This window comes from Vicia villosa, linkage group LG5 (assembly GCF_029867415.1).
Source record: "Vicia villosa cultivar HV-30 ecotype Madison, WI linkage group LG5, Vvil1.0, whole genome shotgun sequence".
Taxonomy (NCBI): Eukaryota; Viridiplantae; Streptophyta; class Magnoliopsida; order Fabales; family Fabaceae; genus Vicia; species Vicia villosa.
This window is the reverse complement of record NC_081184.1, coordinates 171,361,712-171,429,129: the sequence shown is the minus strand read 5'-3', so window position 1 is coordinate 171,429,129 and position 67,418 is coordinate 171,361,712. Positions and strand designations below refer to the sequence as shown.

General features: G+C 35.6%; 4 protein-coding genes across 5 annotated transcripts in view; all 4 read right to left on the bottom strand.

Moving 5' to 3' along the window:
• The window catches only part of LOC131603946 (U3 small nucleolar RNA-associated protein 20-like), a 15,162-nt gene extending 6,000 nt beyond the window's left edge, over positions 1–9,162 (bottom strand). Inside the window, exons 1-24 of one of the 2 annotated variants that reach the window (XM_058876423.1) lie at positions 8,995–9,162; positions 8,791–8,910; positions 8,538–8,695; positions 8,421–8,465; positions 8,220–8,298; positions 8,035–8,108; positions 7,491–7,597; positions 7,114–7,296; positions 6,395–6,598; positions 5,497–5,710; positions 5,333–5,404; positions 4,909–5,255; positions 4,511–4,703; positions 4,091–4,379; positions 3,700–4,012; positions 3,368–3,479; positions 3,109–3,249; positions 2,717–2,978; positions 2,159–2,617; positions 1,506–1,969; positions 1,268–1,404; positions 987–1,168; positions 518–898; positions 124–249 (exon numbers count right to left, since the gene is read on the bottom strand). In XM_058876423.1, the coding sequence (XP_058732406.1) occupies positions 124–249; positions 518–898; positions 987–1,168; positions 1,268–1,404; positions 1,506–1,969; positions 2,159–2,617; positions 2,717–2,978; positions 3,109–3,249; positions 3,368–3,479; positions 3,700–4,012; positions 4,091–4,379; positions 4,511–4,703; positions 4,909–5,255; positions 5,333–5,404; positions 5,497–5,710; positions 6,395–6,598; positions 7,114–7,296; positions 7,491–7,597; positions 8,035–8,108; positions 8,220–8,298; positions 8,421–8,465; positions 8,538–8,695; positions 8,791–8,910; positions 8,995–9,153 (4,821 nt within the window). In that variant the 5' untranslated portion in view covers positions 9,154–9,162. The remainder of the gene's footprint in view (positions 1–123; positions 250–517; positions 899–986; positions 1,169–1,267; positions 1,405–1,505; positions 1,970–2,158; positions 2,618–2,716; positions 2,979–3,108; positions 3,250–3,367; positions 3,480–3,699; positions 4,013–4,090; positions 4,380–4,510; positions 4,704–4,908; positions 5,256–5,332; positions 5,405–5,496; positions 5,711–6,394; positions 6,599–7,113; positions 7,297–7,490; positions 7,598–8,034; positions 8,109–8,219; positions 8,299–8,420; positions 8,466–8,537; positions 8,696–8,790; positions 8,911–8,994) is intronic. The other variant, XM_058876425.1, reaches the window with a different exon arrangement.
• Positions 9,163–39,539: 30,377 nt separating this feature from the next.
• On the bottom strand, positions 39,540–41,124 carry LOC131608212 (putative SWI/SNF-related matrix-associated actin-dependent regulator of chromatin subfamily A member 3-like 1). Its single transcript, XM_058880133.1, has 3 exons — positions 40,712–41,124; positions 40,368–40,623; positions 39,540–40,273 (listed from the first exon to the last, which is right to left on the bottom strand). Exons 1-3 carry the CDS (start codon positions 41,033–41,035, stop codon positions 39,597–39,599), a joined length of 1,257 nt encoding a protein of 418 aa, XP_058736116.1. The 5' UTR covers positions 41,036–41,124; the 3' UTR covers positions 39,540–39,596.
• A 5,214-nt stretch (positions 41,125–46,338) lies between these two features.
• LOC131603945 (uncharacterized) lies at positions 46,339–51,320 on the bottom strand. Its single transcript, XM_058876422.1, has 3 exons — positions 51,124–51,320; positions 50,370–50,435; positions 46,339–50,268 (listed from the first exon to the last, which is right to left on the bottom strand). The coding sequence occupies exons 1-3, from the start codon at positions 51,217–51,219 to the stop codon at positions 49,867–49,869; spliced, it is 564 nt and encodes a 187-aa protein (XP_058732405.1). The 5' UTR covers positions 51,220–51,320; the 3' UTR covers positions 46,339–49,866.
• LOC131606025 (uncharacterized) lies at positions 51,317–58,066 on the bottom strand. The gene is made up of 17 exons (XM_058878312.1): positions 57,956–58,066; positions 57,755–57,874; positions 57,506–57,663; positions 57,389–57,433; positions 57,168–57,246; positions 56,983–57,056; positions 56,429–56,535; positions 56,033–56,215; positions 54,803–55,006; positions 53,911–54,124; positions 53,747–53,818; positions 53,102–53,669; positions 52,504–52,863; positions 52,113–52,425; positions 51,781–51,892; positions 51,522–51,662; positions 51,317–51,392 (listed from the first exon to the last, which is right to left on the bottom strand). The coding sequence occupies exons 1-17, from the start codon at positions 58,046–58,048 to the stop codon at positions 51,317–51,319; spliced, it is 2,919 nt and encodes a 972-aa protein (XP_058734295.1). The 5' UTR covers positions 58,049–58,066.
• Between the last annotated feature and the right edge of the window lie 9,352 nt (positions 58,067–67,418).

Sequence of the window (67,418 nt, the reverse complement as noted above, 5' to 3'; positions counted from 1 at the left end):
ATCATATACATAGTGGTGTCAGTGTCCTATAGTTTTACATTATCGGTGTCGGAGTGTCCGTGTTCATGTCATGACGCGGTGTCCGTGTTGGAGTCTATGCTTCATAATTAAACATAAACCTACCACTGAATCGGTTATATTGTCAAAAAAATTTGCTTTACTGTCCTCATTGCACAGAACTGAGAGTGATTTAAGGTTCGACACATCTGGAAGCTTCAAAGCCATTTGACTTAACAACTTCATCCATCCCTGCAATGACATCAAACAACATATGAACATAAAGGATTAAACAATATTTTTCATGAAATTTATTTTTACATTGTCAATCAGTAATTAACTTTGTATCTATGTCAGCATCACTCCAACATCTTTGCCGGCTTGGAAATAGGAATGGCAACTATTTGTCAAACTAGACTTGGGAATGAGTCCAAACATATGCAGATATAATTACATATAACTACTAATTCATACAGTACCCAACTCTGAAATATGATTTACAACATGAACTACCATGTACCTTTCTAACAGAAAGCGGTCCATCCATGGCATCTGCCACATGCTTCAACAGAAATTTCTTTGTAGTGCGCTGGATGCAAGATTTTGTCCAACAACTATGAGTGTTTGGCATTACAGACAACTCCGGTTCACTGCTTACCTCTTGCAAAAGGATGAGTGCCGAAAAATCAATAAAAGATAGCAATGAACTCTGAGCATTATAAACAAAAGTTGTTTCTTCTGAGGACATGTCAAGCACACAGTGCGATAAAATAAGTGATGCATATTCCACTTCAACATTACTAAAGAAATCGGTATTGATGTTTTTGTAGGCATCCAAAATAACATCATGATCAAGCCAACCCAAACTAGACGTTGAATTCAGCTGACGAAGAAGTTTAGCCTGCACCCCAACAACATAGCAAGAAAAATTAGAACAGAAAGTAATGTGTGGATCAAGGAAGACATTTAGACAAGAAAGCAATCAGTACCACCAAGAGTACAGATGCATCAGATGCAACAAGGACATCAAGAAGATCACATATCCTCAAACGCATATCTGACTCAGTCGAAATATATAAAGGAGAAACAGCACTCAAAATTTTAGTGGTGCTTCCATTTCCTAATATGGGTATGATGTTTTGAATGACTTGCAAGACTTCAATACGAACATCTACAAGCAAGGAGAACTTCTGTATCAATATAAACATTAATTGGCTAAAAAAGAAAAGGATGATAATAAGGCAACTGGAGATACTGGAGGTTCTCTCACCAGAACTTTGTGTTTTCATTTCCAAAAACGGAAGCAGTATTTCCACAAACCGCTTGGCCATATCTTGCTCCTTGATGTACTTGGGTAAAAATTTGAAAATTCTTATCAATGTCTCCCTAGGAGATTTGATTAATTTTCTGTCAAAAGAAAAAACAATGGTCAAAACATTTAATACTCAAGCCCCAGCTCCCCTCTAAATGTTCATATACAAGAACCCAAGCAGACAAAAACAAAATACCTCGTGGATGCACTATCACTTTCAAATAAACAACAAATGCTGTCCATAAGTACTTCAATATTTGAAAGTAAAACTCTATGGGCAGAACTGTCTTCATAATCCAACTGATTGTCAAGGCTTAACAAGTTCTCGACAAACTTTAGAACGCAGTATACAATAGCTTTAGTAGCTGAATTTACGGAAATAATGGAAAATATATCAGGTATGAGACTTTGTTCCCGGCATAATATTGCTACCCGTTTATGGTTTGCACTCATGGCTAGAAAGCAAGATAGCAGTGAACTTGGTTTCTTACTACTGGCAGCCTCCTGTTTGAATTTATCAACCAGGGGTTTAACAGAGGAAAAGAATCTGTCCCACATGTCAGTATCAAATTCATGATCCTTATATTTATTGACAACAAAGGAAACAATTTTCAGGCACTGAGATCTCATATCTTTGAGCTGATTTAAAGAATTGCCAATCTGCACAAACAAATACAAAAAGGTTGTTTTAGTCTAGAATAATATACAAGCATTATGGCTAAGTGAACATTGAAACATATGCGTCTCACTATTTAAACTAACATCTACTCCGAAACAGAAATTTCTTCCTCGAGTTCGTAAACATAGTGTGCTACACAAAATTTGCATTCAGTGTGAAGAAAACATTACCAATGTTTGATTTTCTGCCACACTTTCCTCATCAGAGGAGTTTGAGCTGGAGCTAGATTTGTGTTTGTATGAAGAAAGACCATTCAGTTTTATATTTTCAAGACTTGATGTGCAACTCTCCAACACTCGAACAACACACCCCACCAGCAAATCAAGAAAAGGTCTAATATGCAATTCATCAAAAACTCCCACAACATCTTCTATGACACGCAAGAAGCCATATTTCTTATTCCAGGATAAGGTTGCAATATTGTCCAAAGTAAAATACTCTAACAATGAACACGCTTGAAATTCATTAGTGCAATCTATAGGTAAAGTCCAAAACAAGTTAGCTGCCCCGTCAGTTTTCTCTACTATTTGCAACGGCTTTATCAGTAATGCAAAGAAATGAGGCAGCTCAGTGATATCAAGTTTAGCTATGAAACTCAGAACAGCTTTGCGATGACAAATACTTGCATTCTGTCAAAGTGTAGAGAAAATATTATCACTCAACCAAGCTAAAAGGGATGACAAAAGACAGATATATCAAACAATCACAGAAGTTTGAATTCCATATACCTTTCGAGATGAAAGTCCTTTCAACTTTCTTACTTTTGGCACCAAAAGACGGATAACCAAGGGCACAAGATAAGCTCGATGACATTCTTCAATCATTTTAGATTCCTTGGATAAACTCCATGTAGTTAGTTCCTCCCTTATAGTTTTGGAACTAATCAAGTTTCTCAGATGCTCGGTATATGGTGAAAAGCAATCATCTTTCCAGATTAATAGGCAATCCAGAACTCTAAACTGTATTTCAGGATCGTTTTCTTCAATAAGCCTGTCATAAAATCCCAAAAAAAAAAATGTGGAAGATGTTTAAAATTAGGGACCACCAAGTTTATCTAAGTAACTAAAAAGAAAATCATTTTGCAGTGATGTAAAGTTACACAATCAAATTGCATCTCAACCTATTCTGCAGAACCTCCTTAATAAATTTGCTCAAGTATATTGACTTGGGATTTTTCATAAGTTTCAACAAGTTTAGCCATTCCTTCAAGATCAGCTTCCACTCCTTTCCGTTACAAGCAAGAGAATCAATCAATCCCACACTGCAATTTCATTTTTGTTAAGGAAAACAAATTACAAAACATAGCAATTTAAGTGAAATGCCGAGGAGAACAAATCATAAATTTCAAAATCATGGAAAAGGATTAAGGAGATACTTACCTTGCAAGATCAAGAGTGTTGTATCCTAAGAACTTCAAAAAAAGAGGAATGAATTGCCGAGAGCCAGATTCAACAACAGTTGGAATTTTTTGTAAAGCTTGCAGTAGTAAACCTGAGAAACAAAATCAACTGATTACCAAGACATCACAATGGTAGAACAATAATATAAACAGGAATTTTGCGTGTAAGAAATATAAAAATTTGAAAGAAAAACATTACAAAATTTAACACAAATATAAACTTTTTATATAGGTGGTTACAAACTAAATTAAATATACACTGATTAAACTACTTATAACTCAATATATGATGTCAATGAGCTTGAAACATACCAGCAACACCATTGGCATTGTTAGAGGTTTCCCTAATTGCTAGACATCTTTCCAGATAATCGACAAAGGCATCCGACACAAGTGAAAAATGCAGGCTAACCAAGACCGAAAGGCACTCTAATACAGGATTCCAGATATCACTTAATTGGATATTCAAGATGCCAAATAACCCTCTCAAAACAAGAGGTGCATAAACATTTGTAATCCTTCCAGCAGATAGGTCCATCTGTATCTTAGAAATCAACAGTGTGATACTTCGGCTTGTAGAAGATGAAACTGGAGTTGTTTCAATAGACAGTAGAACCGGGAGAGGCTGTTATTTCACAAAAATACAGTCATACTAAAACTCAAGTTAATAAAAGGTAACGGCGCATAACTTGAAGATACATACATTATTTCCAGTGTTATCAACAAAGGAAGTTGGGGAAGCTTCGATTTTCCTTTTCTTCACAGCTGACTGATCCATCAAAGCTTTGATTTTCCCTTTTTTCGCAGCTGACTGATCCATTGAAGAATTTTCCTCACCTAAAGACTTGTAGTGACAGAGTATTTTAAGAGTTGAAATGCGAACCTCCTTGTCTGAGTGGCACAAATTATCACCAAATGATGGCACTTCCTCTGCAGTCATTTCTTCAAGTTCTGGATGGTACATTCTACACCCAATGTCTTCCAAAGAAGAACTATAATGTATAAAAGTGAGAGGGTTACTCAAATACCAAAGAGTAACGATAAAATAGGGACAATTTGAGAACTAAAGATTGAGAAACAAAAAAATATTTAAGACATAATTAACTTTAACATATCCATTTACCCATACTTGCTTTCCAAATAACCAGCAACAGCCGACAACACATGTTTAGATGACTTGTATCGTTTTGCAAAAAATAAGAACTTTTTGATTTCATCAGCTCTGAGGTTACTAGCATTGCATAATCTCTTGTAAGAACTTAGTGAAATAGCTATAATACTTTCCCATGATTTTTTAGACGTGTCTGCAATACGGACTGAAGATGAAAAAGAGAATAAGAAAATAAAATTCAAAAAGATTCAATGAATAAACAATCCAACTATAAACCCAAGTAAAAATCATAGCAAACCTAATATAATTGCCAAAAGGAAAACCAACTTTAATATTACCCAGAGACAAGGTTCTACAAGACAACTGCTCATAAAAGAAAATCATATTTGAAACGAGAAAGGGTGGAATACCAGCATTAACGGCTAGAAGCTGATCTATCGCATCCATAAGATGCACCAACAAAGATGGAACGGCATCAACAATAGACATATGAGAATAGCAGTTCACAACTCCCCACAGCAGTGCCACCTTTCTTTCATCAATTTCACAAGAAACATCAGAAAGTGCAATATCATTTATTTTTTCAATCCAAGAACGGATAGTCCCTTGCAAATGATTGCATATCCTAACTAATGCTTCTGCACTTTCTCCGTCTACAAAATCCGAGTCTCGTATATCCAATTGTATTTTCTCACAGAAGGACTGCAATAGGTGTATGACTTCCTCCTCAGAAACCTCCATTAACTCATTTATTGCACTAAAAAGCAAGCACATAAGTCAAATAATACATCCAGAATACAGAACAACGATATGTTCATGGGATTCAAAGGTTACCTTATAACATTACTTTTGAAAGCAAGTAAACAGAAATCCTTCTCTAGCAGTTTTTCAATGAAATGTAGCAAACTGGAACAAGCTCAAACGTGTCACTAGAGAGTATTGAAATAAGTTAAACAGAATGTTTAAATCAAAGGTACACTGTTTGTCTCATCCATTACCTCGAGCTTCGTGATTTAAAAATTGGAGCCCACTGAGAAGCACACTCAGATATCATTGATTTGCTGTAACTACAGAGTCCGTCGAGAGTAGCCAACATTAATATCAAAACTTCATCAACAACTAAGCATGTATCTTCTTGTGACTTGGCAACACCAAAAGGTGTGATATATGAGCGCACAAGCAAGAGGACGAGTTCAAGCATAGGCTTATAATCTGCCACGTGTAAGGGAAGTAGGAATTAGTGAAAAGCATGTGGACAACAAAAGCAACTTACTGAAGAAACTGTGTAGTATCTTGAAATAAAATATTAAATTACACTGAAGAACATTTATTGATGTAACACTAAGCTTTTGACAAAAATGGGAATATAAGAAACAAAACCAAACTAGCATATAGCACTTGAACTCATGCCATCACACATTATTTTTCATTGCCCATTAATATATGAACCACTCTTAATATGTAACGAAGATTATCAAAGAAATACCAAACAAAAGCACATGTCATGAAAACCTGAAGTAATATAGTATCATTTGATTCATGCACCTGACCCCACCTAGTGTGAAAGAGTTTTGATTGTGGTTGTTTCTTTTTATATACTAAACCACAAGGTGATAACAAAGTGCCAAGCAAACTGCAAACCCCATGGAATCAATGGCTCTAGTCCTACAGATGCCAAGTGCGAGAAGGCCTACCCATATGCCTGAAGGGTAAGACAATCCAGAGAATGTGAGAATACTCAGGGTAACTCAGTTTAAAGAACAAAGAGAAAACTAAACATTAGAGAAGATTCCCAAAAGAAACACAAAATTTAATTTATTTCTCTATTACTGGTTTGTCACTTGCTTCTTGAACAGATAAAAAGGAATATTTCATTTGCATAAAGTATTAACTTACCAGACACCGTTTGCCCTTTTTGCACCTCTACAGCTGAGACAAGCAGCGATAAAATGCGTCTTAAATGCCTGATGTTTCCAGTACTAACACAGTCATGCACTTCCTTATATAAGCAACTCCATACCAAATTCAAATCTTTGGGCTCTACTGTCTCGCATAATTTCTCAAACACGGCTTTTATGATGTTCAAAATGGTTTTTGACTCTGAAATGAGGCAGATAGAGATAATCAAACAAGGTAATCTAAGACTAACACATCACAAATCATGTAGAAACATAATTATATTTACAAACAACATCAGGTGACAGATAACAACAAATGAAGGTCTGAGTACTAGGAGACAAGATGAGTGGTTAAAATATCTACTTTTGTGACATAACTTCCTCCTTATCAAGTCTCTTCTTTTTTTGTTTCATGGTTTCACAATTTTTACTTTATTATTATATTTCATGTTTGGAACCTAATCATATCTTCTGTTCTATTGCATATTTAATAATATTGATAGTTTTGCAGCTTTTAATCAATTTTGTTCCATCTCCATGTAATCCTTTTTGGCTCCAATTTTTTCTCACACTCTGTTGCATACTTCTTTTCAATGTTACTAATATCAAGTAGTTTAGTTGCTTCAATCGTATACAAAATGAACATAGTCTATGATAAGAAAGCTTGTGAAATAAAAGAAAAGTTGAATTGTTATTTTTTACTATAGAAAAGCTTGCCTTGGTCGGCTCTATCAGCAATGGTATAAATTGTTTCGCTTGTCAATAACTGTAACACTCGCTCTGCTTTCGAATGGAGCCTTGATGAGTAACCTTTCATGATATTATAAAGCAATAATTCAACACCAGACTTTCGGCATTGTGACGGCTCCTTCACAGCCTCAGCAATGAGGCTTCTAATTCCTGTCCAACCAAACAATATTACAAACTTTATAGCCACCCAAACTAATAAAATCATTAAACCAAAGAGAAAAGGACAGAATTAATTCAACACCATGAAGCATTTTGGAATAGATGTATACCAATATGTGAACAAAGGCAAGACAGTCCGCGGAAGAAATATATACACAGTGAAAAATAATCAATGACGTCAATACCTATTTTGAGTTGCTCATATGGGGCCATTCTCAAAACAAATGACACAGCCTCTGCCATGAATTGTTGAACATATTCCTTTGGATAATACCTCAATTTTGGTGTGGCCCTTCAAGTATCAAGGTCAAAGAAACATAGAAGAATCAGACTTGTAGTTGGCTAAATTAAGCAAAACAAGCAATTAAGATTTCTCTTTTTTTGTAACAAAACCTTCATTAAAATATCCCTTTTGTTTGGTAGAAATTTTGATTTATAGGCCTTCAGCTAAATCTAATTTATGCATCATTTACAGCAGTTTCTAAAGAGAACTACTTATTATAACAATAAGGCATGCATGTTTAAACAAGGAAAGGGAACAGAGCTCTCGGCTAATTGACCCAACAAGTGAGATAAATGTGTATATGTTCAGTCCTTGTCCAAACCTCAGCTATGCAAGTCAATCCTTGGATGTTAACAAAGTGGTGCAGGAAATCATTCACTTAGGAGTTAACCTCGTAAAGAGAGTAAAAACAAAACTTCAAAAAAAAAAAAGACTATATCACTCACTTAAGCACTTGTAATGGGTTGTGTTCTAGATATTTCTTCAGATACATCATAACATATGACCATGACGTGAAGATCTGCATGTAAACGAACAGTTTCATAATTCACACTGAATTGAATAAAGGAACTAACGAATGGGAAATGAACAATATCTTAATTAAGAAAATTGCCAAGTTGATAGACTATACCTGCTCGATTATATCTGGCTCCCTATCAGCTCCACTTTCTAACAGAGATACTAAAGAATCAACAATTCTTGGAAATAGCCTGGGAAAACCCATATACACAGTGAATATGAAAGTCATCATATTTTTTCTAAGAAATTTGGCAAATGAAATAACAGGAAATTCCAAAATAGGCAACATTAGTGAGAGAGATGAGCAACTTACGGAATAAACTCCTCTAGAAGATCTCTAGATAATTCTGCAATTAACCTGAAAACAAAGTGTTAATAAATGTAGCCAAGAATTCGCAAAAGAAAGTGATTCTGAAAAGGAGTTGCATACATGAGAAGCGGTTCAAGGGACAGCCTTGCTTTGATGTGCAACCTAGAGAGTAGGTTTGAGATTAATAATTCCTTCTGCAAGAGCACGAGGTAATGTGTTTGTGTACAAGGCATGAGTTCATCATACAATGAGATAAAATCGTGTGCAGTATTCAATTCCTGGAATTGAAAAAAGAATGAAAATCAATTATATGAGAAAAGCAAAAACAAGTTGGTTATGAAAATAGCAATATACAGCAATAGCACGTACGTACCCTCCAATATATTAGGCTGTCTCTGAAAAAAGAACCTTCCATAGGCTGAGCTTTGATCGGTTGAAGATTTGTATACACATCGATTTGAATATCATGTATTCTCTCAGAGAATGAGCGAAACTGTAGATACAAATTATTATAAACAAAAGATAAATAAAGTATTTGAAGAATGCAGGGTTTAGGGTTTTGGCAATTCCAGCTTACGAGAAAACGATTGTGAGTGTGAGGGGATTGGTTGAGAGATTTGACAGCTCGAGCGTGTGAGGGCGTCGCCATGTTCGGTTGAAGACGAATCCTAGTAGAGAGTAGAGTAGAGTAGAGAAGAGAGTGAGGGTGTGTTTCTTTCGGTTTATAAAATTCCATTCCTTGCTACCCAAGATTCGCAAGGTTTGGCCAAAAAGTAAATTTTATTTTTATATTCTTTAACCATCATGAAAATAATTATAAAAAAATCATGTGTAATATTCCTAAAAGTAAAAGATACTTGAAAATCTAATTTTAATATTAGACTCTAATTATTGTGATTTTATATTATTAATCTCATTTAAAAGCTATTTTTATGTCCTTAATTGTTATTTTAGTATGATAAATAAATATGTGGTTACTAATCTTGTAACCGTAGCCATAGTTTTTTTTTGGTTACAGTAACCAACCGTAGCCATAGTTAAGTAAAAAAGATAAAAAGTTTGTCAACTAACTTCATCGATCTCTTATACACTATGCAAATTTCCGTTTTTGTCCTTAACTTTCGTAGATGTACATCCGGAAGCACCTCATATTTTAAAAAAATTAATTTTTTTCGTAGATGCATCAACGGAAACGTATAAAACAAAAGAAAACACAGTTAATTTCACCTTATTTTCAGTTTAGCAATACTTCCGTAGATGAATCTACAGAATATGATGAAATAGAGTGTCCCCTAGGTGCATATACGGAACAATCTCCTATTTTTTGGATTCATGTCATTTTCAATCAGAAACTCCATTTTTAAAGACATACATTTTCAGATTCAATAATGCATACAAAAAATACAATATATAAATAATGTCGGTCAAAGTGTCGAGTACATAAAAATACAATATATAAATAATGTCGATCAAAGTGTCGAGTACATCATCAAATACATACAAAAATGATATAAATACATCATCAAATATAACTACTGAGTATGCTGGGTATCATCCTGCGCATCTCCTCTACCTCCGCCTCTGCGTCCACCAAGAGCTCTGTTGGCTCTACCCCTAGCGTCAAGTGTCGCACGAGTCCTGGCACGATGTCGACGGTACAAAAATGCACTCTTTGTCAGCCTGATCATATCATCCAGCACACGCCTATAAGCAGCCCCCTCAGAGAATAAATCGTCTGCAATGGCTCTGAGGCCTCTGTCAGCTATCTGACGATACAGGAGGAAGAAGATTGTGAGTATGGTCCAACATAAAACTTACAATTTCACCCCATATATGTGTGGTTGCATGATCTGCATATCCAATCAAAAGAGAAGCGTCTATAGGCCCCCAGGAGTACCATACTGGCTCTGGCACTGGCACAGGCTCTGGCACCGGATCATCCTCGTGTAGCTCTGAAGGTGGCACGACAGAAGAAGAACCGCCCCGACGACGTCTGCGGGAAGGTGGCAACTATGAGGAACGCTCAGTATCATCCCAAGGCCTCAGTGGTACATGATGTCAACATTATGATACAAAAAAGCTCAAGTTAGATACTGCGTATTTATAAATAAATATCAAAATAAAAACAGAAAATTATTCTTCCGTAGATGCATCTACATATGTACCTTTTTTTCAAAACATTGGGTGCTTCCGTAGATGGATCTATGGAATGCCCTAACGTACATCTCGTCCGTAGATGGATCTACGGAAGCAACTGAAACTCATAAACGTAACAACGACGTATGAGAACTGATCTAGCCACTACAAACTCTATTTTTGTGGCTTAATCGTCCGTTTAAAACCTCAAACAACCCCTACATTGTCTCTAAACAATATTGCAAAACCTATCAATTTATTTCTACACCTAAATATCAAATTTTAATTCGATTTTAAAAATACTCTAAAATTAATCGAAATGTTAGAAAACGTACCAGTTAAATAAATATAGGAATTGGATGGAAGTCGATACTTGAGTTGACAACGTCTTCCGAACTCGGTATAAAGAAATACGTCAATTTGAAATTTGAAGTTTGAGAGAGTTTGAAAATGTGAAGAATGAGGGATGGGAAAGGTCTGACGCGAGTAATAACGTCAAACCTTTCCGTAGATGCACTTACAAAAGTCTTCCGTAAGTGCATCTACCGAACAAAACAACGTTAAACAAAAAAAGATGCTTTCGGAGATACATCTACAAAAGTACGAGGACATTTTTACCAATTCGGTGGTGCATGAGAGACCTGTGAAGTGGGTTAAGAATGTGAGACCTATTAATATCGTCTTTTTTATTAATAAAATTAATTAAAACTTGATTTTATAAGCAAATTTAACTTCTTAATATTGTGTGTGGGCTGTCCACCTACTCTTTCTCAATTCCATAAATATTTTTTTATTAGAAAAATAAATTAATAAATTTATAAATAAATTCAATAAATAAATTTAACTTTGCAATACTATGCGTGCATCTTCCACTTACCCTTTCTCAGTTCCAAAATAATAATAATTATTGATTTAAATAATTAACTGGTCCATTTAAGGTGACGAATTTTTGTGTTGTGTCCTTGTATTTTTTGTTGTTGTTATAAATCAAGTATCATTTATGCATAATTGTATAGACTAACCCTTAAGTTGATGAGGATCATAATAGGCAATAAAACTCTTCCTCGAGAGATTTAACATTGTTACATACCCATACTCAAAACCTATAGTTAAGCTGGAAGAGACTTATAACCCATCCTTATTTATTTATTTTTGTGAAAAACTCCTTCAATTTTGAGATCCATTTGATTTTCGTCCTTGACATCAATCTTCCATTGCAAAAAAGGCAATGTGGCAAACGATATTGACAAGGCTTTATGGCTTTGCTTTATTCCCCCACCCCCGCCCAACAAAAAATCCCCAAATAGCCTTTACCATATAGTCCTTGAAAGTAGGGTTTCTAAAATCTAAAACTCAATGGAAGGTGACACGGGTAGACGAAGGGTGCATGTGACTGAAGTAGAAGAAGGCATGGTTAGGGAAGACTAAAGGAATACACGCTTCATCCATTCACGTACGACATTTGTTTAGTAGTGGTAGGCGAGCAGAGCATGTGCCTGAGGTAAAGTCGGTTTCTTTCATCTGTATTTGGTTTTTGTTCTTGAAAATCATAGGTGAAATTTTCAAGGATGACTTTAGTTTGAGTTTTCATTATTGAGGTAGATTTGTTAGAGACTGTATATTCTATTACAAAGGGGAACATAAACATGCAATAGATGACATTGATTATGATAAATGGAGCTTATTTGAAGCTACTAGTATATTGAAAGACATTGGTGATTTTGATCATTCAAAATATAGGTTATGTTGGTATAAAAGTGATTAGTACAAATACAAGAGAATGGTCAATGATTAAGATGATGATGTTTATAAATATGTCATTGAAATTATATGTGTAGTGCATTTATAAGTTGGTCATTTTATTAAAGACATAGGTGGAATAAATGTTGAAAAATGTGAACAAGATGATGGTGGAGTTAATTTTGAAGAAGATGAACAATGTGATGGTGGAGTTAAGGTTGAACAAGGTGATGGCTGGAAGAAGATAGACAAAGTGATGGAAGTGGCGATAGTGATGACAGTGACTATGAAGCTACTAGTATAATGTTTGGTTATAGTGTGAAAGTTAGGGCTCTTGGGTAGGATGATGGCTTTGACGTAATTGATAAAGAAGATTATGGTAATGACTCTGGAATCTTGTTTTGTAGGTAATATGACATATACTTTTGACGATGATAACCATCACGATGACAACACTGAAGACAACTATGATAAGTCAAGCATGAACTATTAAGTGGTTAAAGATGCAAACACAAATATTATTGAAAAACTTGTCTATCAAATTAGGGCAAATTAAATGGAAATAATCTAAAATTCTTATATCAAGAGATCTCAAATAATGCCAGCATAAAGAGTAACATATGACAAAAACTTGTAGAAAATGAGTACTCTCCTAAATTAGTAACTGAGTGAACATATGTAAAGCAAATGGGCTTTTCTATAAAAGCACATGGCTAAAAGACACACACACAAAAATTATTTTTCAAAATGATTTACCAAGAAAATACTTTGAAAAACATTTGGAAGTTATATATTATGAATTGGGAGCAGTCAAATAAGCCATGGGCAAAATTTTGACTTTTCTAATTTATTAAAGCATGTGTCCAATCGATTAGAAGTGCACAAACATAAGGCCTAAGCTAGTTTGAATGCGCCTTAATTTTGTGCAACAGCTACATATCTTAATCTTTCAATTTGAGAAATTAAAAATGAATATTTGCACCATCTAATCCATTAGAAACTTGCTCTGATCGATTAGTTAACGGTAAAATGCGTTAAATGAAAATTCCTTTCTTAGACAACCTCATGCCTATAAATAGAGGTAGGATTTCTCAATTTAAACTCTCTAGAATCGTATTTTGATACTTTCATATCTCACACATACGCTCTTTTTCTAAAGTTTTATTTAGCTTTCTCCCATTAAATGTTTTAGCCAAATGCCTTTGTGAGAAAAGTTCCTTTGTGAGTGAGGATATATCTATAATTCTGGAAAGGGTAGAATTGTGAAATTCACCAAGGAAATCTTTTTTATACAACTAAGTTAGATATTGTCCATTTAGGGATTTATCTGGGTTATAAGCTCATCTTATACAAAGCTTATATTTGAGGATTGTATGATCAATCCTGGTTTTGGTTGAAGATTAGTCGGTGTTAAAATATTCATAGGTTCTTGATTAGCCCGGTTAAAACTAAGATAGGTTTAAGTTATGTCCGATACTAAAAACTTCATAGGCTACCCGGTTAAAATCTCACAGTTTTTTTGTTAGTCCCGCTAAAACTAAGGTATTGAGCTCAGATTTGTGGAACTTGAAGACTAATTGCTCTGAGGTTCGTGTTCCTAGAAAGAATAGTAACCACTTTAATCCACTTTTGGTAAGGAAGATTGGTTGTTTCATTCTCAAGAATATATTGAATAAAAGACGCAAATGTCTGCATTCATTGTCTCGTATTATTTAATTGAAGATCAACCATCATTTACTTGTATGGGTTCACGAGACTTTCCTACTAAAAACTCTCAACTATTATTGAAAACTCTCGAGATCAATTATTGGGGAGATGAGTATGTTTTCTTCCACTACTACAAAAAACACATTTCATCTCGGACGCGAAATGCATCTAACCTCTGTTGCATAAATAAGGTAACAAATGGCGTCATGAAAAGTTTCCACTTTACCCATCAGTTTTTAAAACACCAAGGGGAAAGGTTATCTGCACATGGATTCGAACCCCAACTTCTGCACTTTTATTATTTTGAAAACTAGGGCATCGCACCAATAAAACTGGTGGGTAAGATAGATTTTTTTAATTAACTTATTACAAAATACATATATTAATAAGTTAACTATTTACCCAGAATATTATATTACTTACACAAAATATTTCTATAAAACTATATAACAAATTTTGAATATGATTAATCGTCATCGTTGTTAATGAAGATTAGATGTTGGATCCTTATTTCGTTGAAATCTAAGGAAAGAGAAATTGTTGGGTGCAATATATTTAGTGAAAGTGATAAGCAACTTACGGAATAAACTCCTATAGAAGATCTTTAGATAATTCTGCAATTAACCTGGAAACAAAATGTTGAGGTTAATTTGCAACAATTGCAAACTAATAAATCTAACCAAAAAACAAGTGATATTAGTTCAATTTGGTAACTAATGATATTGAGTTTGCATGTCTTATTTGATTGAGTCTCAATTGAAACCTAATAATAAGAGACAAGGATGACAATATTTTTTAGATTTTGAACCTATCAATTGGAAGGATTGGTTACTTAATGGTTATTGTTTTTCAAACAATACGCCTATCTGATGGAAATTGATAAAACTTTATACACTTTTGTTGCAATAAAGAAATAGAGAAAATAGATCATTTGTGTGTCACCCTTCCTTTCTAAGTGACTTCCTCCATATCATCTACATCCTAATGCAATGACGTCGTCTGGTTAATGGGGAGATGAAACAATGAGGAGATATAATCTAAAGTAACAGTCATCTCCCCGAATGGAAGATGAAAAAAAGATGTTTCATAGTGTCTCCACTCAACAAAAGCATACATAAGAGAGGCGTCGAGCATGGTCAGCGAGCAACCTGCAAACTCCATGAGACTAAACTAAAAAACAATACGCCTAACCTGCCCAACCATTAGATCCTCTAAAAAGTTTTCAACTTCGAACTGTGGGATGCGACCTTCAGCGCCAGACGTTCCTACAAAGTTAAAAAAATATCAATAATCTTTTAACACATCACCGAAACTTGATAAACATTTTATAATAAAAAATACAACACATTTTCCTCTCTCTGACATACTCTATATGAGACATGGTAATCATATCTTGTGAGCACAAATTCGTCACTAGTTCCTTCCAAAAAGGCTTCATCTGTGTGAACAGGTGGCTCTGTAGACGCACGATTCGTGACATCTATATCATTAGAAGACACCTCATCACCATCAGGAACCTGCTCAGCCCGCACAAGAACCTTCTCCACAAGAACTTCCTCCACATTAACCTCCTCTATAGTAACCTTCTCAATAGGTACCTCATCAGAAACAGGTACAGGTACCTCCTCAATAAAAGGTACAAGTACCTCCACACAAGCAACATGTACAAGTACCTCCACAACAAGAGGCACAGGTACCTCCACACGAGCAGGTACCTCCTCAGTAGTAGAAACCTGTAACACGGTGAACTGACTTTTATTTTTTTAAAGCAACCAATGTTGCGGTGAGCAAGAGTCGCCACCGACTTTTATTTTGTCCAATGTTAGGAAAGATAAAAAGTACAGAAAAAGACCTCTTTTTAAAAAGAAACAGGTTCAGGGGGTAAGTTATGAAAAGGGAAGGTGTAAGCACCCTTTTCATCCGTAGTTATCTACGGGCTCTTAACTTGCTTAGCTCATATTGTTTGTTTGTTTTGAAAGAAGCATAAGGACTTTAGCGTAAATGCGTAGCCTTAGTTTTTTTGAAATAATATTGAAAAGATATTTTTATTGAGCTAGGCAGTTTAAGAGCACTACCCTATTTAACTGGTCTTTTTCTGTAAATTTTAAAGTTCCCAGGACTATCCATACTATATAGGAGTAGGTAGTCCTAGTTATATTGGACGTGCGGGTCATCGAAGGGTCATCGTATGGTCGTTGAAGGCAACGGGTAGAGGTACCTTTAGCTATATTCAAAGGGACAATCATTGTTTTGTAGGCAACCATTCGAGGGACTAGATCATATTACCGAGGCAACATCGTGGGTCATCGAGGGACTTATGATCTTTACAATGATTTTTAATCGAGGGACTTTGCTAATTGGTACCTCTATATTCGAGGGACACGACCTTTTAATCGAAGGCAACCAAAGAGGGGCGTACCCTAAGGGTGAGTGTGTGCAAGTGTGTTGGATTCGATTTATAGTTTATCTTGTATTATTACGTGATCTATCGTTTCCTTTATCTTGCCATACACACCCTAATTATCATACATCTAAACAGAATATATAAAAAAATGCGGAAATTAAAAGTGCGGGAAAGTAAATGTCCTACGCTATTACAGAGCTTTGGGGTAGTTACATAATTAGAGGTGCGGAAAATAAAGTCCTAATTAAACTATTACAAACCCTGAATAGAAATTAAAAGCTTAACATATACAAATTATAAATGGTGAATGTCTATAAAGTCCAAAAGTCACGGTCTCAAGTGGTACCTCATAAAAACAAGAATGTTAGTACGATTAACTAAAATAATGATTACAAAAACAAACAACCGAAAAAATATAAAAAAATGGTGTTACCAAATTCTAAAAGAAGAATTAAAATTAAAACAAAATGTATACTTTTTATTATAAAATAAAATCTAATTAACCTAATATTATTTATTTATATTTTTGTTATTAAAAGCTAATTAACTAAAATATCTTTTTTTTTTTGTCTTTTTCTTCTTACGAAAACAACATAACAAAAATGAAAGACTAAAGAAAAATTAGTACCACGCTGTTGTACCCCAAAATTTGCCCTCATATATTTGCCAATGTCATTTTATTTCAAATGAGTGACATGACACATTTGGTAAGATTGTAAAGCTTGCAGGTATAAGGTTACGGGTTCGAATTCTAGTTCTAACATTTTCTCTTTTTGCTTCTAACTTTAGTTTTAATTTTATTTTCATATTATATTCAAAAATCACAAAAAAAAAGATTTTTTTATCATTTTAATATTTAATGTTCGTTTTTCTATTTTAGGCCTTTTTTTTAATAATAATTTTTAATTTATTTTATGCATATTTTATCAAAAAGAGTCCAAAAATTCCCCCAAAAAAAAAGAATTAAATATTTTTCATTTTTGTCATAGTTGTTTCCTATTGGTCATATTGTGTCATGTTAGCCTTTGATTGGTCAAAATAGTGTCAGCTTTTCATTAGAAAAAAATCATGATATTATTTGGTTGATTTATTGGTTAATACTAATATTATTTTTCCTTTTATGTTAACCTAATATTATAGTATAAATAGGTTCTAAATATCACATTTTTGGGGAGCCAACAATTTCCATCCACCCTAACCGTTACATTCACGTACCAATACTGCATTTTTTACCATTCACACATAGTACATTCATTCCATCCCCATAATTTTTGTTACAGAAATATCTATCACCATCATGTAAATTTAACTAGCCACACATACAATTAACAATTTCCATGCCATTTTTTCTTTTTGTACACTTAATAAAATTCCACAAACTTCACTTACAAAATATACACTACAACATTGTCCAAAATCTCCAACCATTAGGGGTGTTCGCGGGCCGGTTTGGTTCGGTTTTGAGAAAATCCGATACCCAAACCGATTAAAATTAAATGGATTGGTTTGGATTGGATTTACAAATTTTTGCGATAAAGCCCAAACCAAACCGACCCGAGAAACAATGGATTGGTTTGGGTTGGATTGATCGGGTAGATAAAAAATGCAAAAATATTTTAAAAAAATAACTTATTAACAAAAATTAATTTTTCATAATATTATAAAAAATATAATATTAATAGTGTTCAAATTTAAATATTATACTAGAAATTTTTCTCTAATAGATTCAAAAATATCTAACAAGAATAATATCTAAGATTAAGACTTTTGAATCTATAACTAGTCACTTGAATTAATATGATAATGAATGTGTTTTATAACTTTATGTTCATTTATCATATTGCACTATCAATTTTCTAATAACAAATTAAAATAGCATAACTTGTCCACACACAACATTTTATTTTTTTCTTATTGAAGTTGAATGTTTCGTAGTAATTTTCATGATAATTAATTATGGTTGGTTTGGGTTGGACTTGCGGGTAGAAAATTGAAAATCCGATGCCCGAACCGATTGTCATTGGATTTCATTGGTTTGGTTCGGTTCTTGCCCGAATTGAAAAAATATCCAACCCAAACACTATGGTTTGGTTCGGATTCTGGTTTGGTTCGGATTTACCCGAACCAATGAACACCCCTACCAACCATCACCATCGATTTCCTTTTCAAAAAAAAAAAAAGAAAAAAAACAAATAATTTGTTCTTAGATTTCAAAACTCCAACAGAACCATAACCTCAACCAACACTAACCATGGAAACCAAGCTATCCCACACAAAAATCATCATTATCATGTCCTAATCACCATCATAAAACTCAACTCTAACAAATTCACAATCACACCATTATTAATTTCACTTGTTCACACTAAAGTCCAAGCTGTAAAAAGATATATATATATATTTTTTTTTACACAGGTTCTCGACAAGACAACAGATCTGGAAAGAATCAAAACCAAAAGAAGGAAAAGTGGTGAAACTGGAATCGTAGCAAGTCGCAGACGTGAACCGCACCGGAATCAAACCACCGCAGGAGCAAACCGCCTGTGAGTCCAACGTGTCCACGCAGTAATCGCTTCGAGACAGCCGCGCCGGATCTCGATTCTGATCAGCCACGAGACCACCGCGACTTCCACCCGCAAAGAACCCAGCAACCGAATCTCGGCCCACGTCCCGCCACGGCCAAAGCTCTATCGTGAGAAACCCACGCCGTAACCGACATTGCACCGCCTCCGGTCGGAACACGCAAAGCCACCGCGGTCCCTCGGTAATCCTACTCCTTCATTTTGTTTTTCCTCTTGATGTTGGATGGCTGAAAATTTGGTTATATGTGAAATGCTATTTTTGATGGAAGAAGTGTTTGTTTTAGATTAAGAGAGATATCATTGAAAAAATTTGATTTTTTTTTTTTACTCTGAATTGTTAAGAACAACATCGTGAGATTTTTTTTTTTTTTGGTACTTAGGAGGGCCGAGGCCCAAGAAACAAAAGAAAACTACAAGGGAATAACCCTAGAAACACAGACAGGATTAAGATCCTTCATCAAAGCATTCTTCATCCAAATAGGCGCCGCCTGATAGAACTTGTTCGCACCAATCAGCTTTTTACCCTCCAGAGCAAGAGTGTTTGCACAATTATTCGCCTCTCTGTATATATGCTGAATCTCCACTTTATCAAATAACTGCATCTTCGCTCTAATATTCTTCACTAAGTTTCCCACCATTTTATTCCCAAAACTTCCGCTAAGAATACAATTTGCAGCTTGTCTTGAATCAGTCTCAACTTCAAGACTACGATGACCCAGATCAGAAACCATAACTAAACCATGGTAAATTCCCCATAACTCAGCCACCAAGGTACTACAATTACCAACTCTTTTGGCAAAACCTCCTAACCAAAACCCACTAGCATCACGTAAAACCCCTCCACAACCCGCTAAACCATTACTATCACGAGCACCATCCACATTCAGTTTCACTATGGGAGCCAAGGGAGCACGCCAATGAACCAACACCCTCTCATGGCACCTATTCATAACACTGTGCTGAACAAATATCGCTTTGTTGTATTGTTGAACTTTATCTTCTATCACATCTTGCATAACCAGCGGTCTTTTGTAAGCTGAATCATGAGTTTCCATGTTTCTCCAATGCCAAAGGGCGTGGCAGCTAATGGCCCAAAGATTACACCAATCCGAAAATCCGCTACGCTCACTAAAAAGGTTAAGCTGAAGCCATTGATTCCAACCTGCATTGAAAAAAGAATCTGTTTGAGAAGAAGAAAAATCTCTTAATAATGCATGTTTTCTCTCCCCTAATTTAATGTATGTTGCAATTTTGTTTTATTATATTATGTTCATTCCATGTGTCGGATTTTGGTTGGATATTGTTAAGGTTTGAAAAATTAAAAGAATCACTAGTGAAGCAATAATGTGTGCAGCCCCATTGGTTGTACTGTAACGTTTTCATGTTGTAATTTTGGTGTTTTAGTATTTTTTATTTGTTTGCCTTAATTAGGATTATGACTAAGACTAAGGTTAAATGAATGATTTGATAAAAAAAAAAAGGTTAAATGAATGATATGGGTTTGAACTTTAATTCTACTCTCTATTGCTATTTGCACTCAATTTTTACTCTTTTATATATATTTATCTTATTCACAATCTCTCTTTAACTATATGCACTCCATGTTATATGTATTCTCCTTAGCACATTTATATTTTTGTTTCTTACTATAATTTCTTTTTATTTTTAATCTCTAATTGTTTATAATATCGAATACACAAAAAAATATTTATATTAGTTAATTAGATTTGTTATTTTAAAAAAAAAAACCAAAATATTTAATTTTAATTTTTTTTTCTAGAATTTAATATGCCTATTTTAGATTTTTCTTTTAATCAATAATTGTTTATACTTTGTCATTTTTCTCATCATTATTTTACGTATCCGTACTAACACTCTCTTGACTTTTGTGAGGAACTACCACCTTGAGCATGGGATTATTTCATGGACATTTGCAAGATCTTTATTTAATTTTTGTATATATCTTAGCTTTAATTTCCTTGCATTTTTTACTATTATGTAACTGTTCATGGGATGTAATAGCTTAGGTAAATTTACTTCTTCGTACCTCTAATTATGTAACTGCCCCAAAGCCCTGTAATAGCGTAGGACATTTACTTCCTGTACTTTTAATTTCCGCACCTATAAACTGCTTAGATGTATGGCTAATAGGATTGCGTGATAAGATTAAAGTCAAACGCTAGCTCACCTAACTCAAGAATAAATAACTGAATACAACACACTCGCACGCACTCACCTTTAGGGTTTCCCCTCTTATGATGCCTTTCGGAAAATAATAGTCAAGTCCCTCGAAGATACCTTAGCACATGCTGTCTACGATTCAAAATCATCATTGTCCCTTCGGAAAAAAGATCATAGTCCCTTCGAGTTGCCTACGATGAAATGATCTCGTCCCTCGAGTTGCCTTCGATTAAATGATGATAGTCCCTTCGAACACTAAGGTATCCCTACATGTCGCCTTTATGACTATTCGCAAACGCATAGGACTTCCTACCCTCTTTATGGTATGGATAGTCCCTATGGCGACTCGATGACCCTTCGATGACCCGCACATCCAATGTATAGGGCTACCTACCCTTATATGGTATGGATAGTACTATCGTTCAAGGAAATTATTTAGAATAGGAAAGATCTTACGAACTAGAGTAGGAACTCTTAAGTGCTTGCTCACAACAAAAACAATTCAAATGCTTTTCACACCCTGTTTTCTAACGTTGTCTCTTTAGACATTTTCAAAACAAAAGTGTTTTTCTAAACACACACTACTCCTTCAAACATTTCAAACAAATCAAAAGTGAGCTAAGCAATTAAGAGCCCGTAGATAACTACGGATGAAAAGGGTGCTTACACCTTCCCTTTTCATAACCTACCCCCCGAACTTAATCTCTTTTCAAAGAAGGTCTTTCCTGTTCTTTTATACCTTTCCTAATTGGATAAAATAAAAGTTGGTGGCGACTCTTGCTCACCGCAACATTGTTGCTTAAAAAAATAAAAGTCAGTTCACCGAGTTACACACGCTGACAGTAAATTGACAAAAGCTATTTCATGTTCTCTTTCCCTTCTTAATTTCAAATAGAACAAAAATCTAAATTCAATAAACAGAACATAAGCATCAATGATAATACCTGGGCTGGAATATGGCGTTACAGACGGTGATGGAGAAGTACATCAATCTTGACGGAGGGCTGCACGATAGACGGAGGCCAGGACCGAACTCATAGCTGCGAAGGCGGTGGTTGCGATTCAGATCTGAATAGGAAAGCTCATGGTGGCAGCGGAGTTGCTTCGGTGATGAGAAGAAGCGTCACTGGTGGCCGGCGGTACTACGCGCATGGTGAGGAGCGGGAGGGTCGACGGCCGGAGGTTGCCAACGGGTCGTCGGAGTGTTGTGCTCGGTGGCCTTCACGGTTTCGTTGCTGTGAATTGCGACGTCGTTGTTCGGTCTCAGAGGTGGAGACGCGTGATGGTGAGCTGTAGACGGTACCGCCGCAGATCTGAAGTGTGAGTACGCGATTGTTGTTGTGCGTTCAAGGTAGATCTCCGATTGGGTCCCCGACGGCGTTTGTACCACTTTTTCCTTCTTTGCTTGTTTCTTTATGAAATAGTTGCTTCAAAAAACAAAACAACACAAACTTTGTTGCTATTGTTAATATATGGTGTTAGTTGTTATAACTTGACAAATGAAAATATTGATGGTATCTTTTTTCTCAATGATGATGATAATGAATAAATGAGATAGTAGTGGATGTTTGTTAATATGTAAGTATTAGTTTTGTTACTGTAACAACAAAAGGCTCGTTGATGTTGTGGTTTACATGTTTGGAATCAATTTTACAGGTTGTATTGGTAGGCTTTCAAGTGAAGGTTTGTTGAGTTGAAGATTGGGTGTTTTTTGTGTTTGAAATTGGTGGTATATATCAACTATTAATGAATGGAGATTTTGTGCAGATGGTACGTATGTGAGAAGATAAAAGGTTTTTTGGGTGTTAGAATTTTTGGTTTGTTGTATATGGTTAATGGTGTTATTGGTAATTGAATGTGATTTGGCCTGTGTGGTTTATTTACAGTGTATGGAAGTGGGTGTACGACCTGTTTTTTTTTAGAAAAGTTCGTGTAAATGTTTACAGTATGAGAAGCCAGAATAGGTTGGGAGCGGTCCTCCAGGAGAAGGTTTTGGTCCTCTTTTTTATACAATGGAAATTAGGTTAATACAAATGGTATGGGACAAATGTGATAAAAATATTTAATTTAGAAATCAATCACATTCACTTATTTCTAAAAATACTATTCTAAACATGGAAAATAAATAAATAACCTTTTTTTTATATTTTTGTGATTTTGATCAATTTGTGATAAATAGTGGCATAAACTATAAAATAAAATTATTTAAAATATGAAATAAATAAAAAACGAAAATTAAAAAGAAAATATATTTTTTGTGATTTTTTGGAATAAAAATAAAGCTAATGTTAGAAACAAATAAAAGGAAAAATGTCAGAACTGAGATTTGAACCCAGGACCTTATACTTGCAAACTTACTTCCTTACCAATTGGGCAATATTATTTGTTGGAAATAAATAAGCCAATTGAAAGTGAATGAACCATCGACAGCATTTTGCTATTTATTAAAATATAAATAATTTAAGAGTAAACTATTATATTTTAAAATAGACTTTAAATTGAATATTTATAAAATTCAGGGTATCAATGTAAATGAACCCGAGATTTTATAAAATCCAATTTTTTGAAATAGCTTTGAACTTTTGAAAAGTGTGGGCAAATTTTGGGGTATGACAGCTGCCCCTGTTCAATCTTCTTAAACCTGAGGATGTAGATTGGCTTGTTTGCCTATCGTAATCTGAAGGTGGAAGAGGATTGAACACTAGAATACCCAGAAATTTGCCTTGCTGATGCAAGGACCTATGCCGGAGATGGTTTGATTGGGCTTAAAGATGCCACTGGTTGGATTGACATGATGCTGTCTGAGGTGGGCTTAAAGATGCCATCCGGATATTGACAGAAAATTGTCTGAGATGGGATTAGAGGTACCATCCAGGTGTTCACAGAGAATTGTCTGAGATGGGCTTAAAGATGCCATCTAGCTGAGATGCTTGTCAGCAACTTGGGGGGTCATGCTTCCCAGAGTGCGTATATGATAGATCTTCAGAATGTTTGGGGTTCAAGCTTCCAAATGTATATTTGGGATAGAGATTCATAGATGTTCGGGGTTCGAGCTTCCAAAACATTTATGTCGTAGATTTCAGATTATCCAGGGTTCAAGCTTCCGGAATATATCTGTTGTAGAATTCAGATCATTCGGGGTTCAAGCTTCCGAAACATATCTTCCGTAGATTTCAGAACATCCGGGGTTCATGCTTCCGGAAAGTTTTTGTCGTAGATTTCAGATTATCCGGGGTTCAAGCTTTCGGAACATATCTGTTGTAGAATTCAGATCATTCGGGGTTCAAGCTTCCGAAACATATCTGCCGTAGATTTCAGAACATCTGGGGTTCATGCTTCCGGAACGTTTCTGTCGTAGATTTCAGATTATCCGGGGTTCAAGCTTCCGGAACATATCTGTTGTAGAATTCAGATCATTCGGGGTTCAAGCTTCCGAAACATATCTGCCGTAGATTTCAGAACATCCGGGGTTCATGCTTCCGGAACGTTTCTGTCCTAGATTTCAGATTATCCGGGGTTCAAGCTTCCGGAACATATCTGTTGTAGAATTCAGATCGTTCGGGGTTCAAGCTTCCGAAACATATCTGCCGTAGATTTCAGAACATCCGGGGTTCATGCTTCCGGAACGTTTCTGTCGTAGATTTTAGATTATCCGGGGTTCAAGCTTCCGGAACATATCTGTTGAGAATCTGGGGTTCAAGCTTCCAGACTGTATATTTGATAGAAATTGGTTTTGTAAATGATATTTTCATGACCGGTTGGTCGACCTGAAAGGAAAAGTTAGCTTTTGTGCAATGTCATGATGCATGTAATGTATTGTATGTTTTTTGAAATGAATGAGAGTGTTATGCATATGCCCCGAGGTATATGATGCATGAATGCAAAAAGTTGTTAAAGACGACAGCAGATTGCAACAGTGTTTTGCGGGGAAAATAAATCCCCGGCTCTTCAGCACCTTTGAGAGATTCTTTGAATCTCGACTTGACTTCCCGAGATGAATTGGAAAATAACATGTCATGCCCTTTGTACGTATTGGCTTTTTAGCCAACTGAGCCCATCGTAGGAGATATTTTTGCTTCTCGGAGTACTTCTAAAGCATGCCTGTCGGGAGGGCTTCTTGAGATTTGTGCTGTTATAAGTAACATGCCCCAGTATCATGAACTTAGGAATAATGCCCCTGATTAATCCGGGTCGGAGGTAATTTTCAACTATGCTTGGGTGAATGCCCCTGATTGTTCAACACTTTTGAGAGATTCTTCAAATCTTGACCTGATTTCCCCAGATTGACTAAACTATTACTCAACGGAGTATCCAACTGCTTTTGTGCCCCTGAGGGTGATCAGAATTTGAGATATTCTCGCTCGAACTCAACGAAGTTCTGAAGACAACTTGTCCTTTGAAAGGATTAAAATTTTCATTTACAGTTCATGATGGAAGCTTTCCTGGTGTCAAGTACTTTTTCATATGCAAAGAATGTTTATTATGAGAAACATAATTTTAATGCAAAGTTTGTGTTTGTCTTGAAGTTTAAAAAGGAAATTTTTGAAAGGATGTTAAAACATCGATTTTTTGAAAGGTGGTGTGATACCAACTCAAGCGTTTAGCAAAACTCCTAGGAGTCGGTTTACCGTATTCTCGTTACAGTATGCTTTCGAATTAACCATGCTTCAATTAGGACTTTTGAGGGTTGTAACGTTGCCAGGTTCATTGTTTTAGAAAAGAAGATTTTTAGGCTCAAAATTTTATTGGTGCCCACCCCCTTCGTGATGTTCTCCAACCTAAGTTCAGTTAACTTGACGTGAGCATTCATCCTTCAAGAGGAGTTTGAGACGTACGGTTGAGGAGCAGACGAGGTGTTTGGAGATGGCAGTCACTTACCTTTTATTCTTGGTGTCTGATCACACGATCTTGAATTTATAGACACACGAATTTTCCCCTTTTTGTTGAGGATCTTTTTTTATTTCCCTAACTTTTGCCTGGACAAATTCTTTTGAATTCTGAGTTTGAAGTCCAGCGGGATGCCCTAACTTTTGCCTTAGTCATTTGTTTTCAAGTTATTGACTTAGCGGGCTTTCTTTTCTCTCTTTTTTTTATTCGTTCTTTTTTATCTTTTTTTTAGCAAGTCGTGTGATCCTGAGACGTCTTTGATTTGTAGGAAAGATTGTGACTGCCTCATTTCTTGGTTGACGAGGGATAGTCGTTGTTGTATCGTCATATTTGACCTCTTATTGCGCGAGAGACGACCATTGCGGTCTCGTCTTTTCCTCAACCTTTTGAAGGATAACCATTATTGTATCTTTAGATGCGAGCTCCTGCTGAATTTTGACCACTCAATCAGGTTAACTGAACACTACCCTGCCCCTGGGTTAAATGTGAGGGTTTTTCGTATAGAAAAGAAACTCCTACTTCAAGGCTCAAAGGGGTTGACAAGGGATTAACTTCCTTATATCTCCAGTGTTTGGATTTGAAACGATGCCTGTACATCATCAACAGAGTTTTACTCGAAAGCACACCATTTGAGATTATGGGTATTATATGTTCGTCATTCTCCCTTCAGAGTCATCATGCTTTATCACTGAGAGTTTGGTATCACAAGCAAATAAAAACATATTAGAGCGAGAGCGAATGAATTTTTTCAAGACAAACATATCCAATGCATCGTTATTATAGTTCAAAAACAAACACGTATTGCATATAGACAGTATTGAACAAGAACAAGAAAGATTACGCATGAAAATGCGTGAGAAATTACGAATTGCCAACATTGAGGAGATTTTCTCCGTATGGACTTATTGCTTCAGAAGGTCCATTGAGTCGAAGGAGAACTTCAAATCTGGCCTGCAGGTGTGAATATGATAGCCTTTGCATCAATCAGGTCTTGTACCTTATCTCGAACTGGTTAGCAATTATCGATCGCTTGACCAAGTGCCCCATAGTAGAAAATAAGCCAAGCGTTAGTGTCTGAGCCTACAGGAAACTTTAGATTACTTCTAGGAAGAAGATTCTGGCGAAGTCACACAAGAGTTGTAAGTGTACAGCTTCAGGGGTAGTAAGAAAATGGGAAGCTTGTCCTTTGGAAATTTTGGTTGCAGTTTCTTCTGAAGAACTTTGATTTTTCATCCTTGGACATCCTTCTATAAGAATCGAGCTCACCATATCTAGTGGGTCATAGCCTCTGATTTGAGGTACGTTACTTTTGAGTTAAAAGGCATATGGCTAAAGGAAAATAAAATCCTCTTGCCCCTTGATAGGAATTGTACCCTTGAATTTGAAGGCATCTAGCTAGAGGAAAATAAATCCTCTTGCCCCTTGACAGAAGTTTATTGTACTTTCGAATTTGAAAAGCATCCGGCTAGAGGAAAATAAATCCTCTTGCCCCTTGATAGGAACTATACCTTTGAGTTTAAGAGCATCTGGATAGAGAAAAATAAATCCTCTTGTCCCTTGATGTGAATTAAGGCTCTTGATAGTCCTTCCATAACAGTGTCTGGGAATTATGCATCCTAAATACTTAAGATCCCTGAAAAAGGTTAGTCAGCACGTTATGTAAAAGCATAGGGTAGTACGGACAAGTAAGTCCTACAAACAAAACCTGCAAGGAGATCAAGTGGTTAGATAACAAACATGTCACACAAGAGTCCTTAGGTTTACGGCTTGCATGGAGTATGACCAGGTGATTATCCTTCCCCAAAGGTACTTCTAAAGGTAAAGAGATTTCAGCAACAGGGTTCTACCAGTTACTCAGAATTGTCAGCCCCTCTAAAGTACCCCCGAACATGGTACATGCATACCACGCAATGATACTTTAAGAAGAAACCTATCTGAATTGTAGTATCGGGTCGCGACCATAACTTGACATGCACCAAGAATAGCCCTCCCACTACGTTCCTAAAAGTTAAGATGGGTTAAAGGTGACTAAAAGTCCTTGATCTCCGACGCACCCAAAGATACATGCGTAAACCTCTCTCATGCAAAAGAGGTACACAATAACCAGTGGAGGCCTAACTCAAGTGCGAACTTCATATTGACCAATCCCAAGCATGCACAAGGGAGGTCTCCATGACTATGTCGCTCCTATCTTAAGGTGCACTCGAATCCGGGTGTAGGATTCATCTTCCATTCAAATGTCCAGACAACCTTGAAAGGTAAAGCAATCAAAACAAACAATTATTAAAGTGAACTAAACTCTAAGGTAACCCCTCTTTTTAAGTATCCCCAGCAGAGTCGCCAGTTCTGTAACACGGTGAACTGACTTTTATTTTTTTAAAGCAACCAATGTTGCGGTGAGCAAGAGTCACCATCGACTTTTATTTTGTCCAACGTTAGGAAAGGTAAAAAAGTACAGAAAAAGACCTTATTTGAAGAAAACGGGTTCGGGGGGGTAAGTTATGAAAAGGGAAGGTGTAAGCACCCTTTTCATCCGTAGTTATCTACGGGCTCTTAACTTGCTTAGCTCATATTGTTTGTTTGTTTTGAAAGAAGCATAAGGACTTTAGCGTAAATGCGTAGCCTTAGTTTTTTTGAAATAATATTGAAAGGATATTTTTATTGAGCTAGGCAGTTTAAGAGCACTACCCTATTTAACTGGTCTTTTTCTGTAAATTTTAAAGTTCCCAGGACTATCCATACTATATAGGAGTAGGTAGTCCTTGTTATATTGGACGTGCGGGTCATCGAAGGGTCATCGTATGGTCGTTGAAGGCAACGGGTAGAGGTACCTTTAGCTATATTCAAAGGGACAATCATTGTTTTGTAGGCACCCATTCGAGGGACTAGATCATATTACCGAGGCAACATCGTGGGTCATCGAGGGACTTATGATCTTTACAATGATTTTTAATCGAGGGACTTTGCTAATTGGTACCTCTATATTCGAGGGACACGACCTTTTAATCGAAGGCAACCGAAGAGGGGCATACCCTAAGGGTGAGTGCGTGCAAGTGTGTTGGATTCGATTTATAGTTTATCTTGTATTATTACGTGATCTATCGTTTCCTTTATCTTGCCATACACACCCTAATTATCATACATCTAAACAGAATATATAAAAAAATGCGGAAATTAAAAGTGCGGGAAAGTAAATGTCCTACGCTATTACAGAGCTTTGGGGTAGTTACATAATTAGAGGTGCGGAAAATAAAGTCCTAATTAAACTATTACAAACCCTGAATAGAAATTAAAAGCTTAACATATACAAATTATAAATGGTGAATGTCTATAAAGTCCAAAAGTGACGGTCTCAAGTGGTACCTCATAAAAACAAGAATGTTAGTACGATTAACTAAAATAATGATTACAAAAACAAACAACCGAAAAAATCTAAAAAAATGGTGTTACCAAATTCTAAAAGAAGAATTAAAATTAAAACAAAATGTATACTTTTTATTATAAAATAAAATCTAATTAACCTAATATTATTTATTTATATTTTTGTTATTAAAAGCTAATTAACTAAAATATCTTTTCTTTTTTTGTCTTTTTCTTCTTACGAAAACAACATAACAAAAATGAAAGACTAAAGAAAAATTAGTACCACGCTGACAGTAAATTGACAAAAGCTATTTCATTTTCTCTTTCCCTTCTTAATTTCAAATAGAACAAAAATCTAAATTCAATAAACAGAACATAAGCATCAATGATAATACCTGGGCTGGAATATGGCGTTACAGACGGTGATGGAGAAGTACATCAATCTCGACGGAGGGCTGCACAATAGACGGAGACCAGGACCGAACTCATAGCTGCGAAGGCGGTGGTTGCGATTCAGATCTGAATAGGAAAGCTCATGGTGGCAGCGGAGTTGCTTCGGTGATGAGAAGAAACATCACTGGTGGCCGGCGGTACTACGCGCATGGTGAGGAGCGGAAGGGTCGACGGCCGGAGGTTGCCAACGGGTCGTCGGAGTGTTGTGCTCGGTGGCCTTCACGGTTGCGTTGCTGTGAATTGCGACGTCGTTGTTCGGTCTCAGAGGTGGAGACGCGTGATGGTGAGTTGTAGACGGTACCGCCGCAGATCTGAAGTGTGAGTACGCGATTGTTGTTGTGCGTTCAAGGTAGATCTCCGATTGGGTCCCCGACGGCGTTTGTATAACTTTTTCCTTCTTTGCTTGTTTCTTTATGAAATAGTTGCTTCAAAAAACAAAACAACACAAACTTTGTTGCTATTGTTAATATATGGTGTTAGTTGTTATAACTTGACAAATGAAAATATTGATGGTATCTTTTTTCTCAATGATGATGATAATGAATAAATGAGATAGTAGTGGATGTTGGTTGATATGTAAGTATTAGTTTTGTTACTGTAACAACAAAAGGCTCGTTGATGTTGTGGTTTACATGTTTGGAATCAATTTTGCAGGTTGTATTGGTAGGCTTTCAAGTGAAGGTTTGTTGAGTTGAAGATTGGGTGTTTTTTGTGTTTGAAATTGGTGGTATATATCAACTATTAGTGAATGGAGATTTTGTGCAGATGGTACGTATGTGAGAAGATAAAAGGTTTTTTGGGAGTTAGAATTTTTGGTTTGTTGTATATGGTTAATGGTGTTATTGGTAATTGAATGTGATTTGGCCTGTGTGGTTTATTTACAGTGTATGGAAGTGGGTGTACGGCCTGTTTTTTTTAGAAAAGTTCGTGTAAATGTTTACAGTATGAGAAGCCAGAATAGGTTGGGAGCGGTCCTCCAGGAGAAGGTTTTGGTCCTCTTTTTTATACAATGGAAATTAGGTTAATACAAATGGTATGGGACAAATGTGATAAAAATATTTAATTTAGAAATCAATCACATTCACTTATTTCTAAAAATACTATTCTAAACATGGAAAATAAATAAATAACCATTTTTTTAAATTTTTTGTGATTTTGATCAATTTGTGATAAATAGTGGCATAAACTATAAAATAAAATTATTTAAAATGGAATAATGTCAGAACTGAGATTTGAACCCAGGACCTTATACTTGCAAACTTACTTCCTCTTACCAATTGGGCAATATTATTTGTTGGAAATAAATAAGCCAATTGAAAGTGAATGAACCATCGACCAGCATTTTGCTATTTATTAAAATATAAATAATTTAAGAGTAAACTATTATATTTTAAAATAGACTTTAAATTGAATATTTATAAAATTCAGGGTATCAATGTAAATGAACCCGAGATTTTATAAAATCCAATTTTTTGAAATAGCTTTGAATTTTTGAAAAGTGTGGGCAAATTTTGGGGTATGACAGCTGCCCCTGTTCAATCTTCTTAAACCTGAGGATGTAGATTGGCTTGTTTGCCTATCGTAATCTGAAGGTGGAAGAGGATTGAACACTAGAATACCCAGAAATTTGCCTTGCTGATGCAGGGACCTATGCCGGAGATGGTTTGATTGGGCTTAAAGATGCCACTGGTTGGATTGACATGATGCTGTCTGAGGTGGGCTTAAAGATGCCATCCGGATATTGACAAAAAATTGTCTGAGATGGGATTAGAGGTACCATCCAGGTGTTCACAGAGAATTGTCTGAGATGGGCTTAAAGATGCCATCTAGCTGAGATGCTTGTCAGCAACTTTGGGGGTCATGCTTCCCAGAGTGCGTATATGATAGATCTTCAGAATGTTTGGGGTTCAAGCTTCCAAATGTATATTTGGGATAGAGATTCATAGATGTTCGGGGTTCGAGCTTCCAAAACATTTATGTCGTAGATTTCAGATTATCCAGGGTTCAAGCTTCCGGAATATATCTGTTGTAGAATTCAGATCATTCGGGGTTCAAGCTTCCGAAACATATCTTCCGTAGATTTCAGAACATCCGGGGTTCATGCTTCCGGAAAGTTTCTGTCGTAGATTTCAGATTATCCGGGGTTCAAGCTTCCGGAACATATCTGTTGTAGAATTCAGATCATTCGGGGTTCAAGCTTCCGAAACATATCTGCCGTAGATTTCAGAACATCTGGGGTTCATGCTTCCGGAATGTTTCTGTCGTAGATTTCAGATTATCCGGGGTTCAAGCTTCTGAAACATATCTGTTGTAGAATTCAGATCATTCGGGGTTCAAGCTTCCGAAACATATCTGCCGTAGATTTCAGAACATCCGGGGTTCATCCTTCCGGGACGTTTCTGTCGTAGATTTCAGATTATCCGGGGTTCAAGCTTCCGGAACTTATCTGTTGTAGAATTCAGATCGTTCGGGGTTCAAGCTTCCGAAACATATCTGTCGTAGATTTCAGAACATCCGGGGTTCATGCTTCCGGAATGTTTCTGTCGTAGATTTTAGATTATCCGGGGTTCAAGCTTCCGGAACATATCTGTTGAGAATCTGGGGTTCAAGCTTCCAGACTGTATATTTGATAGAAATTGGTTTTGTAAATGATATTTTCATGACCGGTTGGTCGACCTGAAAGGAAAAGTTAGCTTTTGTGCAATGTCATGATGCATGTAATGTATTGTATGTTTTTTGAAATGAATGAGAGTGTTATGCATATGCCCCGAGGTATATGATGCATGAATGCAAAAAGTTGTTAAAGACGACAGCAGATTGCAACAGTGTTTTGCGGGGAAAATAAATCCCCGGCTCTTCAGCACCTTTGAGAGATTCTTTGAATCTCGACTTGACTTCCCCAGATGAATTGGAAAATAACATGTCATGCCCTTTGTACGTATTGGCGTTTTAGCCAACTGAGCCCATCGTAGGAGATATTTTTGCTTCTCGGAGTACTTCTAAAGCATGCCTGTCGGGAGGGCTTCTTGAGATTTGTGCTGTTATAAGTAACATGCCCCAGTATCATGAACTTAGGAATAATGCCCCTGATTAATCCGGGTCGGAGGTAATTTTCAACTATGCTTGGGTGAATGCCCCTGATTGTTCAACACTTTTGAGAGATTCTTCAAATCTTGACCTGATTTCCCCAGATTGACTAAACTATTACTCAACGGAGTATCCAACTGCTTTTGTGCCCCTGAGGGTGATCAGAATTTGAGATATTCTCGCTCGAACTCAACGAAGTTCTGAAGACAACTTGTCCTTTGAAAGGATTAAAATTTTCATTTACAGTTCATGATGGAAGCTTTCCTGGTGTCAAGTACTTTTTCATATGCAAAGAATGTTTATTATGAGAAACATAATTTTAATGCAAAGTTTGTGTTTGTCTTGAAGTTTAAAAAGGAAATTTTTGAAAGGATGTTAAAACATCGATTTTTTGAAAGGTGGTGTGATACCAACTCAAGCGTTTAGCAAAACTCCTAGGAGTCGGTTTACCGTATTCTCGTTACAGTATGCTTTCGAATTAACCATGCTTCAATTAGGACTTTTGAGGGTTGTAACGTTGCCAGGTTCATTGTTTTAGAAAAGAAGATTTTTAGGCTCAAAATTTTATTGGTGCCCACCCCCTTCGTGATGTTCTCCAACCTAAGTTCAGTTAACTTGACGTGAGCATTCATCCTTCAAGAGGAGTTTGAGACGTACGGTTGAGGAGCAGACAAGGTGTTTGGAGATGGCAGTCACTTACCTTTTATTCTTGGTGTCTGATCACACGATCTTGAATTTATAGACACACGAATTTTCCCCTTTTTGTTGAGGATCTTTTTTTGTTTCCCTAACTTTTGCCTGGACAAATTCTTTTGAATTCTGAGTTTGAAGTCCAGCGGGATGCCCTAACTTTTGCCTTAGTCATTTGTTTTCAAGTTATTGACTTAGCGGGCTTTCTTTTCTCTCTTTTTTTTATTCGTTCTTTTTTATCTTTTTTTTAGCAAGTCGTGTGATCCTGAGACGTCTTTGATTTGTAGGAAAGATTGTGACTGCCTCATTTCTTGGTTGACGAGGGATAGTCGTTGTTGTATCGTCATATTTGACCTCTTATTGCGCGAGAGACGACCATTGCGGTCTCGTCTTTTCCTCAACCTTTTGAAGGATAACCATTATTGTATCTTTAGATGCGAGCTCCTGCTGAATTTTGACCACTCAATCAGGTTAACTGAACACTACCCTGCCCCTGGGTTAAATGTGAGGGTTTTTCGTATAGAAAAGAAACTCCTACTTCAAGGCTCAAAGGGGTTGACAAGGGATTAACTTCCTTATATCTCCAGTGTTTGGATTTGAAACGATGCCTGTACATCATCAACAGAGTTTTACTCGAAAGCACACCATTTGAGATTATGGGTATTATATGTTCGTCATTCTCCCTTCAGAGTCATCATGCTTTATCACTGAGAGTTTGGTATCACAAGCAAATAAAAACATATTAGAGCGAGAGCGAATGAATTTTTTCAAGACAAACATATCCAATGCATCGTTATTATAGTTCAAAAACAAACACGTATTGCATATAGACAGTATTGAACAAGAACAAGAAAGATTACGCATGAAAATGCGTGAGAAATTACGAATTGCCAACATTGAGGAGATTTTCTCCGTATGGACTTATTGCTTCAGAAGGTCCATTGAGTCGAAGGAGAACTTCAAATCTGGCCTGCAGGTGTGAATATGATAGCCTTTGCATCAATCAGGTCTTGTACCTTATCTCGAACTGGTTAGCAATTATCGATCGCTTGACCAAGTGCCCCATAGTAGAAAATAAGCCAAGCGTTAGTGTCTGAGCCTACAGGAAACTTTAGATTACTTCTAGGAAGAAGATTCTGGCGAAGTCACACAAGAGTTGTAAGTGTACAGCTTCAGGGGTAGTAAGAAAATGGGAAGCTTGTCCTTTGGAAATTTTGGTTGCAGTTTCTTCCGAAGAACTTTGATTTTTCATCCTTGGACATCCTTCTATAAGAATCGAGCTCACCATATCTAGTGGGTCATAGCCTCTGATTTGAGGTACGTTACTTTTGAGTTAAAAGGCATATGGCTAAAGGAAAATAAAATCCTCTTGCCCCTTGATAGGAATTGTACCCTTGAATTTGAAGGCATCTAGCTAGAGGAAAATAAATCCTCTTGCCCCTTGACAGAAGTTTATTGTACTTTCGAATTTGAAAAGCATCCGGCTAGAGGAAAATAAATCCTCTTGCCCCTTGATAGGAACTATACCTTTGAGTTTAAGAGCATCTGGATAGAGAAAAATAAATCCTCTTGTCCCTTGATGTGAATTAAGGCTCTTGATAGTCCTTCCATAACAGTGTCTGGGAATTATGCATCCTAAATACTTAAGATCCCTGAAAAAGGTTAGTCAGCACGTTATGTAAAAGCATAGGGTAGTACGGACAAGTAAGTCCTACAAACAAAACCTGCAAGGAGATCAAGTGGTTAGATAACAAACATGTCACACAAGAGTCCTTAGGTTTACGGCTTGCATGGAGTATGACCAGGTGATTATCCTTCCCCAAAGGTACTTCTAAAGGTAAAGAGATTTCAGCAACAGGGTTCTACCAGTTACTCAGAATTGTCAGCCCCTCTAAAGTACCCCCGAACATGGTACATGCATACCACGCAATGATACTTTAAGAAGAAACCTATCTGAATTGTAGTATCGGGTCGCGACCATAACTTGACATGCACCAAGAATAGCCCTCCCACTACGTTCCTAAAAGTTAAGATGGGTTAAAGGTGACTAAAAGTCCTTGATCTCCGACGCACCCAAAGATACATGCGTAAACCTCTCTCATGCAAAAGAGGTACACAATAACCAGTGGAGGCCTAACTCAAGTGCGAACTTCATATTGACCAATCCCAAGCATGCACAAGGGAGGTCTCCATGACTATGTCGCTCCTATCTTAAGGTGCACTCGAATCCGGGTGTAGGATTCATCTTCCATTCAAATGTCCAGACAACCTTGAAAGGTAAAGCAATCAAAACTAACAATTATTAAAGTGAACTAAACTCTAAGGTAACCCCTCTTTTTAAGTATCCCCAGCAGAGTCGCCAGTTCTGTAACACGGTGAACTGACTTTTATTTTTTTAAAGCAACCAATGTTGCGGTGAGCAAGAGTCGCCATCGACTTTTATTTTGTCCAACGTTAGGAAAGGTAAAAAAGTACAGAAAAAGACCTTATTTGAAGAAAACGGGTTCGGGGGGTAAGTTATGAAAAGGGAAGGTGTAAGCACCCTTTTCATCCGTAGTTATCTACGGGCTCTTAACTTGCTTAGCTCATATTGTTTGTTTGTTTTGAAAGAAGCATAAGGACTTTAGCGTAAATGCGTAGCCTTAGTTTTTTTGAAATAATATTGAAAGGATATTTTTATTGAGCTAGGCAGTTTAAGAGCACTACCCTATTTAACTGGTCTTTTTCTGTAAATTTTAAAGTTCCCAGGACTATCCATACTATATAGGAGTAGGTAGTCCTTGTTATATTGGACGTGCGGGTCATCGAAGGGTCATCGTATGGTCGTTGAAGGCAACGGGTAGAGGTACCTTTAGCTATATTCAAAGGGACAATCATTGTTTTGTAGGCACCCATTCGAGGGACTAGATCATATTACCGAGGCAACATCGTGGGTCATCGAGGGACTTATGATCTTTACAATGATTTTTAATCGAGGGACTTTGCTAATTGGTACCTCTATATTCGAGGGACACGACCTTTTAATCGAAGGCAACCGAAGAGGGGCATACCCTAAGGGTGAGTGCGTGCAAGTGTGTTGGATTCGATTTATAGTTTATCTTGTATTATTACGTGATCTATCGTTTCCTTTATCTTGCCATACACACCCTAATTATCATACATCTAAACAGAATATATAAAAAAATGCGGAAATTAAAAGTGCGGGAAAGTAAATGTCCTACGCTATTACAGAGCTTTGGGGTAGTTACATAATTAGAGGTGCGGAAAATAAAGTCCTAATTAAACTATTACAAACCCTGAATAGAAATTAAAAGCTTAACATATACAAATTATAAATGGTGAATGTCTATAAAGTCCAAAAGTGACGGTCTCAAGTGGTACCTCATAAAAACAAGAATGTTAGTACGATTAACTAAAATAATGATTACAAAAACAAACAACCGAAAAAATCTAAAAAAATGGTGTTACCAAATTCTAAAAGAAGAATTAAAATTAAAACAAAATGTATACTTTTTATTATAAAATAAAATCTAATTAACCTAATATTATTTATTTATATTTTTGTTATTAAAAGCTAATTAACTAAAATATCTTTTCTTTTTTTGTCTTTTTCTTCTTACGAAAACAACATAACAAAAATGAAAGACTAAAGAAAAATTAGTACCACGCTGACAGTAAATTGACAAAAGCTATTTCATTTTCTCTTTCCCTTCTTAATTTCAAATAGAACAAAAATCTAAATTCAATAAACAGAACATAAGCATCAATGATAATACCTGGGCTGGAATATGGCGTTACAGACGGTGATGGAGAAGTACATCAATCTCGACGGAGGGCTGCACAATAGACGGAGACCAGGACCGAACTCATAGCTGCGAAGGCGGTGGTTGCGATTCAGATCTGAATAGGAAAGCTCATGGTGGCAGCGGAGTTGCTTCGGTGATGAGAAGAAACATCACTGGTGGCCGGCGGTACTACGCGCATGGTGAGGAGCGGAAGGGTCGACGGCCGGAGGTTGCCAACGGGTCGTCGGAGTGTTGTGCTCGGTGGCCTTCACGGTTGCGTTGCTGTGAATTGCGACGTCGTTGTTCGGTCTCAGAGGTGGAGACGCGTGATGGTGAGTTGTAGACGGTACCGCCGCAGATCTGAAGTGTGAGTACGCGATTGTTGTTGTGCGTTCAAGGTAGATCTCCGATTGGGTCCCCGACGGCGTTTGTATAACTTTTTCCTTCTTTGCTTGTTTCTTTATGAAATAGTTGCTTCAAAAAACAAAACAACACAAACTTTGTTGCTATTGTTAATATATGGTGTTAGTTGTTATAACTTGACAAATGAAAATATTGATGGTATCTTTTTTCTCAATGATGATGATAATGAATAAATGAGATAGTAGTGGATGTTGGTTGATATGTAAGTATTAGTTTTGTTACTGTAACAACAAAAGGCTCGTTGATGTTGTGGTTTACATGTTTGGAATCAATTTTGCAGGTTGTATTGGTAGGCTTTCAAGTGAAGGTTTGTTGAGTTGAAGATTGGGTGTTTTTTGTGTTTGAAATTGGTGGTATATATCAACTATTAGTGAATGGAGATTTTGTGCAGATGGTACGTATGTGAGAAGATAAAAGGTTTTTTGGGAGTTAGAATTTTTGGTTTGTTGTATATGGTTAATGGTGTTATTGGTAATTGAATGTGATTTGGCCTGTGTGGTTTATTTACAGTGTATGGAAGTGGGTGTACGACCTTTTTTTTAGAAAAGTTCGTGTAAATGTTTACAGTATGAGAAGCCAGAATAGGTTGGAAGCGGTCCTCCAGGAGAAGGTTTTGGTCCTCTTTTTTATACAATGGAAATTAGGTTAATACAAATGGTATGAGACAAATGTGATAAAAATATTTAATTTAGAAATCAATCACATTCACTTATTTCTAAAAATACTATTCTAAACATGGAAAATAAATAAATAACCTTTTTTTTTTTTTTATATTTTTGTGATTTTGATCAATTTGTGATAAATAGTGGCATAAACTATAAAATAAAATTATTTAAAATATGAAATAAATAAAAAACGAAAATTAAAAAGAAAATATATTTTTTGTGATTTTTTGGAATAAAACTAAAGCTAATGTTAGAAACAAATAAAAGGAAAAATGTCAGAACTGAGATTTGAACCCTGGAAATAAATAAGCCAATTGAAAGTGAATGAACCATCGACCAGCATTTTGCTATTTATTAAAATATAAATAATTTAAGAGTAAACTATTATATTTTAAAATAGCCTTTAAATTGAATATTTATAAAATTCAGGGTATCAATGTAAATGAACCCGAGATTTTATAAAATCCAATTTTTTGAAATAGCTTTGAATTTTTGAAAAGTGTGGGCAAATTTTAGGGTATGACAAAACCCTATGTGGGGGTGTGCGGAAATGGCCATGCGCCTGCTCAACCATTTGTTTCTGGGGAGAACCAATCGTAGGATGTCGTCCAGCCCGTAGCTGGGATGCCTCTAACTCATCAGCCTTGACTTGAGCTTTCGATATATCAGTCACCAACCCTTAATGGAACAGTTCTTACTTGTGGTCCTCATTGAAAAAAAATGAAAAGCGACACACAATACATTAGTTAAATAATGAACTATTGGAAATTTCAAAGTTTCTAGATTTTTTTTTAAAAAAAATAACTGTCGGAATTTTCAAAATTTTCGGTAAGAAAACCTCCAGAAATACCAAATTTTTTGAAATTTTCGGGAATTTTCCTGATATTTTCTAAAGTTACGAATTTTCTTTTTACTTTTTTCAAATAATTTTCAACACAAATGTGATTGAGAGCACTTATTGTTATTTGATTTCCTTAAAAACAATAGTGCCTTATAATATTGGTCATCATAAAATCGGTGCAATGGTATCAGAGTTTGCAAAAAGATATGCAAAACAACAAACAAAGAACACCTCCCTAGGTTAAAATCTTATGCATTTCACCTCCACTAAATTCTTCAAAATATTCTGGTACTTCATCATGCATTCCCACGATTTTGGATTCAATGGAATTATTGACTATAAACCTACGAGCGCTGTATTCAGTTCCTTTAAAATGACTCAGTAGTTCATTCTCAACTGATATCTTCATAGCTTCCATCACAAAAACATGATGGATTGAAGTGAATTCCATGGTAACATACTTTACGTGTATCAGCAAAACCATTACATTAGCATCATCTTCAAACTCCTTAACCATTTGAAATCTCTCTTGAGTAGTCATCTCACCACCAATCCTGTGAACTGTCAAACCCAATCCTCCCAAATGCTCTTCCAGCCATCCTAACAGCAATTCAAATTTTGAAGTCACCATTGACTTCTTGTGCAAGTTCTCTGGTCTGCATAAAAAGCTTACCAATTCCCTTACTTTTGAGCTTTCGCAATCCAAAGGGGAGGAAAAGAATCTAGTAGTATCCACAAGTCTCTGACATAAACAACATGTTATGTTTGTATGGAACCAATCAAACCAGCAAGTTTCACAAAAACAATGGCCGCATGCAGTCACCGTTTTGATGATCTTTAAATAATCCTGACAAATCGTACACTTGGTGTCTGATGTAATACTGTTGAACCCAGCCCAAGCTTTAGGATTCCCTAAGAAAATAAAAAACCAAGTATAAACATAAACTACTCATAATTAAACAACCACCACAATATAAAATCAGACATATAGTAGCCCGACAAGTACCTTCTATATCTCCCATTTTGAGACGTAGGGATATGTGTGACGCCATTTCCCTGAGCCTTATAATCCAACGTTCCAGATTCTGAATGAATTCTGTGTTGACAAGGATAACGTCTTTCAGTTTTTCTTGTACGTACTGCTGCGCTTCAAGGTAGATTTCCTCTTCCTGAGGGGTGAATGTAATTGAAACGGTTTGCATAGCCTTAGAGCCAAAAGGATATAAATCTTCATGATTTAGTGTTACCTCCCTCAACAGTTCCTGAAAAAAAAGAAAAAATTAAAAATTAACTTGTGAAACAATTTTGTTCCATCAAAGTATAAAAGTAAGAAAATTTAAGTTTATTAACTTCTCTCGAATCCAAAGGAACCTCGTTGGATTTAACATCCGGAAACAAAAGTGAGTACACAAAATTGAATTGGTTACGAGACATCTCTTGTGGTGGGATTCCCTCTAATACCCACTTTTTCTTTGCATTAAGACTCAGAACATACTGCTTCACACAGCTCTGTTGAGAAATCACGTTCTCAACGACCAGCCTTTCCCAACTATGTCGGAAAATCTGGTCGTACTTATTAGCCGGATATTCAATACTATCGTAACCCACGACAACAATATCACTGCTACGGAAATTCATATGCGAACGTGATTTACTGAGTTCACGGCACACCATATTAAAGTTAGGTAAACCAGGTCTTTCAAATTCTTGTTTCCAAAGATTAACATCTGACGTTATTCAAGTATCCATCCTTTTGTTTTCTTCCTTCCACCATCAGGTATCCCAATGAATTCCCGGTATTCAAGTAGATACAGTGCTTTCCTATGATGCGGTGACAAATCATATTCTGACATTGTCTGCACAACCAAAATAAAATAAATTGTAGTTATTATTATGCTAATAAAACAAACCTTCGTTTTGACTCAATTGCCTTAAAATAAATTAGAAAAAGAACTAGTAAGAGTAGTTTTTTAGCTTTAACAAGTTTTCTTATTTGGTGAGAACCAAAATGGTAGGGTACTGATCCAGCATTCTAAACCAAGGTTAATCACGTGGATTTACCAACTCGTTTTCTATACCAAAAAGAAGATCCGGTCATGTTATTATCATCAATTCCATCAAGCTTACTACTATAAACTAGGACACCTGATTCATTCTTGGAGATGTAAATTCACAAACCCCGAAACCTATGCTAATTATTTATAAATAGAAACTCTCAAACACTATGCGCAGCATATTTCATTATTGCATTATGTAACACAAAACTACGTCGATTATCATGTCGGTTCGAAAATCCAATCAAATACATAGAATGCTTAATGATCATGTTAAAGATTCGATACCTCTCAAGAGTAATTTGATGGTTGTGTGAAGCTCTACGTTCTTGGAGGTTCTATAGGAGGTTCTGAAGGCTCTTGATTGAGTTGATGAAATGTGAGAAGAGTGTGAGAGAGAGAGAGAGAGAGAGAGAGAGAGAGAGAGAGAGAGAGAGAGTAATTCAGGAGGTTCTGAAGGTTCTTGATTGAGTTGATGAAATGTGAGAAGAGTGAGAGAGAGTAATTCAGGGGGTTCTGAAGGTTCTTGATTGAGTTGATGAAATGTAAGAAGAGTGAGAGACAGATAGAGAGTAATTCAAAAAACGGTTGGAATTGCGAGAGGGAAAATTGACTATTAAAATATTTAATAAAAACATTTAATAAGTGGATTTAGAATTTGATAAATAAATGCGTGGTTAGTTACTAATCATTACTTATAACCGTGGCAATAGTTTAAGTAATAAATATAAAATCCTAATTTCAATATTATACTTAATTATTAATATTATCTTTTTCATTAATAAATTGAGTTAAAACTTGATTTCATAAGCAAATTTAAATTAATACTTTGTGTGGGCTTTCCACCAACTATTTTTCAATTCCATAATAATATTTTTTTTATTAGTAAAATAAATTCAATAAGCAAATTTAACTTTCCAAAATAATATTAATTATTGAATTAAATAATTAACTCGTCCATGTAAGTTGACGGACTTTTGTTTTGTGTTCTGTAATTTTGTTGTTGTTATAAATCAAGTATCATCTATGCATAATTGTAGAGACTAACCCTTGAGCAGATGAGGATCATAATAGGCGGCAAAACTCTTTCTCATGAGATTTAACATTACTACATACCTAGAATTTGGTTCAAACTCATAACCTCTGGTTAAGCTGGAAGAGACTCATAACCGATCCTTGTATTTTTTTTTTTAAAAAACTCCTTAAATATTGAGATCCATTTGATTTTCGTCCTTGACGTGAATCTTCTGTTACAAAAAAAGCAATGTGGAAAACGATATTGACGAGGTTTTATGGCCTTGTTTTATTCCCTCATCCCCACCCAAAAAAAATCCCCAAATAGTGTTTAACATATAGTCCTTAAGTAGGGTTTCTAAAATCTAAAACTCAATGGAAAGTGACAGTGGTAGATGAAGGGTGCATGTGATTGAGGTAGAAGAAAGCATGGTTGGGAAAGACGGAAGGAATACACGCTTCATCCATTCATGTACGACATTCATTCAGTAGTTCTAAGCGAGCAGAGCATGTGCCTGAGGTAAAGTTAGCTTCTTTCATCCGTATTTGGTTTATGTTCTTGAAAATCATAGTGAAATTTTCATGGATGATTTTAGTTTGAATTTTCATTATGGAGGTAGATTTGTTAGAGACTATGTATTTTATTACAAAGGGGGACATAAACACGCATTAGATGACATTGATTATGATAAGAGGAACTTATTTGAAGCTACTAGTATATTGAAAGACATTGGTGATTTTGATCATTCAAAATATAGGTTATGATGGTGTAAAAGTGATGAGGACAAATACAAGAGAATGGTCAATGATAAAGATGGTGATGATGATGCTGCTTATAAATATGTCATTGAAATTATATGTGTAGTGCATGTATATGTTGATCATTTTATTAAAGACATAGTTGGAATAAATGTTGAAGAATCTGAACAAGATGGTGGTGGAGTTAATTTTGAAGAAGATGAACTAGATGATAATGGAGATAATGTTGAAGAAGACGAACAATGTGATGGTGGAATTAAGGTTGAACAAGGTGAAGGCGGATATAACGAGAAAGAAGATGAACGAAGTGATGGAAGTGGTGATAGTGATGACAGTGAGGATGAAGTTACTAGTATAATGTTTGGTTATAGTGAGAAAGTTAGGGCTCTAGGGTAGGATGATGGCTTTGACGTAATTGATAAAGACGATTATGGTAATGACTGTGAAAACTTATTTTGTAGGTAATATGACATATACTTTTGATGATGATAACCATCATGATGACAACATTGAAGACACCTATGATAAGTCAAGCATGAATCATTAAATGGTTAAAGACGCAAACCTAAATATTATGGTTTGATAAACTTGACTATCAATGAGGACATATTAAATGAAAATAATCTAAAAGTTATATGACACATACATCTCTTTCTAAAGTTTTATTTTTCTTTCTCTAACTAAATGTTTTAGCCAAATGCCTCTGTGAGAAAACGTTCCTTTGTGAGTAAGGATATATCTATAATTCTAGAAAGGATAGAATTGTAAAATTCACCAAGGGAGTCGTTTGTATACACCTTGGTTGAATATTTTTTATTTAGGGATTTATTTGGGTTATAAATTCATCTTATACAAAACTTATATTTGTGGATTGTATGATCAATCCTAGTTTTTGTTTAAGATTAGCAAATGTTAAAATCTTCATAGGCTCTTGATCAGCCAGGATAAAACTAAGGCATGTTGAAGTTATGCCAGATATTAAAAACTTCATAGATTACTCGGTTAAAATCTCATTGGTTTTTTGTTAGTCCGGACAAAACTAAGGTATTGAGCTCAGATTTGTGGAAATTAAAGACTAACCGCTCAAAGGTTCGTGTTCGTGGAAAGTAGATTAACCACTTTAATCCACTTTTAGGAAGGAAGATTGGTCGCTTCAACGTCTCGTTGCAAGTGAAGATTAGATGTTGGATCCTTATTTCATTGAATTCTTGGGGAAGAAAAACTATTGGGTGAAATATATTTAGTTAAAGTGATAAGCAACTTACGGAATAAATTCCTCTAAAAGATCTCTAGATAATGTAATTAACCTAAAAAAAAGTGTTGAGGTTAATTCGCAACAATTGCAAACTAATAAATCTAGCCAAAAAGAAAGTGATCTTAGTTCATTTTGGTAACTAATGATATTGAGTTTGCATGTCCTATTCGATTTAGTCTCAGTTTATACCTACTAATAAGAGACAGGGATGCTTTTTTTTTTAATTTTGAACCTATCAACTGGCAGCACTGGTTACTTATTGGTCATTGTCTTCCAGCAATACGCCTATCCAATTGAAACTAATAAGACTTTAAACACTTTTGTTGCAATAAAGAAATAGAGAAAATAGATCATTTGCGTGCCACCCTTCCTTTCTTAGTGACCTCTAGATCATCTACAACCCGATGCAATGACATTGTCTAGTTAATAATAGGACTGGTAAAAAATATACTAGCAACGGAGAGATGAAACAATGAGGAGACATCATTCAAAGTAATAGTCATCTCCTCAAATAGAAGTTGAAAGGGAGATGTTTCTAAGTGCTATCGCTCAACAAAAGCAGACATAAGGGAGCGTCGAGCATGTTTTACAGACGAGAGTCGTATCCACTTGTTCTCTAGTGAAACCATTGTTCAGAAGGAAAGAACTTAATCTTTCATACCAAGCCCTAGGAGCTTGCTTCAATCCATACAATGATTTCTTTAGTTTGAAAACATGTTCTGGAGACTTAGAGTCTTCAAAATCTGGAGGTTGGTGGACATAGACTTTCTCATATATATACCCATTTAAGAAGGCACTCTTAACATCCATCTGATATAGAGTGATGTTGTGTTGAGTGGCAAAAGAAATCAATAAGCGAATAGATTCTAACTTGGCCACTGGTGCAAAGGTTTCTGTATAGTCAATCCCTTCTTGATGTCTACAGCTCTGAGCAACCAGTCTGGCTTTGTTTCTTACAACTTCTCCTTTTTCGCTTAACTTGTTTCTGAAAACCCATTTTGTAATCTCTGAATACTTTCGGCAATTTTTGTCAGGCTTTTTAACTTTTAAATGTTTCTGTTTTGCAATCTTTCTCGTGTTCGGATTTCTTCTGTATGTTTATAAAGCCTAATGTTTCAGAAATACTTGTGATTGTGGTGTGCTCGACAATCTCTGTGACTGTTGTTACACTTAGAAATATTTGTTATTGATAACTGATGGTCGTTAATATGTGCAAATGTTATCGTACTTAGGAGTATTTGTTATTGGGTTGTGCTTGACCTAGGGTGATCTTCCGGGCGTGTGGGGTACACGTCGGGCGCAAAGAGTAAGTGTCGCTATTAACAAGTACGAGACTGTGGTCGGGGCCAAGTGCTCGTGGCGTGAACGGTCCCATCGCGAGCTGGGGTTCTGCCGTGCAAGTCCAGTTCGACATCTTGATCAATACTCAGTGGTGTGTTCTAATCAATATAAGTCCAGGAATAGCAAGAGCTATAAATCACTGGGGGAAATATTCAAAGCATTCATGCCTTCCCACAAAGTCGGTTTCACGGGAACATATCCCCACAGAGTAATCATAAAGAAGATATCTTCAAATGTTCTCGTCCCAACAAAGACTTAGTTATCCGATAGAGTTTACAAATTCAACACCGCCGGTTCCCCGACACTTTTCTCTTATCCAAAAAGGGTTATTCATCTCTCTTATCCCCGGTCAGGGTACATCAAGATCAATTATTCAAATCACTTTCATCCACAAGCAGAAATCATAAATCCCCAACTGAGCATCTTCAAGACAAGATCAAACATCAAAATCACAATGATACAGAGATTTATTTTCTCAAAACACTCCAAACAGCATCAGTCATACATGATATATCATAAACATATTCATACATTGCATACATTACCTCATAATAAACTCATACATAACATGCAAGTTTCTCATTTAAAACATGCATCATGACATTGCATAAAGATTAACTTCACTTTTCAGAATACAGGCACAAACAGATAAAAAAATCTTCAATTTTCAAAGATCTAATTCAGTTACTACGAACAGTACTGACACGGTCAACGCTCAAAGATCTAATTCTATCATCACGAACGGTGTAGACACGATCATTTTCAAAGATCTAATTCAGTTACTACGAACGGTTGATCAGTGGTTTTTACACGCTTATTTACCGTTGATTTTAGTCGTCTTTGCTTTATATTGTCAAGTGTTTTACTTCATTCTTCTACATTTTATGTTTTGGTTGTGTATTGTACTATTTGCAGGCTCAAAGGAATAAATCGAGACAAATCAATGCGAAAAGGTACAACAAGCGGAGTTTTTAGGGAAGTGACAAATCATGCTACAGGAGGCCTCACGCGACCACCCATGTATCTTGATACCGACCATGTTAGGATGAAGGGTGGCCATGAAAATACAAAAGAGATGAAAGTCACGGGGCTGACACGGCTCGTGTTAGCAAGTGTGATATCTGGAAATTTTCAGCATGTTTCTCATCGTGACAGACGTGTAGTATTTTGATCATAACTAGAGCTTCGTAACTCCGATTGACGCGGTTCCGGCGGCAAAATTTTGATAACAAAAAGGGCTACAACTTTGATGAAGAACTCAAAGCTAAATTGTGAAGTTATTGGCTGACACGGGCCGTGTTACCTGATACGGGTCCCGTGTCAGGAGGCCTGGGAGGAAAAAAATAACTTTTAAGATGACAAAAGTCTGACACGGGTGCCCGTGTTGGCTGACACGGCCCGTGTCAGCATGTGACGCTGATTTTATGATTGTTTCATATTTTTTCCATGGGTTAAGCTGTGGGGGCATTTTGGGTACTTCCAACCAACCTAAGTGAGTCTGCACTATTTAGAAGAGTTTTAACGATGAATTAGAGGACTTTTTGGCCAAGAGAAGACACGATTGGAGATTAGAGAAAACAAGGGTTTGGGAGAGAAGAAGGTTTTCATGAACGGAAGCGATTGAAGATCAACTTTCATCTCAATGCTTGTAATGTATCTATTTTATATTTTGTTTTCTTTGAGCAATATGAGTAACTAAACCCTAATGCTAGGGGGTGTCCCTGATTTGATTCTGTAATGATTTTGAATTTCTGAGTTCATCAATAGAGTTGTTTTCTTATTTAATTTAATTGTACAAGGTTTTTATGCTTTATTTGTCGGACAAACAAGATTGATTTACGGTTAACAACCAGCTCGACAGCGGTTGTTAAGGTTTTTGTACGATTAGACTATAGTAGATATCACCTAGGACTAGGGATACCCTATAGTTACCGGTTAACTCTTGATAACATAAAGGCTTGATTTCATCATAATTCTCTAAGGACTTAGGATTTATGATGAATGTTCAAAGGTTTTCCCACTAAGGACTTAGGGGAAAATAATCTAAAGGGCGGTAATTAAAGGTTATGAACTTGTTGAAGAGATCTAAATCCAAGGTTATTACAGGAACAATCACACACTATACCCCTAGCATAATACTCATATTTGTCAAAAAGCCTATTTACTTTTCTGCATATTTTAATTATTGTTTTGTCACAATTTCCAAACACAACCCCAACATTAGTTTTTGTTTGATTAAACTACAATTTGAACTCAATATTACTACGCAGTCCTTGAGATCGACATTCGGGGAATTTCCCTATTATTACTACAGAGGCAAAATAGTACATTTTCTATTTTACCGATCAAGTTTTTGGCGCCGTTGCTGAGGACTGCCAAAATATAAAGTTTTAATTTTAGTTCAATTTAAATTTTGTTGCTCATCAACTAAAATTTTGTTTTTCAGTTTTTGTTTATTTGAATTTCATTTTATTATAAAAAAAAGAAAAAAAAAAGTCTGATTATTTTTGCTTCGTGAATTCTTCTATACTTTGCTACTAACAAATTGTCTGAGTTTTGTAGCTATGTATTATTTTGATACATTGCCACCTGTATCTCCTGCATGTTGGTCGCCTGATTCAGGAGCCACCTTGGAAGAGGCGAATAAAATTTTTAAAGCATATAAGAGAGAGGTAAGAATCCTTATGAATGAATGTAAGGAAGCTAAGTTTTATCCAGATAGGTTTATTTGGAGAAAGTTAGAGTTGGAAGAAGAATATGTGGAACCAGAAGAAAAATGCATAATATCAGATGAAGAAGATGCAGTAAGAATAGAAGAATTTGAGGTAAAAAAGAAATATGGGGAAGAAGATATAAGGAAACTTGAAGATCATCGAGTTTTGAATAAAACCAAATTTAACAATTTGTGAAGGTGTGGTCACCCAACAAGAAAGTATCCCTAAAAACTATTTTTACAACAAGGTAGATGAAAGACAAGAAATTGACAAAGTACTGGAAGACATTTATGCCTTGTTCAATAAAATCAAGCTAAAATGGATTTGGCAGCAACATCATCAATACTCTAAGTTCATGGGATTGCTACCAAACAAAAGAAGAAAAAAAGATGATGTGTTCTTTATGTCATATATGCCACCCTAACAAGGGGAACAGATCGTCGAGCCGTGCGACGTTAAACGAAGCGCTTCGTGGGAGGCAACCCATGTTTTTAACAACTTAGTTTTCTTTTTGTGTTTGCTTATTTTTTGTTTCAGGAAATAAAAAGGGGGACTTTTTGGTGAATGCTAGGAAGCTGCAGTTAGAGTTGCACTACCCTCTGTGAGTCACCCCTCTCGGGCTTGTTCTGAAACATTGGGGCCAATGTTTTGTTCAAGTTTGGGGGAGGATTTACTCTTGCATTTTTCTTTTTATGTTTTTGTTATGATGTGTAAAACCAAACATTGAGTTCTTCCCAAATTTTGACCGAAATTTTAATTTTTGTTGAAGAGTTTTGATCTTAAAGAGCGGTCAAGAATAGTATATAGAGATGAAGGGAGGATTGTTTGAGGACAGGAAGTTCAGAATAATGTGACAAGAGGTTTGTTTAAACACCCTTGTATCCCTAAAAGAAATACGAGTCTAACATGTAGATTTGCACCATAGTACTTGTCTCCTGAGAAGTACTCCTCGAGTAGTTTATTGATACAGTCTGGCATAATTCAGATTCACATGCATGATGACTGGTTGAGAAAAAAAATTGATAAAGTTGGCACCAGATGATGAAAAGGCGGTAAAAGGAAACCGGCTCGCTAAGTTGGGTAACCCTCACCCGGTTATTCAGCCCAAAGGAGGTTGATCCCCAAACGTCGTCCAAAAAGGACAATATATAACTGCAAAGTTTGAAAATTTCATCGATAATTAAAAGTAGCAAATGTTGCTCGTTTGGTGCCAGAAAAAGAAAATAAAAAGCCTTGATCCGTCTCATGCATGTGATGATCATTATAAGAAATGCAGTGCCTTAATGTGATTGTCCGAATGAAAGAGGAAGAAAATCGGAAAGAGGCTTAAGTGCAAAGCATAGTTGGAGAGGTATCCGAAAGGGGAGCTTAAGGTTTAATGTTCTGGCAGAAAATCGTCGCGTCATGTGAATACCGGACCAACTGTTTCTTGATCAATACAAACGGATAGAGGCATGTCTGTATATCTGTGTCCATATCAGAAGCACCAACCAATGATTTCTTAGGTTCTTCAGTGTGAGAAAGTTCTGAAAAGTGAAATTTATCCAAAATAGAACAGATGAGGCGTATAAAGAGTTTATTATTGTCTGAACTCCTGGATGCTCCCTGAAAACATTTGTTCAATAATGCATAGTATGACTTCCATCCCATCTGACCAGCTACAGAAGCAATGGTCTCTATGCATGCAGTTTTCATATGGTCAGCCTTTCCTTCTTTCTCATCAAACAACATGTTGAAGAAGATTCGCATGAAAACTTTTTCGGTGATAAACTGGAATAACCGATAAATAATTAAAAACCAACCACTAGGTACTTATCCAGAAAAATAGTCACTAGGAATGATGATTTTACTTGTGAAGTTAAACTTAGTACCTCTGATAATTTGTGTGTACTGATAACATTTCTAAACAGCAACAATGCCTTCACTCTCTTCTGGATCTGCAATATCAAATTTATTTCTGTGAGATGTTGTGCAATCAATTTTAATAACTAAACAAAAAGTTATAGCTAGAATAACAAGACAATGAGTCTGAGAGAGTCTGTCAAAAAAGTCAGACAAATGTCGCCAAAAAATGGCTTTTTTTATATGTTTTGACACTTGTTGAATCGGTGTCCGATACCCGTATGACACTCGTGCAACACGTGTCACACAATTCAGACAAGTTTTTCAAAAAGAATTTTTTTTATTTTTGCTTCATCACACCTTATACATTTTTTGGACAAATCTCATCACCATCTAAAATGGTTAAACATGTTTTGACCTAAAAATATTAATTTTGCTTAAGAATATTTTCTTATTCCAGGATAAGGTTGCAATATTGTCCAAAGTAAAATACTCTAACAATGAACACGCTTGAAATTCATTAGTGCAATCTATAGGTAAAGTCCAAAACAAGTTAGCTGCCCCGTCAGTTTTCTCTACTATTTGCAACGGCTTTATCAGTAATGCAAAGAAAAGAGGCAGCTCAGTGATATCAAGTTTAGCTATGAAACTCAGAACAGCTTTGCGATGACAAATATTTGCATTCTGTCAAAGTGTAGAGAAAATATTAGCACTCAACCAAGCTAAAAGGGATGACAGAAGACAGATATATCAAACAATCACAGAAGTTTGAATTCCATATACCTTTCGAGATGAAAGTCCTTTCAACTTTCTTACTTTTGGCACCAAAAGACGGATAACCAAGGGCACAAGATAAGCTCGATGACATTCTTCAATCATTTTAGATTCCTTGGATAAACTCCATGTAGTTAGTTCCTCCCTTATAGTTTTGGAACTAATCAAGTTTCTCAGATGCTCGGTATATGGTGAAAAGCAATCATCTTTCCAGATTAATAGGCAATCCGCAATCCAGAACTCTAAACTGTATTTCAGGATCGTTTTCTTCAATAAGCCTGTCATAAAATCCCAAAAAAAAAATGTGGAAGATGTTTAAAATTAGGGACCACCAAGTTTATCTAAGTAACTAAAAAGAAAATCATTTTGCAGTGATGTAAAGTTACACAATCAAATTTCATCTCAACCTATTCTGCAGAACCTCCTTAATAAATTTGCTCAAGTATATTGACTTGGGATTTTTCATAAGTTTCAACAAGTTTAGCCATTCCTTCAAGATCAGCTTCCACTCCTTTCCGTTACAAGCAAGAGAATCAATCAATCCCACACTGCAATTTCATTTTTGTTAAGGAAAACAAATTACAAAACATAGCAATTTAAGTGAAATGCCGAGGAGAACAAATCATAAATTTCAAAATCATGGAAAAGGATTAAGGAGATACTTACCTTGCAAGATCAAGAGTGTTGTATCCTAAGAACTTCAAAAAAAGAGGAATGAATTGCCGAGAGCCAGATTCAACAACAGTTGGAATTTTTTGTAAAGCTTGCAGTAGTAAACCTGAGAAACAAAATCAACTGATTACCAAGACATCACAATGGTAGAACAATAATATAAACAGGAATTTTGCGTGTAAGAAATATAAAAATTTGAAAGAAAAACATTACAAAATTTAACACAAATATAAACTTTTTATATAGGTGGTTACAAACTAAATTAAATATACACTGATTAAACTACTTATAACTCAATATATGATGTCAATGAGCTTGAAACATACCAGCAACACCATTGGCATTGTTAGAGGTTTCCCTAATTGCTAGACATCTTTCCAGATAATCGACAAAGGCATCCGACACAAGTGAAAAATGCAGGCTAACCAAGACCGAAAGGCACTCTAATACAGGATTCCAGATATCACTTAATTGGATATTCAAGATGCCAAATAACCCTCTCAAAACAAGAGGTGCATAAACATTTGTAATCCTTCCAGCAGATAGGTCCATCTGTATCTTAGAAATCAACAGTGTGATACTTCGGCTTGTAGAAGATGAAACTGGAGTTGTTTCAATAGACAGTAGAACCAGGAGAGGCTGTTATTTCACAAAAATACAGTCATACTAAAACTCAAGTTAATAAAAGGTAACGGCGCATAACTTGAAGATACATACATTATTTCCAGTGTTATCAACAAAGGAAGTTGGGGAAGCTTCGATTTTCCTTTTCTTCACAGCTGACTGATCCATCAAAACTTTGATTTTCCCTTTTTTCGCAGCTGACTGATCCATAGAAGAATTTTCCTCACCTAAAGACTTGTAGTGACAGAGTATTTTAAGAGTTGAAATGCGAACCTCCTTGTCTGAGTGGCACAAATTATCACCAAATGATGCCACTTCCTCTGCAGTCATTTCTTCAAGTTCTGGATGGTACATTCTACACCCAATGTCTCCCAAAGAAGAACTATAATGTATAAAAGTGAGAGGGTTATTCAAATACCAAAGAGTAACGATAAAATAGGGACAATTTGAGAACTAAAGATTGAGAAACAAAAAAATATTTAAGACATAATTAACTTTAACATATCCAATTACCCATACTTGCTTTCCAAATAACCAGCAACAGCCGACAACACATGTGAAGATGACTTGTATCGTTTTGCAAAAAATAAGAACTTTTTTATTTCATCAGCTCTGAGGTTACTAGCATTGCATAATCTCTTGTAAGAACTTAGTGAAATACCTATAATACTTTCCCATGATTTTTTTAGACGTGTCTGCAATTCGGACTGAAGATGAAAAAGAGAATAAGAAAATAAAATTCAAAAAGATTCAATGAATAAACAATCCAACTATAAACCCAAGTAAAAATCATAGCAAACCTAATATAATTGCCAAAAGGAAAACCAACTTTAATATTGCCCAGAGACAAGGTTCTACAGGACAACTGCTCATAAAAGAAAATCATATTTGAAACGAGAAAGGGTGGAATACCAGCATTAACGGCTAGAAGCTGATCTATCGCATCCATAAGATGCACCAACAGAGATGGAACAGCATCAACAATAGACATATGAGAATAGCAGTTCACAACTCCCCACAGCAGTGCCACCTTTCTTTCATCAATTTCACAAGAAACATCAGAATGTGCAATATCATTTATTTTTTCAATCCAAGAACGGATAGTCATTTGCAAATGATTGCATATCCTAACTAATGCTTCTGCACTTTCTCCGTCTACAAAGTCTGAGTCTCGTATATCCAATTGTATTTTCTCACAGAAGGACTGTAATAGGTGTATGACCTCCTCCTCTGAAATCTCCATTAACTCGTTTATTGCACTAAAAAGCAAGCACATGAGTCAAATAATACATCCAGAATACAGAACAATGATTTGATCATGCGATTCAAAGGTTACCTTATAACATTACTTTTGAAAGCAAGTAAACAGAAATCCTTCTCTAGCAGTTTTTCAATGAAATGTAGCAAACTGGAACAACCTCAAACGTGTCACTAGAGAGTATTGAAATAAGTTAAACAGAATGTTTAAATCAAAGGTACACTGTTTGTCTCATCCATTACCTCAAGCTTCGTGATTTAAAAATTGGAGCCCACTGAGTAGCACACTCAGATATCATTGATTTGCTGTAATTACAGAGTCCGTCGAGAGTAGCCAACATTAATATCGAAATTTCACCAACAACTAAGCATGTATCTTCTTGTGACTTGGCAACACCAAAAGGTGTGATATATGAGCGCACAAGCAAGAGGACAAGTTCAAGCATTGGCTTATAATCTGCCACAAGTCGAAATTAGTGAAAAGCATGTGGACAACAAAAGCAACATACTGAAGAAACTGTGTAGTATCTTGAAATAAAATATATGAAATTACACTGAAGAACATTTATTGACGTAACACTAAGCTTTTGACAAAAATGGGATTATAAGAAACAAGACCAAACTAGCATATAGCACTTGAACTCACGCCATCACACATTACTTTTCATTGCCCGTTAATATATGAACCACTCTTAATATGTAATAAAAATTACCAAAGAAATACCAAACAAAAGCACTTGTCATGAAAATCCGAAGTAATAGTATCATTTGATTCATGCACCTGACCCCACCTAGTGTGAAAGAGTTTTGATTGTGGTCGTTTCTTGTTATATACTAAACCATAAGGTGATAACAAAGTGCTAAGAAAACTGCAATCCCCGTGGAATCAATGGCTCTAGTCCTACAGATGCCAAGTGCGAGAAGGCCTACCCATATGCCTGAAGGGTAATACAACCCAGAGAATGTGAGAATATGCAGGGTAACTCAGTTTGAAGAACAAAGAGAAAACTAAACATTAGAGAAGATTCCCAAAAGAAACACAAAATTTAATTTATTTATCTAATACTGGTTTGTCAACAGCTTACTTGAACAGATAAAAAGGAATATTTCATTTGCATAAAGTATTGTAACTTACCAGACACCTTTTGCCCTTTTCGCACCTCTACAGCTGAGACAAGCACTGGTAAAATGCGTCTTAAATGCCTGATGTTTCCAGTACTAACACAGTCATGCACTTCCTTATATAAGCAACTCCATACCAAATTCAAATCTTTGGGCTCTATTGTCTCGCACAATTTCTCAAACACGGCTTTTATGATGTTCAAAATGGTTTTTGACTCTGAAATGAGGCAGATAGAGATAATCAAACAAGGTAATCTAACACATCACAAATCATGTAGAAACATAATTATATTTACAAACAGCAACATCAGGTGACAGATAACAACAAATGAAGGTCTGAATACTAGGAGACAAGATGAGCTGGTCAAAATATCTACTTTTGTCTCTCTTGCCGGTTTTGTCTCTACTTGATTTCCTCCTTATCAGCTCTCTTTTCTTAAACTCTATACTTTTTTTGTTCCATGAGTCTGCATGGTTTCACAACTTTTACTTTATTACATTTCATGTTTGGAACCTAATCATATCTTCTTTTCTATTGCATATTTAATGATATTGGTGGTTTTGCAGCTTTTAATCAAATTTGTTCCATCTCCATGTAATTCTTTTTGGTTCCAATTTATTCTCACAATCTGTTGCATACTCCTTGTCAGGTATAGTTTTTTTTTATTTGGAAATGGAATATCATCAAATAATTACATAACAATAACTTCACTACACATTGCACTACTAGCCATAGCCATAGCCCTGAACACCTATCCCCACACCTCTTCATAAAGTTTTTTCATAACAAATTCAGTATCTCCATTATGATAACGTCTAATTATAAACCTTGTCTACCTTCTCTCTATTTCTTAAAAACCTGAACTTGGTAAAACTGCTTCTAAAATGATGTGATCTTTTCTTTGTACATGAAATTAACATATTCAATTTCATCCTTTTAACACTAAGCCACGGACTTCACAGCCGTAGATTTTAAGAGTCCCATTATCCTATTTCAGAGTCAAAAGGAGAAATTTAAATACTTTTTTTAAAACTAAGCCAAGACAAAAAGAAATCCAAATGCTCAAAAATATATTCCCTGTTGAGTAGAAGATCAATCAAATACCCATGTTCTTTGTATGTTACTAATATCAAGTAGTTTAGTTGCTTCAATCATATACAAAATGAACATAGTCTATGATAAGAACTCTTGTGAAATAAAAGAAAAGTTGAATTGTTATTTTTTACTGTAGAACAAGCTTGCCTTGGTTGGCTCCATCAGCAATGGTATAAATTGTTTCGCTTGTCAATAACTGTAACACTCGCTCTGCTTTCGAATGGAGCCTTGATGAGTAACCTTTCATGATATTATAAAGCAATAAGCCAACACCAGACTCTCGGCATTGAGACGGCTCCTTCACAGCCTCGGCGATGACTCTTCTAATTCCTGCCCAATCAAACAATATTACAAACTTTATAGCCACCCAAACTAATAAAATCATTAAACCAAAGAGAAAAGGACAGAATTAATTCAACACCGTGAAGCACTTAGAAATAGATGTATACCAAGATGGAGACATTAATTAAATATGTGAACAAAGGCAAGACAGTCAGTAGAGGAAATATATACACAATGAAAAATAATCAATGACATTAATACCTATTTTGAGTTGCTCATATGGGGCCATTCTCAAAACAAATGACACAGCCTCTGCCATGAATTGTTGAACATATTCCTTTGGATAATACCTCAATTTTGGTGTGGCCCTTCAAGTGTCAAGTTCAAAGAAACATAGAAGAATCAGACTTGTAGTTGGCTAAATTAAGCAAAACAAGTAATTAAGATTTCTCTTTTTTTTTAACAAAATCTTCATTAAAATATCCCTTTTGTTTGTTAGAAATTGTGATTTATAGGCCTTCGGAAAAATCTAATTTATGCATCATTTACAGCAGTTTCTAAAGAGAACTACTTATTATAAAAATAAGGCATGCATGCATGCTTAAACAAGGAAATGGAACAGAGCTCTCGGCTAATTCACCCAACAAATGAGATAACTGTGTATATGTTCAGTCCTTGTCCAAACCTCAGCTATGCAAGTCAATCCTTGGATGTTAACAAAGTGGTGCAGGAAATCATTCACTTAGGAGTTAACCTCGTAAAGAAAGTAAAAACAAAACTTCAAAAAAAAAATAAAAAAAGACTATATCACTCACTTAAGCACTTGTAATGGGTTGTGTTCTAGATATTTCTTCAGATACATCATAACATATGACCATGACGTGAAGATCTGCATGTAAATGAACAGTTTCATAATTCACACTGAATTGAATAAAGGAACTAACGAATGGGAAATGAACAATATCTTAATTAAGAAAATTGCCAAGTTGATAGACTATACCTGCTCAATTATATCTGGCTCCCTATCAGCTCCACTTTCTAAAAGAGATACTAAAGAATCAACAATTCTTGGAAATAGTCTGGGAAAACCCATATACACAGTGAATATGAAAGATGTAAGCAAAAATGGCCGTAAGAAAGTCATCATATTTTTTCTAAGAAGAAATTTGGCAAATGAAATTCCAAAATAGGCGACATTAGTGAAAGAGATAAGTAACTTACGGAATAAACTCCTCTAGAAGATCTCTAGATAATTCTGCAATTAACCTGAAAACAAAGTGTTAATAAATCTAGCCAAGAATTCGCAAAAGAAAGTGATTCTGAAAATGAGTTGCATACATGAGAAGCGGTTCAAGGGACAGCCTTGCTTTGATGTGCAACCTAGAGAGTAGGTTTGAGATTAATAATTCCTTCTGCAAGAGCACGAGGTAATGTGTTTGTGTACAAGGCATGAGTTCATCATAGAATGAGATAAAATCCTGTGCAGTATTCAATTCCTGGAATTGAAAAAAGAATGAAAATCAATTTTATGAGAAAAGCAAAAACAAGTTGGTTATGAAAATAGCAATATACAGCAATAGCACGTACCCTCCAATATATTAGGCCGTCTCTGAAAAAAGAACCTTCCATAGGGTTAGCTTTGATCGGTTGAAGACTCGTATAGACATCGATTTGAATATCATGTATTCTCTCAGAGAATGAGCGAAACTGTAGATACAAATTATAAACAAAAAATAAATAAAGTATTTCAAGAAAGCAGGGTTTAGGGTTTTGGCAATTCCAGCTTACGACAAAACGACGGTCAGTGTGAGGGGATTCATAGAGAGACTTGACAGCTTGAGCGTGTGAGGGCGTCGCCATGTTCGGTTTATAAAATTCCATTCCTTGCTACCCAAGATTCGCAAGGTTTGGCCAAAAAGTAAATTTTATTTTTATAAAAGGTTAGGTTTTTATTCTTTAACCATCATGAAAATAATTATAAAAAAATCTAATTTTATAAATACCAAATCTAATTTTAATATTAGACTCTAACTATTGTGATTTTATATTATTAATCCCATTTAAAAGCTATTTTTATGTCCTTAATTGTTATTTTAGTATGATAAATAAATATGGGGTTACTAATCTTGTAACCGTAGCCATAGGTTTTTTTTGTTACAGTAACCAACCGTAGCCATAGTTAAGTAAAAAAGATAAAAAGTTTGTCAAATAACCTCATGGATCTCTTATACACCATGCAAAATTCCGTTTTTGTCCTTAACTTTCGTAGATGTACATCCGGAAGCACCACATATTTTAAAAAAAATTTGATTCTTTCCGTAGATGCATCAACGGAAACGTATAAAACAAAAGAAAACACAGTTAATTTCAACCTTATTTTCAGTTTAGCAATACTTCCGTAGATGAATATACAGAATATGATGAAATAGAGTGTTTCGTAGGTACATATCCGGAACAATCTGCTATTTTTTGAATTCATGTCATTTTCATTCAGAAACTCCATTTTTAAAGACATACATTTTCAGATTCAATAATGCATACAAAAAATACAATATATAAATAATGTCGGTCAAAGTGTCGAGTACATAAAATACAATTTATAAATAATGTCGCTCAAAGTGTCGAGTACATCATCAAATACATACAAAAATTATATAAATACATCATCAAATATAACTACTGAGTATGCTGGGTATCATCCTGCGCATCTCCTCTACCTCCGCCTTCGCGTCCACCAAGGGTTTTGCTGGCTCTACCCCTAGCGTCAAGTGTCGCACGGGTCCTGGCACGATGTCGACGGTACAAAAATGCACTCTTTGCAATCCTGATCATATCATCCAGCACACGCCTATAAGCAGTCCCCTCAGAGAATAAACCCTCTGCAATGGCTCTGAGGCCCCTGTCAGCTATCTGACGATACAGAGGAAGAAGATCGTGAGTGTGGTCCAACTGAGCCTGATCTGCATAAATAAGTAATTATCAAATAAAATTTACATCTTTATCCCATATATGTATGGCTGCATGATTTGCATATCCAGTCAGAAGAGAAGCGTTATAGGCCCCCCGGAGTACCATACTGGCTCTGGCACAGGCATAGGCTCCGGCACCGGATCATCATCGTGTACTCCGAAGGTGGCACGACAGAAGAAGAACCGCCCCGACGACGTCAGCGGGAGGGTGGCAACTGTGAGGAACCCTCAGTATCATCCCAAGGCCTTTGTGGGTCATGATGTCTACATTATGATACAAAAAAGCTCAAGTTAGATACTGCGTATTTATAAATAAACATCAAAATAAAAACAGAAAAATTACTCTTCCGTAGATGCATCTACAAATGTACCTTTTTTTCAAAACATTGGGTGCTTCCGTAGATGCATCTACGGAAGTACCTAAAGTTCAAAAACATTGGGTGCTTCCGTAGATGGATCTATGGAATGCCCTAATGTACATCTCTTCTGTAGATGGATCTACGGAAGCAACTGAAACTCAGAAATGTAACAACAGCGTATGAGAACTGTTCTAGCCACTACAGAAACTATTTTTGTGGCTTGATCGTCCGTTTAAAACCTCAAACAACCCCTACATTGTCTCTAAACAGTATTGCTAAACCTATCAATTCATTTCTACACCTAAATACCAAATTCTAATTCGATTTTACAAATACTCTAAAATTAATCGAAATGTTAGAAAACTTACCAGTTAAATAAATATAGGAACTGGATGGAAGTCGATACTTGAGTTGACAACGTCTTCCGAACTCGGTATGAAGAATTACGTCAATTTGAAATTTGAAGTTTGAGAGAGTTTGAAAATGTGAAGAATGAGGGATGAGAAAGGTCTGACGCGAGTAATAACGTCAAACCTTTCCGTAGATGCACTTACAAAAGTCTTCCGTAAGTGCATCTACGGAACAAAACAATGTTAAAAAAAAATGCTTCCGGAGATACATCTACAAAAGTACAAGGACATTTTTGTCAATTCGGTGGTGCATGAGAGACCTATGAAGTGGGTTAAGAATGAGAGACCTATTAATATTACCTTTTTTATTAATAAAATTAATTAAAACTTCATTTTACAATCAAATTTAACTCAGATGCATGCTTGCCTAGACGATTGGAATCTGTATTCGAGACTTATCAACTTCAATAATTAAGAATTCATCATTTGTGTGGGCTGTCCACCTAATCTTTCTCAATTCCATAAAAAAAAAATTATTAGTAAAATAAATTAATAAATTTATAAATAAATTTAATAAATAAATTTAACTTTCCAATACTATGCACCTTCCACTTACTCTTTCTCAGTTCCAAAATAATATTAATTATTGATTTAAATAATTAACTCGTCCATTTAAGGTGACGAATTGTTCTGTTGTGTCCCTATATCTTTTTTGTTGTTGTTATAAATCAAGTATCATTTATGCATAATTGTAAAGACTAACCCTTAAGTTGATGAGGATCATAATAGGCAAAAAACTCTTCTTCAAGAGATTTAACATTGTTACATACCCATACTCAAAACCTATAGTTAAGCTGGAAGAGACTTATAACCCATCCTTATTTTTTTTATTTTTGTAAAAAACTCCTTCAATATTGAGATCCATTTGATTTTCGTCCTTGACGTCAATCTTCCATTGCAAAAAAGGCAATGTGGCAAACGATATTGACAAGGCTTTATGGCTTTGCTTTATTCCTCCACCCCCGCCCAAAAAAAATCCCCAAATAGCCTTTACCATATAGTCCTTGAAAGTAGGGTTTCTAAAATCTAAAACTCAATGGGAGGTGACACGGGTAGACGAAGGGTGCATGTGACTGAGGTAGAAGAAGGCATGGTTAGGGAAGACTAAAGGAATACACGCTTCATCCATTCACGTACGACATTCGTTTAGTAGTGGTAGGCGAGCAGAGCATGTGCCTGAGGTAAAGTCGATTTCTTTCATTTGTATTTGGTTTTTGTTCTTGAAAATCATAGGTGAAAATTTTCAAGGATGATTTTAGTTTGAATTTTCATTATTGAGGTAGATTTGTTAGAAATTGTATATTCTATTGCAAATGGGGACATAAACATGCAATAGATGACATTGATTGTGATAAGTGGAGCTTATTTGAAGCTACTAGTATATTGAAAGAAATTGGTGATTTTGATCATTCAAAATATAGGTTATGTTGGTATAAAAGTGATGAGTACAAATACAAGAGAATGGTCAATGATTAAGATGATGATGTTTATAAATATGTCATTGAAATTATATGTGTAGTGCATTTATAAGTTGGTCATTTTATTAAAGACATAGTTGGAATAAATGTTTAAAAATGTGAACAAGATGATGGTGGAGTTAATTTTGAAGAAGATGAACAATGTGATGGTGGAGTTAAGGTTGAACAAGGTGATGACTGGAAGAAGATAGATAAAGTGATAGAAGTGGTGATAGTGATGACAATGACTATGAAGCTACTAGTATAATGTTTGGTTATAATGTGAAAGTTAGGGTTCTTTGGTAGGATGATGGCTTTGACGTAATTGATAAAGAAGATTATGGTAATGACTCTGGAATCTTGTTTTATAGGTGATATGACAGATACTTTTAATGATAATAACCATCACGATGACAACATTGAAGACAACTATGATAAGTCAAGCATGAACCATTAAGTGGTTAAAGATGCAAACACAAATATTATGATTTGATAAACTTGACTATCAAATTAGGGCAAATTAAATGGAAATAATCTAAAAGTCTTATATCAAGAGATCTCAAATAATGCCATCATAAAGAGTAACATATGACAAAAACTTGTAGAAATTAAGTACTCTCCTAAATTAGTAATTGAGTGAACATATGTAAAGCAAATGGGCTTTTCTATAAAAGCACGTGGCTAAAAGACACACACACAAAAATTATTTTTCAAAATGATTTACCAAGAAAATACTTTGAAAAACATTTGGAAGTTATATATTATGAATTGGGAGCAGTCAAATAAGCCATGGGCAAAATTTTGACTTTTCTAATTTATTAAAGCATGTGTCCAATCGATTAGAAGTGCACAAACTTAAGGCCTAAGCTAGTTTGAATGCGCCTTAATTTTGTGCAACGGCTACATATCTTAATCTTTCAATTTGAGAACTTAAAAATGATTATTTGCACCATCTAATTGATTAAAAACTTGCTCTGATCGATTAGTTAACGGTAAAATGCGTTAAATGAAAATTCCTTTTTTAGACAACCGCATGCCTATAAATAGAGGCATGATTTCTCAATTTAAACTATCTAGAATCATATTTTAACACTTTCATATCTCACACATACTCTCTTTTTCTAAAGTTTTATTTAGCTTTCTCTCACTAAATGTTTTAGCCTAATGCCTTTGTGAGAAAAGTTCCTTTGTGAGTGAGGATGTATCTATAATTCTGGAAAGGGTAGAATTGTGAAATTCACCAAGGAAATATTTTTTATACAACTAAGTTAGATACTGTCCATTTAGGGATTTATTTGGGTTATAAGCGCATCTTATACAAAGCTTATACTTGAGGATTGTGTGATCAATACTGGTTTTGTTGAAGATTAGCCAGTGTTAAAATATTCATAGGTTCTTGATTAGCCCGGTTAAAACTAAGATAGGTTTAAGTTATGTCCGATACTAAAAATTCATAGGCTACCCGGTTAAAATCTCATAGATTTTTTGTTAGTCCCGCTAAAACTAAGGTATTGAGCTCAGATTTGTGGAACTTGAAGACTAATTGATCTGAGGATGGTGTTCCTGGAAAGAATAGTAACCGCTTTAATCCACTTTTGGGAAGGAAGATTGGGTGTTTCATTCTCAAGAATATATTGAATAAAAGACGCAAATGTCTGCATTCACCGTCTCGTATTATTTAATTGAAGATCAACCATCATTTACTTGTATAAGGGGTTCACGAGACTTTCCTAGTAAAAGCTCTCAACTATTATTGGAAACTCTCAAGATCAATTATTGGGGAGATGAGTATGTCTTCTTCCACTACTACAAAAAATACATTTCACCTCGGACGTGAAATGCATCTAACCTCTATTGCATAAATGAGGTAACAAAGGGCGTCATGAAAAGTTTCCACTTTACCCATCAGTTTTTAAAACACCAAGGGGAAAGGTTATCTGCACAGGAATTCGAACCCCAACTTCTGCACTTTTATTATTTTGAAAACTAGGGCATCGTACCTCTCAATTTACATTGTACCTCTTGGTTTACCAATAAAACTGATGGGTAAGATAGATTTTTTTAATTAACTTATTACAAAATACAGATATTAATAAGTTAACTATTTACCCAGAATATTATATTATTTATACAAAATATTTATATAAAACTATATAGCAAATTTTGAATATGATTAATCGTCATCCTTGTTAAAGAAGATTAGATGTTGGATCCTTATTTCGTTGAAGTCTAAGGAAAGAGAAATTGTTGGGTGCAATATATTTAGTGAAAGTGATAAGCAACTTACGGAATAAACTCCCGTAGAAGATCTTTAGATAATTCTGCAATTAACCTGAAAACAAAATGTTGAGGTTAATTTGCAACAATTGCAAACTAATAAATCTAGCAAAAAAAAAGTGATATTAGTTCAGTTTGGTAACTAATGAATTTGAGTTTGCATGTCTTATTTGATTCAGTCTCAATTGAAACCTAATAATAAGAGACAAGGATGACAATATTTTTTAGATTTTGAACCTATCAATTGGAAGGACTCGTTACTTATTGGTTATTGTATTTCCAATAATACGCCTATCCGATTGAAATTGATAAAACTTTATACACTTTTGTTGCAATAAAGAAATAGAGAAAATAGATCATTCGCGTGTTACCTTTCCTTTCTCAGTGGCCTCCTCCATATCATCTATATCTTAATGCAATGATGTTGTCTAGTTAATGGGGAGATAAAACAATGAGGAGACATAATCCAAAGTAATAGTCATCTCCCCGAATGGAAGATGAAAATAAGATGTTTCATAGTGTCTCCGCTTAACAAAAGCATACATAAGAGAGGCGTCGAGCATGGTCAGCGAGTAACCTGCAAACTCCATGAGACTAAACTCAAAAATAATACGCCTAACCTGCCCAACCATTAGATCCTCTAGAAATTTTTCAACTTTGAACCGTGGGATGCGACCTTCAGCGTCAGACGTTCCTACAAAGTTAAAAAAAGTATCAATAATCTTTTAACACATCACCGAAACTTGATAAACATTTTATAATAAAAAATACAACACATTTTACTCTCTCTGACATACTCTATATGAGACATGGTAATCATATCTCGTAAGCACAAATTCGTCATTAGGTCCTTCCAAAAAGGCTTCATCTGTGTGAACAGGTGGCTCTATAGACGCACGAGTCGTGACATCTATATCATTAGAAGACACCTCATCACCATCAAGAACCTGCTCAGCCCGCACAAGAACCTTCTCCACAAGAACTTAAACCATATTAACCTCCTATATAGTAACCTTCTCAATAGGTACCTCATTAGAAACAGGTACAGGTACCTCCTCAACAAAAGGTACATGTACCTCCACACAAGCAACAAGTACAAGTACCTCCACAACAAGAGGCACAGGTACCTCCACACGAGCAGGTATCTCCTCAGTAGTAGAAACCATATGAGCTCAACATCGGGGGTGTGCGGAAATGGCCATGCGCCTGCTCAACCATTTGTTTCTGGGAGAACCAGTCGTAGGATGTCGTCCAGCCCGTAGCTGGGATGCCTCTAACTCATCCGCCTTGGCTTTGAGCTTCTGATATATCAGTCACCCAACCCTTAATGGAACTGTTCTTACTTGTGGTCCTCATTGAAAAAAAAAGAAAAAACGAAACACAATACATTAGTTAAATAATGAACTATTGGAAATTTCAAAATTTATAGAATTTTTTTTAAAAAAATTGAATTGTCAGAATTTTCAAAATTTTCGGTAAGAAAACCTCCAGAAATACCAAAATTTTTGAAATTTTCGGGAATTTTTCCTGATATTTTCTAAAGTTACGGATTTTTTTTTACTTTTTTCAAATAATTTTCAACACAAATGTAAAATTTCCGGTATCGCCTTGGAATTTTGAAATTTTCGATTCTCAAATGTGAATTTCGGAAAATGGTGGAAAATTTGAGTCGGGTTATTATGATCTTTTCAAAAGGTTTAGGGGTGCCAAGTAGAATGCGTGGGGGTGGTAATTTAAATGCTCTGCAAAATGTTTCCAATAAGAGAGTTGCGTTAACTTATTTTATTACCAAAACTTTATAAAGGCAGAAGCCTCGAACCCAGAAGTATTTAAGTTACCATCCCCCAAATTATATCTGGCACCTCCATTTTTTTATAATCCCAAAAATGCTCTTGATAAAAAAGGACATTTTTTCGAAGGTAATTTCTGATACAATATTGAAAAATTTCGATATGTACGAAATTTTTGGTTGTTCATTTGAAATTTCCGGTAAGTTGCAATTAGTTTCGGAAATTTCAAAATTGCTGTAAAATTTGGAAATTTTCAAAATTGTTGGTAAAATCTCCCAGAAATTTTAAAATTTTCGGTAAAATCTTCTAGAAATTTCAATTTTTGTGATAAAAATCTCACTTTTTTGAAGAATTTTTTGTATGTGTTTGAAATATCTGATAGCTCATGAGAGATTTCGAAATTTTTAGTGGAAGCTTTGAATAAGGTTATCATGGTCTTTTCATTTTTGAGGGCGTAGGTTTAAATGAGAGGGTGGTAAGTCAAAGGTTTTTTCTTTACCCACCTCCCTATGGGGGTCACCCCCAGCGAAATCCCCAACTTACCCTCGCTTCGGAGATGCATCTCCGAAGTAATTTTTTTTATAGATTTTTTTAGACTTCGGAAATGCATTTCCGAAAACACCAAAAAATTGGTGTTTTCGGAGATGCATTTCCGAAATGCATGAAAATTCAGTTATTTTTTACAATAAGGTAATATTTCGGAAAAGTGTTCATATACCATCAAAATCAAACCCAAAACAAACCCAAACCCTCTCCAAAACTTCCATCAAAATCAAACCATTTTTCGTCTCTTAATTATTCACCATTACAAGACAAAAATTGTAATCGCATTTATAGTAAATTGGGAAGTCTCTTAAATGATAGTAAATGTAGAACGAGTTATAATCAACTTGATTTGAAATTTCGAAGTGCCTTTTCTTTCTCCCCCACCACTCTCAGACGGTTACCTTCTAAGAAATGTGGTAACACTTTCCTACTTAAAAGCCTGCTCTCTCACACATTTTTCTTCCAATCACATCCAAAATCTTTTTCGATCTTTACTCTTTTCCTCGACTCACACATTTTCTCTCTCTTGTAACCGCTTTCATCACAATGTCTCGCCGCGGTCGAGGAAACCATCCCGAAAATTGTCGGAGTCAACCATCTCCTGCACATTCTCAACAATCATCTGTCAATGCTGCATGACCAGGCCGTGGTAGTGGTGGTCGTGGCTCTCGCGGTGGACGTACTGCCGTTTCTTCCTCCTCCGGACATCCACCTCCTCTGTCATATGCTTCGCCATCGGTCACCCCTACTCCTACTCCTACATATGTTGCAGCTCTGGTTCTTCGTCCACCTATTACAACGCCGTTTGTTCCATTTGTTACAGCGCCAGTTGTTACTCTATTTGTTGTTGCGCCGGATGCTTCCTCGAGTTCGGCTCCGATTTCCATTGAGAGCCTGATTGCCGAAGTTAAATAGAAGGCTACTCTAGAGTCGGCTCCGTCGTCTCAGAAGGCGGTTAGGTTCCCTAACCGACCTGGTTACGGTTAATTAGGAAGGAAAATTCAAGTTTGTGCTAATTATAATGAGTTGCGAGTGGCTGGTAAGGATCTACACCACTATGATGTAAGTATAGTTTGCTCATAAGTTTTTTGAACTTTAAGTGTATAGTTTTTGTTGTTGTTTATTACGTTGGTAAGTTACAATGTGGTATGAATTTCTAGAGGATCAGGACTTTCTAACCTGTTGCAGCGTCTCTTCCATCGTCTTTCTAACCTCATTCTTTTATCATCAGGATCATGACTTTTCAAATTCCCACTCATATGAGAATCAATCAGGTTAAACTTGACTAAAGCACGCCTCATTGACTGTGCCCATGTACATTATGTCCTAGACCTTATTTCGGAAGTTCATTTCCGAATTCTTCAAAGGGGGGTGAATTTGGAGATGAACTTCCGAATACACCAATTTTCTGGAAAACAACTTTATTTCGGAAACATTTTCGAA

What these genes read in the sequence shown, in the direction of transcription:
- LOC131608212 (XM_058880133.1), bottom strand. Translation starts at nt 41,035, where the DNA reads ATGGTGTGCCGTGAACTCAGTAAATCACGTTCGCATATGAATTTCCGT. An exon ending in TTCCTTTGGATTCGAGAGAA is followed by an intron (nt 40,624 to 40,711) that starts GTTAATAAACTT and finishes CTTTTTTTTCAG; the next exon opens with GAACTGTTGAGGGAGGTAAC. An exon ending in CAAAATGGGAGATATAGAAG is followed by an intron (nt 40,274 to 40,367) that starts GTACTTGTCGGG and finishes TTATTTTCTTAG; the next exon opens with GGAATCCTAAAGCTTGGGCT.
- LOC131603945 (XM_058876422.1), bottom strand. Translation starts at nt 51,219, where the DNA reads ATGATTGAAGAATGTCATCGAGCTTATCTTGTGCCCTTGGTTATCCGT. An exon ending in AAGGACTTTCATCTCGAAAG is followed by an intron (nt 50,436 to 51,123) that starts GTATATGGAATT and finishes TTGATATTGCAG; the next exon opens with ATCCAGAAGAGAGTGAAGGC. An exon ending in GTACACACAAATTATCAGAG is followed by an intron (nt 50,269 to 50,369) that starts GTACTAAGTTTA and finishes CGGTTATTCCAG; the next exon opens with TTTATCACCGAAAAAGTTTT.
- LOC131606025 (XM_058878312.1), bottom strand. Translation starts at nt 58,048, where the DNA reads ATGGAATTTTATAAACCGAACATGGCGACGCCCTCACACGCTCAAGCT. An exon ending in ACGGCCTAATATATTGGAGG is followed by an intron (nt 57,664 to 57,754) that starts GTACGTGCTATT and finishes TTTCAATTCCAG; the next exon opens with GAATTGAATACTGCACAGGA. An exon ending in CAATGCCAATGGTGTTGCTG is followed by an intron (nt 51,893 to 52,112) that starts GTATGTTTCAAG and finishes TTTGTTTCTCAG; the next exon opens with GTTTACTACTGCAAGCTTTA.